This window comes from Lactuca serriola, chromosome 1 (genome assembly GCF_051521515.1).
Source record: "Lactuca serriola cultivar US96UC23 chromosome 1, Lser_US96UC23_V15, whole genome shotgun sequence".
In the NCBI taxonomy this organism is placed as follows: Eukaryota; Viridiplantae; Streptophyta; class Magnoliopsida; order Asterales; family Asteraceae; genus Lactuca; species Lactuca serriola.
In genome coordinates this window covers 73016130-73088218 of record NC_136408.1, presented here as the reverse complement: position 1 = coordinate 73088218, position 72089 = coordinate 73016130, and the positions used below count along the sequence as shown (strand labels likewise).

At 35.0% G+C, this 72089-nt stretch overlaps 5 protein-coding genes and 1 pseudogene across 5 annotated transcripts; 5 read left to right on the top strand and 1 right to left on the bottom strand.

The window, feature by feature from the left end:
* Positions 1-23246: 23246 nt before the first annotated feature.
* Positions 23247-23949, bottom strand: LOC145069405 (dirigent protein 22 pseudogene; annotated as a pseudogene).
* Positions 23950-29997: 6048 nt separating this feature from the next.
* Positions 29998-30986, top strand: LOC145092236 (large ribosomal subunit protein eL21x/eL21w-like). Its single transcript, XM_079030170.1, has 2 exons — positions 29998-30286; positions 30564-30986. The coding sequence occupies exons 1-2, from the start codon at positions 30050-30052 to the stop codon at positions 30819-30821; spliced, it is 495 nt and encodes a 164-aa protein (XP_078886296.1). The 5' UTR covers positions 29998-30049; the 3' UTR covers positions 30822-30986.
* Positions 30987-33565: 2579 nt separating this feature from the next.
* Positions 33566-34640, top strand: LOC145069395 (uncharacterized). The gene is made up of 2 exons (XM_079016324.1): positions 33566-33879; positions 33955-34640. The coding sequence occupies exons 1-2, from the start codon at positions 33745-33747 to the stop codon at positions 34510-34512; spliced, it is 693 nt and encodes a 230-aa protein (XP_078872450.1). The 5' UTR covers positions 33566-33744; the 3' UTR covers positions 34513-34640.
* Positions 34641-35254: 614 nt separating this feature from the next.
* On the top strand, positions 35255-36039 carry LOC145057140 (uncharacterized). The gene is made up of 3 exons (XM_079004920.1): positions 35255-35504; positions 35573-35642; positions 35850-36039. The coding sequence occupies exons 1-3, from the start codon at positions 35255-35257 to the stop codon at positions 36037-36039; spliced, it is 510 nt and encodes a 169-aa protein (XP_078861046.1).
* Positions 36040-38495: 2456 nt separating this feature from the next.
* LOC145069391 (casparian strip membrane protein 1) lies at positions 38496-39619 on the top strand. The gene is made up of 3 exons (XM_079016317.1): positions 38496-38854; positions 39026-39149; positions 39266-39619. The coding sequence occupies exons 1-3, from the start codon at positions 38565-38567 to the stop codon at positions 39470-39472; spliced, it is 621 nt and encodes a 206-aa protein (XP_078872443.1). The 5' UTR covers positions 38496-38564; the 3' UTR covers positions 39473-39619.
* A 473-nt stretch (positions 39620-40092) lies between these two features.
* Positions 40093-43546, top strand: LOC145092228 (mRNA-decapping enzyme-like protein). The gene is made up of 8 exons (XM_079030161.1): positions 40093-40364; positions 41037-41077; positions 41154-41203; positions 41288-41432; positions 41658-41708; positions 41782-41905; positions 41990-42466; positions 43219-43546. Exons 1-8 carry the CDS (start codon positions 40206-40208, stop codon positions 43273-43275), a joined length of 1104 nt encoding a protein of 367 aa, XP_078886287.1. The 5' UTR covers positions 40093-40205; the 3' UTR covers positions 43276-43546.
* Positions 43547-72089: the final 28543 nt, after the last annotated feature.

Here is a 72089-nt window from a genome sequence, read left to right as displayed (position 1 = left end):
TGTGTTTTTCGCCCCTTATGTACATAAAGTTAGGGACCAAACGTGTAATTTTGACCAAACCATAAGGACTAAAAACACAACAAAATAAAACCACAGGGACGATCCAAGTGCAATAAAAAACATTAGGGACCAAACATGCAATTTTTACCAAATTATAAAGACGATTTCAGTAATTTGCTCTTTAAATATGTAGAAAAAGGAAGCAGCAAAAGATCAAGTTGCATGGGATGAGCAACTTTCCAAAGCACTTCAAGAGAAAGAAAACTTTGGCATCAAGAGTTGTTTATTATTTTGAGGATGCCAAGTTACTACAAGCTAAGAAAAAAAAAAAAAAAAAAAAAAAAAAAGTTGAGATGTTGGAAAATTAATTTTATTAATTTTCAAAAACGGATTTTTTCTATTTTTAGTATAAATTTTGGACTCTAAATATAATCAAAACAAACTATTGATTATATATTCTTGTTCTTCCCTGTGATATCTTCGTTTTGATATATCACACGTCCAAAACGAATTAAAAATAAATGAGAAATTACTTGTCAAAGAATGACAATTGGAAGAGAAAATAAATGAGTTAAGTGGGTATTAAACTCATCCTACATTGGTGGGAGAATGAAAAGGAAGTTGGTTTATAATTACAAAGACTAGCTACATTTGTAAGACTTATTAGAACCAAGACTCTCTTTTGCGCGCGCCCATAGGGGGTGCAAATGCGAGCCAAATTTGACTTTGGACACGAATGCATCACCGGTCGACCAGAAAAGTTCAAGGACCTTTTTGCAATTATTTCATTTTGGTTAACAGTTATAAAAACGAATTGAGAGCTATTAAATTTATTTGTGACAACTACAATTTCGTTTTAATCAGTCATAAGTGCCACCACACATTTCGTGGCCTTTTTCTAAGTTAATCTCATCTTTTAACTTTCATCTACCCAACTTACCCAACATATTTATATGTATAAAATACATATACAGTTTAAATCAAGTAAAACATTTATAAATCGTTCATCCAGTATAGATATCAGGAACACAGATAATAGACACATATAGCATGTAATTTATAGTAAATATTTCATATCTATGTGTAAGATGAAAATATTTCATATCATTATCACTAAGTCTTAGTCTAATATTTATTGAGACTAATTATTACTCTAGATTCATCATTAATTCAAAGTCTACTTCAAGATCTATCAAGTAAGGGACAACCAGGTAGGATCATATCGGAGGTAGAGTTCATTTGGTATACAAAGTATACTGTTTGGAAATCCCACTTTAAACACCTCGCTAAATCCAACCTAGACATAATCCCAGTAAGTAGAACAATCATTATAACGACTTGCAATCACTGATAAATATTGTTTATAGGTTCATAATAACGATAATGAACTTAAACATAAGTTATACTTAAAGTACAGTAAGCATGGAGGCCTTGGGGGGTTATGAGAGAGTAGGATGGAATGGTGTGAGGAAAAGAGTGAAAATCGAGCTCTATTTATAGGTTGTCAGCGCTAAGTATGCGGGGCGTACTCAAAACCAACATAACTTATCAAAATTACAAAAGTAAGATAGGGGATGTGTGTTTCCGGTAACTCACCTTAGTCCAAAGCTTTGCAACCTTATACTCATCTTTATTTGGAAATACACTTCTATACATAACTATAAAGGAATCATCATCCATTAATTAATCCATTAATATAGTTAGTAATATCTTAACTAAAAACATAGATTTACAGCTTCAAAGCATTCCTTATGCTAAAATATGAACATGTGAAAAAACGATGCGTGATTTCGAGTTTGTATGCAAAAGTTGTGGATAAAATAGTCTTAAGTGCACGTCTGCATGTTACACAATGCATTTTCCACGCAATAACTTAATTTTGAATATTCTTTCTCACTATACCATCCTACTTTTCATATTTTCTTTTAGGTCATTTCCTTTTGTACAAATTATATGGGGTCCCAAACAAGTTTACAAGGTGGTTTTTTTCTGCTTGCCCGACTCTAGATGATATGATATCCAAGGCGCGGGAGCGAGAGATTGATCTGGAGCACTTAGGGAAGAGGAAGGCGGAGCCTAGGCAGACAGTTGGGGTTTCAGTGAAGAAACCCAAGGGTTTCAACTCTAGGTCGAAGGGACAACATGACAGGAGCCGATGTGGAAAACGTGGCAGGTCACATGATGAGGTTTGCAGAGCGGGTAGTTTGGGTTGCTACAAATGTGGCAGGTTGCATGATGGGGTCAGCAAAGAAACCTAAGGGTTCCCAGAATTTGCATTACATATACCACCTACTACATGGCCTTCACCTTGTCTAACCACAAGAGGCAGGAAAACTCAACCCCGATGTAGCAAGTAACATTGCTTTCCATTGGCTAACCACTCAGCTTTGGACTGTAATCCTTGAGTTGATCATAACAACAACTTCCTTCTTGAGTCTCGCGACTCAGACTGATGCTACTTCGAGCAAGGTCCTTGATGTCTCTGAACCAGCTAAACCTCATAAGTCTACACCAACCAGACCCAAATTGCCACGGACACTCAGTTCCAAATTATTACCAATCTCATTATATATAATCATAACTGTCAAGTCGACATCGACGATGATGAATGCAATTAACACTAGTGCTATACTACAATATCTACCCTCCACTAGCGTCTTAGAAGCCTTTTCGGCCCTTCTTGATCTTCGTACATATCATGTTCTTTAAGTAGTATGGACCCCTACTACCTTCCACACTTATCAGTATGTGCCCCAAGAAGTGTCTCAAAGTCCTAAGTCGCTACACCAAACCACTATCAATCTCTGGTACCTGTTCCACCACAAGAATACATTACTGCTCATCCTAGACTCTCTCCTTCTAGAATTCTTCTCACATATGAGCATGCACTAGACTGCTTTTATAGAAACCCTACCACTGCCAGATGTATCAGCACACCCAAAAGCTTAGAAAGCCATAATAAACTACCTAGATTCCCAACTTAGACTTCCTTATTCGCAAGTGCTCGCATCAGCACACTCTAGCACTCCCCTGAGATCACTAGTAATACTCACCCCCACCTATCAGCTGCAAAAGAAGCTTCTACCAATGTCAACTAACTATCTTACAAATACATTAAATGCAACAAGGATTAAATAGTCCTTCGATTGAAAGATCATGCACTACAACGGTTGGACTCAAACAAGAGTTACACAATAGGCCAAAACAAACATTCTAAAACTATTTAATTATCATGGCATGTAACTTAACATATTTGCTTAATAGCTAACTAACATGAATATAAATTTCACTAAGCACAAAGCAAGCAACATTCGAGCAAAAAAAACCAATATGAAAAAGGCATCATAAAGATCAAGCAATTCTTGTTGGATTGAGTGTCTAAGGTCCTAACTAAATTGGTATAATATTGATGAATAAAAGTAAAATACTTTTTGGGTTGCCCTCATAACCAAGAAATGGCTTCGATTGATCAAAGGAGAGAGAGAGAGAGAGAGAGAGAGAAATGTTTTGTTAATATATTATGTGATTAATATATTAATTAGAAATTGTTAATTTATTATATGAACAATATATTAATTAGAAATATGTAATAATTGATTAATTATTAATCATAATTAATCTGGAATTAATTCGGGATTAATTAAAATTAATTAAAGGTGCAAGGGGTGGATTTTAATTGTTTATAATTGAGTAAGGAAAGGCAATTCCAGGTTGTTCTATTAGGTGGACGTTTTTATGGAGCCTTTTAGGGTTTCAATAAGCCTTCTAATGGTTAATAAGAAAGGATTTAGATTGGGATTAAAGCTATTATTTAATCCTTTAGATCTTGCTTTGTCCCTAAGTTACCTTGGACTATAAATAGAACCCATGGGCATCTAAATTTTATGGCTCTCTCATACCCTAATGGGGAGAATGAAATTCTCCTTCTCTCTCCCCTCTCTCCTTCAATCCTAGGGTTTCTTGCATTTGGGTGTGAACCATTAGAGGTTCGCACACTAATGGAGCTAGGTTTTCTAAGGAGACTACATGAAGAATTTGATTAGCTTGAATGGGATCTACACAAAAGGTATGTAACCCTTCTTTTAATGTGAATTTTTATTTCATCTAGGGTTTATAAGTTTTGTTGTTCAATAGTATGTTACTTCAATAGTGTTACGACTTAGATTAAAGTAGGTTGCATGTACCCTTAAGACTATAAGGATTTTTCCGCATTATTACATGTAAAACCTATTAGTGGTATCAGAACATTAGGTTGTCTAACAATTAAATGTGCATTAGTTGGACTTGAAAAAACTAAAAGAACACATAATCGACATTTTGTCGCAGCGCCACGTCGTGGGCTTCTGTCTGTCACGTTAGTGGCGATCGTCTGATCTGCGTTTTTTCTTCTCCTGCCACGACATGGAGATTTATGCCACATCGTGGGGGACCTCCTATTTAGCGAATTCTTATTAATAATAATATATTTATTAGGATAATTACATTTATAGATATTGTTTTAATTGGATAAAATCTGAATTATTAAATTGGTAATTAAATCTCCTAATATCTGGAATCTTTGAATTATCCTCATGATTTGATTAAATTTAATTTTTTGCTTGATTAAATGAAAATGGATTAATTTTGAAATCATTAATATGATTTTTGAACATTATTTTGAATGTTTAAAATACACCCTTATACGTGTATATATTAAAATTTGATACTATATGTATAACATGAGTCATTCGAGTCGCTAGTACGTCTCATTCACAAAGCCATATTATAAGGGAGGTATGCGGAAGCGGTCCATAAAATGACCGTCTTTGGTTGTCCACTCTCAACCATCGCTCCCTTTTATGGTGGAGGGTCGTTAGTTGATTGATAGGACTTAACCTCATTAAAAGTATAATGATATAAAGCACTAGAACCTTTTAAAATCCCATTCTATTTACATTAGAAAAAATGTGAAATTGTATGCTAATCCATCAAAACGCACATCGATATTGATGAGTCGTTAGTGGAGCGTGTGTCGTTAACTAACACACTAATTAGGGACTATAAAGTTGTTATGATGGCACAGCTCGAAAATTATCATTAATTGATGAAGCGTGTGTGGTTTACCGACACATCAAATTTGAGATGATAAAAGACTTCGAGGTTGTCATGCGGGCTTGCATGGTTATTCACATCTTATTTGTGATCCTCGACATCCCAGCCACAAATCTAAGAGCATAATCTGAGATTAACACATCATTGATTGTTAAAAAATCTCAATAGATCTAGGAGTTTCATTATGATTGAAATTGGTAAAGTGTTTTACCTACCTACAATAGATCCGTGATATGATTATGACATCCCTCTTCATGTTACAAATCGTATTTTTGGATCCTAGCCTTAATTTAAAGTTGGGTTAATAATTAAGGAATAAATCGACTTAATTAAACTTTCTCTTTTAGGTTAGATGTAATCCTCTCCCACCTCATCACTCACTTTCTAATTATATCTTCTCTTTGTTTCGCTATCGAGAATGGCTCATTGGTTATGGGATCTTCCATGATTTTGATATTGGGAAAAATTTCCATAATGCGCATATCCATCAAATCAATAATGTGTCAACTTAAGATATGTTGTTATTCCCATACAATGAAGATTTGTCAAATAAGTTCTCTTGCAACATTATGTTTATGTCCTCGATGTTCTCTTGCAACCATTATGAAGGAATGTAATTGGTGTGTCCTCTCTTCCACGCAACCACAATTCAAAAGAGGCAAGTTGCAATTAATGCAATGACAAGGATCATAGGAAACGAAGATTTCCTTAAGTATTTTAGGATGGTAAATTTAAATGCTTGACTCTACATCATGTACTTAAATAATCAAACTCCAATACATCCATTTTTTAAAACTTGATGCATGATGTGATAATCACATTTGGATGGAAATATATAGTCTATAGTAAAAAAGGAAGTTAAACATAAATAGTGAAACCTGATCATTGTAATGGACAAATGTCATATGTCCCAATGATTGAGGAATTTTGAGCTTATGTTTAATAATGGAGTTAGGATAAATCTAGTCGCTTGCTATTACTCTTTGACGATGTGTAAAAACAAAGTTTCATCATATGCGTTGTATAAACATGAATTTCAATTTTCATTTGCATATGGAAAGGTGATAATCCTAGTTTATAAAGATGGTGGTTTTATGTCTAAAACATCTTCTTGCAATTGGCACTCATGAAATTGTATTTTGTGTATCTAATAGTAGCAGTGATGACTTGAGCACTGATTCTTCTAATAGTTTAGATATGATTGTGCTTGTGACATCATCGCCTTGGCCACATAAGTAAGCATCGCAACACCAAGCTCTAATTGGACCGAACTTTGAATCATTCTACTTTGAGTTGGATTATGAATGTGAGTCTTGTATGTTGGCAAGACAAATTGGTCACCATTCACATGAAAATGTAATGGTGATAAAGGATTGTTGGATCTTGTACACACTAATGTGCGTGGACCCATCAGATCCAATGCAAGGGATGACATATACTACTACATCATATTTATTGATAGGTTCAATAGATGTGGTTATGTTTATATGATTAAGCATAATTCTAACACTTTGAAAAGTTTCAAAGAGTATCAGAACAAAGTAGGGAATCAAGATTAGACATGAAGATAAAGGTTCTTCAATCTGAAAGCAAAGGAGAATGCCTTAGTATCTAGCTTTACAATTATCTTAGAGGTTGTGGAATGGTTTCCATAATTGACTTGTAACACCCAAAGTTTTGAAGGCCAAGAAAGGAAAGAAAACCTTAATGTTAAGGGGCGACTCGGCGAGTCAGAGCGTGATCCGGGTCGAGGAGTAAGTGACCGACTCGGCGAGTCGGCCAAGGTGACTCGGCGAGTCTGGTCTGTGCGTGGAAAACCCTAAATTCGGGACTTGGAGCCTATATAAACGTCTTAATCTTCTTCCTAGGGTTCCTTACTGCCTCTTTAGCCCTGGATACCAAACCCTAGCCGTCATATCCTCTATTTGAGCCATTTGTTGCCTTGGAAGGTGCATTAAAGCTTGGGAAAGGAAGAAGGAACTTGGAGGAGCAAGAAGGGGCTATAGATCTGGGATTATGAGTTCATTCTGAGCATTTGGAGGTAATAAACTAGTTCCTGGACCCTTTTTGCACCTAGATCTATGTGTGGTTGTTAGGGCTCTTTAGCCATAATGATATTATTTTGAGTTAGAAGTCGGATCTGGAGTTGCTACTTCAGATCCAAGTGTGTTATGGATTGGAGAAGCATAAAGTATCAGCCCTTGAGTCGATTTTGAAGCCCCTTGGCCTTAAACCCTAGTTTATGGTGCATTTTGCCTAGATCTCCACCTCTACACGTAAAGTTTGCAACTTTACGTGGGGAATATGCTTGGGAAGGGTAGATCTACAGTTTGGAGTCCATGCATGACTCAAAAGTCCTCTGCATGTATGTAGATATGAATGGACTCGGTGAGTCCTTCGAGTGGACTCGGCGAGTAGCATGAAGATGAGGAGGAACTCGACGAATGGGATGAACAGCTCGTCGAGTCGAATGATGTTGGGCATGAACTCGGCGAGTTGGAGGAACAACTCGGCGAGTTGGATGAAGATTGCCTGGTACTCGGCAAGTCTGTTCTTGGACTCGGCGAGTCAGGTCGCGTAGCCCCAAACCCTTCGAGTGGAGACTCGAACCAGTGAGTCGGGTGGAGACTCAACGAGTTGGACAGGTCAGGACTCGGAAATCGTTGGACTCGGCGAGTCATGTCGCAAATAGAAGGACCCTGAGTATGTGAACTCGGCGAGTCAGTAGGTGGACTCGGCGAGTAGGGTTGACCTGGAAGGTTGGCTTTGACCAGGACTTTGACTTAGACCAGAATTGACTTGGTTAACTGTCGGGGTCAGTTAGGCTAAGTGTTGCATTGATATTGATAGCTCAGGAAGCTAGTAGAGCAGGAGTTCAGTGAGTGGTCGGGTAGCAGCTAGTGGGATCATCAACAAGTTCAACCAGTGCAGGTGAGTTTCCCTTTGTATGAATGGGTCTACGGCCACAATGCCGGCCCATGTAGTTATGAGTAGAAGACCCGGGGGTTAGCCCTAGGCACAGTATGCTAGTATGATATTCGGGACGAGGTCCAATGATAGAGGGCGGGTGCCCAAGGAGTGGTTTATGTGATAGTTTATACTTGTTGTGTGTGTGATACTTGTATGTGCCTGGTAGGGAGGTGAGTGTGGGCGAGGTCCCGTATCTCACCAATAGCAGAGTGTGGATGGTGTTCCACATCTCAGAAGCAGCAGAGCAGGGGCGAGGCCCAAGTTAGGAGAGGAGTGAGTGTGGGCTGGGCTCGTATCTCACTACCAGTAGGAGCATGGACGGGGTTCCGTGACTCATCAGTAGCAGGTCAGGGGCGGGGCCCAGAGATAGGCGAGGCCTTAGGACAAGATCCGTTAGTATGTGTTTATCTTATGTGATATGTTTATGTGCTAATCTATGTTAGTGGGCGAGGCCCTGTGACAGGCGAGGCCTAAGTGAAACAGATCTGTATCCGAGCGGGGCTCGAAGCCAGGCGGGGCCTGGAGCGGCGGGGCCATTGTAGTGGGCGAGGCCCAGGAAAGCGGGCGTGGCCCATTATGTGCAGTATGTGGTTATGCATGGTATGTGGTAGGGTAGAGAACTCACTAAGCTTCGTGCTTACGGTTTTTAGTTTTGTTTTCAGGTACTTTCGGTAGCGGAAGGAAGAGCTCGGGGTGATCGCATGGCACACACCATAGTTTAGACAGCCTGGGAATGCTTACTCTGATAACGAATATGTATTTTGGAAACTAATACTTTGTTTATGTTTTGAGATGATGAATTTGCTTAACGTAATGTTTTATTAAAAGAAATTTTTAGTCTTGAAATTTGGGACGTTATATGACTTCTTCAAGGACATCATAATGTAATGTTGTTACTAAAAGGAGAATGGAACGTTATGTAATTCGATCTATGATGAGTCGTACTTCTCTACCATTCACGAATTTTTGGGAATATACACTTTAACTAGTATAGCATTCTTAAACCTTGTATCCAACTAAGTAGGTTTTCATGACACCTCATGAAATGTAAAGTTGGAAAGTTTAATCACATTCAGATCTGGTGTTGTGAAGACTTTCATTAGACGAGAAACCTATGAACAACTTGAGTCGAGATTTATGAAGTGTTACATTGTCGGGTATTCACTGAAGACTTTTAATATTTGTACTTATAGCTCAAAAGGAATGTTCCTTGAGAGAAAGAACATATAGATGTCAAGAAGTTAGTGGGAGTCATATTAAACTTGAAAAAAAATCAAGATATGATTGACAATGAACCTATAGTTAGCACTAGCTCTCAACTCGAGGTTAATAAACCAGTTGAGTAAAATGATGGGCGTTATGGCCGTCATTATATGAGTCTAAGTATAGCAAAATTTTGCCCATGAAAGATAAATAATTTTGAAATTGGTTGATCCTAAACCTACTCTTGCGATTAGTTCTTCAATGTGAAGACCAACACGGATATGAATGTACATGCATTCAAAGCTAGTATTGTAGAAATGGTTTTCTTTTAGAACTCAAGAAATTGATTATAAGGAAACATTCTAACCAGTAGCTGAGAAAGGTCTATTTGGTTATTTGTTACCATTGTTTCCTTATTTGATATAATATATGGTAAAGTTGATGTTTAAATGACTTTCTTCCATAGGAAACCTTCGAAGTATATATGACATATTTGAAAGGATTTAAACATAAAAAGTATCCAAATAAGGTGTGTATGCTTGAGAAATCTATTTATAGATTTAGACAAGCATCGCATAGCAGGAATCTATTTTTCCATGACAAAGTCAAAGAGTGTTGTCTTTATAGAAGTTAAGATGAGTATTGAGTACATGTCAAAGCTTGTGGGAGTGTTGTTATCATCCCGACATTACATGTAGATGAAAATACCCCTCATAGGAAACATTGTCCTAAGTTTCAAGGTGCAAAAGTTCAGGAATTGTTTCGCTATGATGAACAAGGAGAAATGACAATGATACTTGGAATTTGGATCTAAAAGTACAGATTGAAATAATTAATAGGATTCAGTCAAAGCACAATATGTTGAAAGGTTTTAATATTGAAAATTATATGCTTCATAGTAAAGAGTTGAATGAATCTCAAATGTCCTTTATACTCGTCATGAAAATGACAGGATGAGTCAAGTCCCATATGCATTAGATATTGTATCGATCATAAATGCTACAAATTACGCTTATTATAATGTCTTAGATGGTTTAAGCATCATGAGATTGTATCAGAAATTTGTTTGACTGAAATGCTAGACAAATGTCAAGAATATTCTAAAGTATTGAAAGATACCAAGGAAGGGTTGCTTGTAGACAATAGAGAACATAACTAAGAAGAGTTATAGTAACATGAATTTTAGAGATGACCTTAATTCATAGTTTAAATGAATATTCATTTTGAGATGTAGCATGAAAGGTTTCATATAGGAGATGGTGGTAAATTCGACAATGTGGGTAAGACCACATTGGTGCAAGTAAAGTATCCAAGGAGTGTAACTACACTAGAAAACTTCATTATTGACCTTGGATTTGTTTTGAGTAACAAATTGGCATTAGAAACATTATGTGAAAGTGAAGTCATGTTGACTAAGGATTCTTGAAAATCACAGAAGGTCAATGCATAGAAGGAGGAGATTCCACTACATCCAAGAAAAAGATGAGGATGGATTCCTCATTGTGAGGTGAATATCTTTATGTTGATTCATTCACAATAGTAATGACCAAAGGAAAACATGACACACATGTTAAGAGCATTGGCATGGGAAATATTGATAAGTTTAGTCATTAAGTCGATTACCTTGAAACATTTATATAATAGATAAATCTGTAATTGCTATGGTGATTAGATAATATGGAATTATTTATATTCAAATAGTGTGCAGCCATAGAATAATTAGTTTATTATTATGTTTCATTTTGCGTGTTACTTTCTGAATATTAATTTATTCATTAGCCACAATTGGTCATACTTTTGGGAGTAATTACTGATTTAAGAATGTCATGAATTGATTGTAGATTATCCATATGGATTGGACATTGCATAGGGATTGCTACAATATCCATGAGTACTTTGAAAATACAGATTTAATTTAAGTATTGGTTAAACCCGCGCTTAGAGATTACTTCATGGATTCAATCACGAGTAATTATAAGACGATAATATCTTTTATTCTTCAAAAAGATATATATATATATATATATATATATATATATATATATATATATATATAAGTTATATTTTCCAAATTTGTTTTGTATCGGTTTACTCCAACGCATCTCGTATCTAGGTGTTGTAAAGTGTAAGTCCATGCATGATTTGGTGAGTGAAATTGATGATTATATAATCGAAGTTTAATCATTTCTTTTGCCTTAACATGAAAATGATATCTTTTTGGCCCCTTGATGAATTGTTGCCGACATTTGAAGTTCTTGGCCAATCCCGGACTAAATTGATGTGTTCAATTAGTAGTCTGAATTCTGTCGTCATAAATCGGGAACATCAAGAAATAGAATCTTCGACTATGAGATTGATTCAAATCCATGTCTTGTATCCATGCGGTATCTTGTAGAACGAATGGATACTTGATCACTTATCTGAGGACCAACGTCTAATTAAAGTTTGGTAGTGTCTTTGGAAAACACTCTTTACTGGTTAATTGGAGTGATACTTGCAATTGTAGTTAGCGACTTATCCAAGTGGGAGACTGTTGGATTAAGTGTCTAAGGTCCTAACTAAAGTGCTATAATGTTGATGATTAAAAGTAAAGTCCTTTTTGGGTTTCCCTCAAAACCAGGAAATGGCTTGGATTGGTTAAAGGACACAGAGACAAAAGTTTTTGTGAATATATTATGTAATTAATATATTAATTAGAAATCATTAATTAATGATTAGTTAATTTATTATATGAATAATAAATTAATTAGAAATGTGTAATAATTGATTAATTATTAATCAAAATTAATTTTGGAATTAACATGGGATTAATTGAAATTAATTAAAGGAGCAAGGGGTGAGTTGTAATTGATCATAATTGAGCAAGGAAAGGCAATTCTAGATTGTTCTATAAGTTGGGTAGTTTTATGGAGCCTTTTAGGGTTTCTAGAAGCCTCCTAATGGTAAATAAGGAAATGATTTAGATTGGAATTAAATCTATTATAAATCCTTTAGATTTTGCTTTGTCCCTACCTAAGTTACCTTGGACTATAAACAGAACCTCTGTGCATCTAAATTTCATGGCTCCTCTCATGCCCTAAAGGGGAGAATGAAATTCTTGTTGGGTTTTAAGCACTATAACACTCCTATGGTGCACATGCAACCCTAGATGCTTTGGATCTATGTTTTCTCTAATTATACATGCATTTTCAATTTTCCAAATCATACATCATAAGTAGCATACAATAGTGGATATACAACATAAAAACTCATAGTTTGATGAATACCTCTTATGTAGTTTGAAGTTCTTGGCCTTTGAAAGCTTTAGCACCTCAAGTGTGATGCCTCTAATATGTCACAAACACCAAATGCAAGAGGAGACTTGAGAGAATAGGCTAGTTAGCTCAAAATTGATTATCACTCTCTTAGAATGAATTGGCAACCGATTTTGGCTCTAGGGGATTGCTTTTATAGTGTTACAATGGCTAGGGTTTCATCCATGCAAACCCTAATGCACCATGACCCTTCATATTACTTAGGCTCCATGGGTTAAATCTCCATAGACTATCCATGGACTATGATATTGGTTTAGCCCATTCTAATTAACCATGGATCATTGGCCCATACTATAAGAATCATTGATTTACTTAATCAGTCCCCGTATATTTAATTAGTCTCTTTTGATCACTAAATTAATTCCAAATTAATTCTTGATCAATCCTCAAATATCAATTACAATTTAGCTATTACAATCCTCATATGTCAATTACAATTTAGCTATTAAAAGTTTCAAAATATTTAACTAATCACTAAAACGATATCGACCGTTAGTCCGATGCCCCTTGCATGCTGCAAGTGCCTAACCCTACTCAGTCCCTTTGTGAGGGGATCTGTTGGGTTGTCCTCTGATGATACCCTCTTCACCACGAGGTGTCCTTCTACTTGATGTATTATGAAGTGGTACTTTCTGTCGATATGCCTGGATCTACCATGATCTCACGGTTCCTTGGTTAAGGCAACCGCCCATTCATTTTCGTAGAAAATCTCTACAGTCTCCTTTATGGATGACACAACTCCAAGGTCTCCGATGAAGTTTTTCAACCATATCGCCTCTTTCCATGCTTCGCTCGCTGCTATGTACTCTGATTCACACGTTGAATCGGCTACAGTCTCCTGCTTGGAACTTTCCATGTTACTGCTCCTCCATTTAGGGTAAACACCCACCTCGACTGAGAGCGCAAATTATCTCTGTCGGTCTGAAAATCGGCGTCACAATACCCTGTCGCTCTCAAGTCACCAGTTCCACGGAGGGTAAGAACCCAATCCTTAGTCCTCCGCAGGTACTTAAGAATGTTCTTTACTGTAGTCCAGTGAGATTTACCAGGATTCCCTTTATATCTGCTGACCATGCTCAAAGCATAGGCCACATCAGGGCGAGTACAAGTCATAGCATACATGATCGAGCCAACTGCGGAAGCATATGGTACTTGACTCATCTCTGTTGTCTCAGCCTGTGTACTCGGACTTTGAGTCTTACTCAGTTTGGTATTGCTTTGGATAGGTAAGTTACCTTTCTTGGAGTTCTCCATGCTAAACCGCTTCAACACCTTGTCCAAGTAGGTACTTTGACTAAGTCCTAATAGTCTTTTACTCCTGTTTCTCAATATCCTTATCCCTAGGATATAGGCAGCTTCTCCAAGGTCCTTCATATCGAAACACTTCCCAAGCAAGGACTTAATTTCCTGCAAGGTTGGAATGTCGTTTCCTATGAGCAGTATGTCATCAACATATAATACCAGAAAGCTTACTATACTCCCACTGGCTTTGACATATAAACAAGACTCATCCTCGCTTCTCGAAAATCCAAACTCTTTGACTTTCTCATCAAAATAAAGATTCCATCTTCGAGATGCTTGTTTCAATCCATAGATGAATTTCTAAAGCTTACACACTCTATTAGGGTACTTTTCATTGACAAAACCCTCTGGCTGACTCACATAAACATCTTCAGCCAACTTTCCATTAAGGAAAGTAGTTTTGACATCCATTTTCCATATTTCATAGTCATGAAATGCAGTTATGGCTAGCATAATCCTTATAGATTTAATCTTCGCTACTGGTGAGAAGGTCTCATCATAGTCAACTCCCTAAGTTTGAGTAAAGCCTTTCACAATTAGTCACGCCTTATATGTATGTACTTTCCCAACCATGTCGGTCTTCTTATTGAAGATCCATTTACACCCAACTGTCTTTCGACCCGATTCAATGTCAACCAAGTTCCAAACTTTATTGTTATACATGGAATGAATCTCATTGTCCGTCGCCTCTTTCCATTTAGCAGACTCAGGGCATGTCATGGCTTCCTTGTAGTTGTTAGGTTTATCCAGATTTATCAATGTACCATCACTGATAAATGTATCACCTTCAGTTGTTATATGAAAACTATATAACACAGGTGGAACACTAACTTTACCGGAACGTCTCAGAGGTACAGACTGGTCTATCGGTTCAACAGGAGTTTCCTCCTCGGGTTGATCGCCAGTGTTTGAGGTTCCTTCATCACTTAACTCTTGAAGCTCTTCAAGTTCAATTTGCCTCCCACTGTCCTCTTGGCATATGGGTTTTATCTCTCGGAAAAATCCTCTCCTCGTAACGAAGACAACATTGTCATTCGATCTATAGAAGAGATATCCAAAGGATTTTTGTGGGTAGCCGATGAAAATACATCGCTCACTATGAATTTCAAGCTTGTCGTGAGTCTCGCGTCTCACGAAATCCTCGCAACCCTAAACTTTTTTGTGATCCAACGAAGGAACCTTTCCTGTCCACATCTCGTGAGGTGTTTTGGCAACCTTCTTAGTAGGGACTAGATTAAGGCGGCAGTCTCTAAGGCATACCCCCAGAATGAGATAGGTAATGAAGCTCGACTCATCATGTAACCAACCATATCCACCAAGGTTCGATTGCGCCTCTCAGCCACACCATTAAGCTATGGTGTCCTACGTGGCATCAACTATGAAACAATTCCACATTCCTTAAGATAGTCTAGGAACTCGATACTAAGATACTCTCCTCCTCGATTGGATCGCAACATCTTTATCTTCTTGCCCAATTGATTCTCCATTTCTTGCTTAAACTCTTTGAACTTTTCAAAGGTTTCTGACTTATGCTTAATTAAGTATATATAACCATATCTGTTGTAATCATTAGTAAAAGTCACATGGAAGCGGTTAGCATCCCTTGTGGCGGTTCTGAAGGGTCGACACACATCAGTGTGTATGAGATCCAATAAACCTTCACCCATTTCACAAGTACCAGTGAAGGGTGACTTGGTCATCTTTCTAAGAAAACAAGATTCGCAAGTTTCATTCAACTTCAATTCGAATGACTCCAAAACTCTAGCCTTTTGGAGTTGGCCTATGTGCTTCTTGTTTACATGTCCAAGACGACAATACCACAAGCATGCCTTGTCCAAAACATTGGACGAATCAATATTCAACACATAATTTCCTAGGTTATTTACAACCATCATAGTTTCATATATACCATTACAAGGTAATGCTTCAAAATAAAATGTACAATTATAATAAGCATTAATACTACCAGTTTCACTATTAAAAGAAAAGGTAAAACCTTGTTTATACAAACTATGAAAGGAAATAATATTTCTCGCCATTTCCGACGAGTAACAACAATTATTCAATTCTAAATTTAACCCACTACTAAACAATAAAGAATAAACTTCAATCTTGGTGACAGGCGACATTTTCCTATTTCCCATGATTAAGTTTATCTTCACGTGCTCCACATCCCTACTTCCTTTTAGTCCCTGCACATCAGAACAAATGTGAAATCCACAACCTGTATCAAGGACCCAAGAATTAGCATGTGATGAGTTATTAGAAATAGTAGTGTAAATACCGGCGAAGGTGGGCTTTATCTTTCCATCCTTAATGTCCTGCAAGTATTTGGGGCCACTTCATTTCCAGTGCCCTTTTTCATGACAATGGAAGCACTCTGCCTCCTTTGGATTGGTAGAGGGATTAGCAGAACCAGCTTTGGTCCCACTGGAAGAGGATCCATCAAGAGACTTTCCCTTGCGGCTCTTAGAATGAGCCTTCCTCTTCTTCCCTTTCCCATGTCTAATTGACAGAATAGGGGCAACAGCGGTAGGAGTAGGTATAACCGACTTGCCTTTCAAGTTGCTTTCTGCAGTTCTTAGAAGGCCTTGAAGCTTGCTAAGAGTGACCTCCTCCTTGTTCATATGATAGGTCATTCTGAGCTGATCATAACAAGCAGGTAAAGAATGTAGGATGATGTCAATGGCCAACTCTTCATCTAAGTTCACATTTAACTTCAGCAAGCGGTCCACATATCTCTACATCTTTTACAAGTAGGCCGGGATGGACTCTCTATCCTTCATTTTGGTTGTGATCATGGAGGCAATGATCTTATACCTCTCATGTCGATCACTTTAATGGTACCTTTCCATCAAATCTTGGTGCATTTCGAAGGGCCAGAAGTCCTCATAGGACTTTTGAAGCTTAGCAGTCATGGTAGCAATCATAATGCATGACACCTTAGTCACGTCCCTCTCATGAATCCTATATTCCTTGATTTGTTCGGGAGTAGCAATTTGTTCATCAATCTCATTCAAATATTTATCCAAGACATATTCTTTGTCCTCATAGCTAAAGTTTGACCCATCGAAGATAGTTCTCCCAACCAAATTCATGAGGGAGAATGAGCTAGAAGGGTTGGAGCCTGAAGCATTATTTGGGATAGACATCTGAAAAGAAAAAAAAACAAAGTTCAGATTAGATGAGAATTGTTAATATAACACCCAAATGAAATATTAAGGCTAGGACCCAACACAATATTTTACAATTTGGAAGAGGGATGCCATAATCCAGTTGTAAAATATTTGAAGGTAGGTAAATGACGATTTACCAATTTCCACCATGAAAACGAAATTGATTATTAAGTTTTAATTGGATTGAAATTCCTAGATTCTTTGATATTCATTGAACTTTTCAATGACATGTTTAAATCTTGATTATGCCATTCAAGTTTGTGACTGGGGTGCCGAGGATCACAAACAAGGTGTGAATAACCATGCAAATGTGCATGATACTCTTAATGTTACAAATCACCTAATCAATGTGTCCGTTAACCACACACGCTCCATTGATCTATGATTAACATCAAGCTACCCTTTGCCACCCTTGTTAGTCCCAGATTAGTGTGTCGATTAACCACACATTCTCCAGTAACGACTTAGCAAGGTGCAAAGTACAATTTCATGGAATAGCACCATTTTCACATTTTTCCTAAAGTAACTAAGATTGAGAATTTAATAAAAGTTTACTTACTTTATAATTATCATTATACTTTTAACGAGAATTAATGTCCTATTCTACCCTTTCGGCTAACGACCCTCCACCAGTCAAGGAAGCCGTGGGTGAGACTGGACACCCATCAAACCACCATTTTATAAGCAGTAACCTTATACCCCACTTATAGACCGGCTTCGTGAATGAGGCCTACTAACGGTAAGACTGACTTGTCTTATATATATATATATATATATATATATATATATATATATATATATATATATATATATTATTAACTTTTAATATTATAATAGTATAAGAGTTGAATTTTAAACTTTTAAAATTCTAAGGTTTTGAATTAAATGTTTCATTAGTGAGACTTTACAAATTCCAAAACTTGAGGGCAAATTTTGTAACTTTCAAAACTTTTGGTTTCCATAGCTTATGAACACTTATAAGTTTTAATGTTTATGAATGAGGATCTTCATATAACTTGAGGACAAGTTAAAAAAACTCACTTCAAGAACAACTTAAATCAATTTTAGCTAACAACATTATCATATAATTTCACTATTGATCTAATCTAACTCATAGCAAGGCAATTCATATCAAATAATACAAATAATTAACTTATTATCTTAAAATTTGACAATTTTCCTTTAATTGGATGAGGATCATCATTAGCAAATCAGAAAATACAATTTTTATGATTACAAAACAATTTGTGGTAATGATCCTAATCCAATTCTGGCCAAAAACTCGAAATTCTACAACCAGAAGCATCTACCCGACGAGTGTATAAACTGGACTCGTTGAGTTGCCCTTTTACTGAATGGACTCGTCGATTCAGACATTGGAGTCGGCGAGTTCATCAGTCAGAAGCCAGAAAATCGATTTTTTCAGCTTTGAAAATTAACAAGCATCAAATATAATAGAAAACAATCATAGGCTCTGATACCACTGTTGGGTTTTAAGCACTATAACACTCTTATGGTGCACATGCAAACCTAGATGCTTTGGATCTATGTTTTCCTTAATTATACATGCATTTTCAATTTTCCAAAGCACACATCCTAACTAGCATACAATAGAGGATATACAACATAAAAACTCATAGTTTGATGAATACCTCTTATGTAGTTTGAAGTTCTTGGCCTTTGAAAGTTTTAGCACCTCAAGTGTGATCCCTCTAATGTTTCACAAACACCAAATGCAAGAGGAGACTTGAGAGAATAGGCTAGTTAGCTCAAAATCAATTATCACTCTCTTAGAATGAATTGGCAACCGATTTTGGCTCTAGGGGATTGCTTTTATAGTGTTACAAAGGCTAGGGTTTCATCCATGCAAACCCTAATGCACCATGACCCTTCATATTAATTAGGCTCCATGGGTTAAACCTCCATGGACTATCCATGGACTATGATATTGATTTAGCCCATCCTAATTAACCATGGATCATTGGCCCACACTATAAGAATCACTGATTTACTTAATTAGTCCTCGTATATTTAATTAGTCTCTTTTGATCACTAAATTAATTCCAAATCAATTCTTGATCAATACTAACTAAATATTATACTTATAATATATTAATAAATCACAAATAACCTTATTCTTAAAAGTCCATCCTATCAAATTGCACTGGTGAAGGCAACCCAAAAGGACCATGCTACAATCGGGTCAAGTACATCCCAGTTATCGTTATGGGTTTAGACACCTAATCCAACAATTCTCCTTCTCTCTCCAAACTCTCCTTAAATCCTAGTGTTTCTTTTGCTTTGGGTGTGAACCATTAGAGGCTCGAACACTATTGGAGCTAGGTTTTCCATGGAGACTAATGAAGAATTTGATTAGCTTGATTAGGATCTACAAAAGGTATGTAACCCTTCTTTTAACATGAAATTTGTTTTCATATAGGGTTTATAAGTTTTGTTGTTCAATAGTATGATGCATCAATAGTGTTATGAATTAGATAAAATTAGGTTGCATGTAGCCTTAAGAGTATAAGGATTTTTCCGCATTATTACATGTAAAACCCATCAATTCTAACACATAATTCCTGAGGATTCTTCGCCTACACATACATTACCAACAACTCACATAGCACACACAGAAAGCCATATCTCCTAGCAGGCACTCTATCATGCAACCATGGGTAGATCCTTAGCCTATCTTATAGCATACACACCATAAGATAACACATATAATAGCAAGTCAATCACAACATATAAAGCAAGTATGAATATTTTGGGAAATCACTTTACAAGCTCTAACTAACTGTACACATCGCATCTTCTCTTTTCTTTGATTGAAATGAATCTTTTCCAAAAATGCTTAGTAAAACTCTCAGTTCCATAGTTTGATTTTAGAATCCCACGAATGTTCATCCAAATCCCTAAAACCAGAACTTTGATACCAACTTGTAACGTCCCAAAAACCCAGGAAATTTTTTCGTTTGTACATAATATAACATCCATTTTTAATAAAGTTACATTTAGGATAAATCATTTGTCCATAAACCATTATTCAGAAACCAGAGTTATAATGAAGATAGTGCAAAATCTCAAATCATAAAGCTCCTGATGTGTGTATACAGTCAGGCCTTCGCAGTATGATAAGTACCTGCAAAATATTTAATCCAAAAATGTAATCACAAAGCTTAGTGAGTTTCCCAAAATATCTCATACATCACGACATAACAATCAACTATGGGTTATCAACAACCCTATGGACTATCAATAGTCCTAGTGGGCTAAGAGCACTCCCTATGGATTAACTGCACATCACTCGGGTTATCAGCAACCCTAGGGACTATCAACAATTCCATGGCCTTTCAGCAGTCCTTGAGTTATCAGCAACTTAGTTCACATATAACAGTAATCAATAGATAAGACCCAACTCGTCAACATGCACATACTACCACACAAGCAAGTATAGTGAGAGGACTCACCTCACAAGTAGCAGCCAAACACCACAACTCTCACCCAGCAAGGACGGACCCTACGTGACACCTAACAACAATAAAGAGTGTCCCTATCAGTCTACACTCCAAAAACCTTAGTTTGACCCAAATTCAACCCATGCCAAAAGTCAATAGTCAAAGTCATAGTCAACAACCAACAATGTCAACCATCGAGCCTCACGTCGTGACCAGCCCTTGGTCACGTCGTGAGGGCACACTCGACCCGATTCCAACCCGACTCTCTCTAATTCATCCAACTCGGTCACAGACAACCCATGGACAAACCTCACGAAGAGAACATTCCTCTGTCATGTCATGAGTATAAAAGGCACAACAGATGCGGGTTCTTTCATGGTGATGTCGTGACACCCTTAGTGTCATGTCGTGACTATAGTTTGAATCAGTATTTCAATCATTTGAGTCCTTAATCCAATAAGTTATCAACTCCAACTTTCCAGAAGGCTTTATTCATGCTAAAACACCATAAAAATCATTGTTTTTTAAACATGCATGTCCAATGCATGTCTTAAACACAAGCTAGGTCAAAATAAAAAAAAACAAGATCCTAATTTCAAGCATGGCGCCCAATAGATCATGAAAGATCATATCCATAGACCAAACTACTCTTGTAACAAAGTAGAATGATAAAGTTGCAAGCTTTATCACATCCCACAACACAATCTTCATTTAATGGACCAAAAAATAAGCTTAGAATCTAGATCTAGCAACTTATAAGCATAAAAGTGGAAACTTGAATCATACCCAAGGTCCATAAGATAGTTGGAAGCTAAGATCTTCTTAAGCAAGGCTCCAAAACTCCATCTTGAAAGAGCTTCTTTCCAAAATCCACCAAGAACTCCAAAAATGGATGAAAGAGGAGAAATGATGCTCAAAGTGGTGAAAGAGAGGCTAGGGTTTCTCCCAAGGGGTTCTAGATATAATGGAGGCTAATAAAATACCCTTAAGCGTGAATTCTTACCTTCAAATACCTTGAAAATCCTAAATTTTTTGTGGGTTTGGGTTGCATAGTTTTCTCCTTGTGACAGCCTGTTTATCACGTCGTGAGGGCTCTTAAGTCGTGACAACATTCCTATCATCTCATGATAATGGTTTTCCCCAAATTCCACACCAACTTAAAATAGATATAACTTCTTCGTTTCAACTCCATTTTTGACAATTTTTATATGCAGGGAAATGTATTGACGAGCCCCATAACCCTATATAATTACTTTTGGCTTAGTACATTTCGATCTAAAACCATAATCCACGCAAGAAACCCAATATACAACTTTTCCCACTTTACCATTTTTCTTCGAAGCGCAATTCGATGGCTTTAATCACTTAATCCAACATTATCAACATCTGACAGGGTCTAAACTCTATTCCCTTGAAGCCTAAGACTTTTATTTCATCCATTTACAGTCTGCTATCCCGATAATAGAAACATCTGAAAAATAAGTGTTACAATTTATGAATTTTATGATCCAAAATCATTTAGGCGAGTCAACCCTATGGTCAAACATACTTTATTGAATTTGACAATTTTAACCCTAAAACTCATATTGTTATAATTTTAAGATTTAACATTTCTAATTATTATTTAAGCCATTATTATGATTAAAAGTTAGCATGGCGGTTACGAGTCAGTCAGTTATCTAATCAATTTTCAGAATGACTGCAACATTTCTGAAGGATTGCACCGGTTCACATTTAGATGTTCTTGAATTAAGCATTTAAGCATTTCCTTCTTCCCAACATATTGATATAGAATCAATGGCTTCAAGTTCTAATAACACATTGCAACCCCAACACCTAAAACTTACCGGTTGAAATTATCATCAATAGAATATTTAGATGAAAGCTCTCTACGAATCACAAGACCTCTGGAAGATCATTGAGAATGGATAAGCTAAACTATCGGATACATCATCTCTACCTAACCCCACAACAATTAAGCTATCTAAATATCTAAAGGGAACCAAGAAAAAGACAGAAAAGTATTTTTCTGCAGCAGCGGACGAGATGATCTTTGAAAGGATTTCCACTTCATCTAATTCAAAACAAGCATGGGAGATGTTACAAATTAAAGACGTACAATGGTCAGGAAAGAAAAGGTAAAGATAGTTAGACTTCAAACTCTGAGATGTGAATTCGAAAATATGCGTATGAAAGAGTATGATACAATAGAATACTATTACAATCGCATAATTCTACTTGTCATTCAAATGAGAATTAATGGCAAGATACAAGAATCATAGAGAAAATTCTTCGCTGTCTTAATAATAATGTTTAAGATTAAAAATGGGGCCATTAATCTTGACTTAAACACATCTCAAATAAATATGAATTTAAATTGTTTTGTAAGACCATCGAAAATGCCAATGTGGATAGCCTAATTATGCTGATCAGTCGGTGAAATACGATGATTAGCTTAAAAGACACTTGGTTACTCGTTGTCATAATTGTTAGTTTTAAATTTAAAAAAAAAAATTGTAAATAAAATTTAAGTGAGTATAATATCATTACAGATAAATATAAAGACAATATTACAATAAAAAGATTTATAATTAATGCATTGTGATTCTTGTATTAGCCCAAATTATATTCTAGATATCGTTGCCAACCAAAGTTCTCAAATTTAAATACAGGTAATTAAGTAATTCAGCATAAACAAATAAACAAATATGTACTCATAAATAAACAAATTAAAAATCAAATGAATTTTCATGAACTAATTATTAAAACCAAGAAAAATAAACATAAATAAGCGAGAAAGAAAAGATGAATTCAATAATGAATGACATAAACATTGTACTCGACAACGGCATCTCCATTGGTAGCATTCAGAAAATAAGTCCGAGCTTCGGTATACCCACGAGCAAATCGGAAAACACCACTTCCACCGACCACCGGAAGCTCTCTCACCGGAGACATAATAGGGTTCCGACCCAATATACTCAAAGTGCTTCCATTATACCTTTCTTCATCAAAGACATAGTTCTGAACCATCATAAAGCTCATGTCATTCAAATCCGCAGACGCATACATCCCTTGTGCTCTTCCCACCCTGGTAGAGTTTGGTTCTGGCCCCACCGTCAAGAGGTTGTCCATCATGATCACAGCCCCGAATCCGGTGGTGGAAGTGTTGGTGATAGAGGCTGCAGCCACCCTAATGGCGGTTGCATTTGGACCACCGACAACATCGTGGAAGAAGAAATGGAGGTGTGTTAGTTTTTGCTTCCCAAGTCGCAGCGCTGTTCTTGGCAAGCTGGTTGAGAAAGTTTGGGATTTTCCGGCGAGGAGGAGGGAGAAAAGGACGACTATGAAGGTAGTGGCGGCGGTGGAATTTGATAAGAAAAGATTGTTGGCCATGGCGTTCTGTTAGACTGAGAAATGGAAAATCGTGGATGAAGATGTTTTTCCTTTGCATTGTGCTTGGGTATTTATACTTGAACAGGTACGAGTAAAGTCCATGGGATATTTTCTATTATTTTATTTTTACATATTTTCAAGCATGAACTTCTTTTATATAATTACAAGTGTAACAAATATTATTAGATAAATGTTTGTATTAATTATGAAAAGAAATGCATGTATCGAGCTCTTTTATGAATTACGCGTACGCTGTACACTGTAGTTTTGACTCGTCTTAGATCTCTAAAAACTTATACAAACACATCAGTTTGGTTTTTACAGGTTACTAAATGTTTGGATAAAATGAGATCTCATTAATTTGATTCATATAGAGTTTAAAGACAAACCATATCTACACTGTATTACAATTTATAAATTCTATTCGATAAAATCTAATAAATCAATTACTTGCATATATATATGTATCTAAATTTATAATAATAATAATAATAATATACAGTTGCGACCATTTGAAGTTAACTAATTGCATGCATCGTTCATATTTGGATAAGGTCAATAAATTTTGCATGGTCGTGAAACCTTCAAATCATCAAAACCATTGACCTTCTCCATAGTCAACGAGTGTAAGCTTTTGACTTTTCCTTATGCAGTTATGCTATTTAACTTTATCCATAAAATAAAATGCACCAAATCAAATCGAATCAAAGTCCAAATAAGTAATTTCTTAACTATGCATTCTTATACCTCTTCTGGTGCACGAGAATTTTACCCTATAAATCCTTATGGGGCTGGGTTTGTCTTGTAAATGAGCGAACCTCGGTTGCTTGTTGAAATATTACGAGTAGGTTTTCATTTAATTCGTTGTCGTTTCAAAAAAAAAACCTAATTTATAACCTGTGAGAATCATAATTACAAAATTAGTTATATTTTCATAGTATAAACTCATAATTATTAATTAATTAAGTTAAATAAATTATTAATTAAAAGATATTTTATTTAGTTTTATAAAATTATAATCATTGATTAAAATAAAAATATGACTAATTTTCATCATGTAATAAACAAATTTTATTTGTGAATAAAAGAAAAAAGAAATAACGATATAATACAATGAAAAGATATATTGTCATGATCCATTTAGTTTGAAATTAGAAAGAGAAAAAAATAAATTTGTATAATGAAAACCAAAAAAGATTTTGTTGATACTATTCAAGGGTTTAGAAAAAATATATTGTCAATTTGTCATGGTCCATTTAGTCTGAAAATGTAGGATAAATTCATATTACTTGTATATGAAGTTTTTTGAAAATAAAAATGTATATAGATGAAATTTTGTTAAAATACATATATACATGAAGAGATCAGCATAAATGTATAGACAATATATTGTTATTAATAATGTTTAAATAAACAGAAAACAGAAAAAACGAAAACAGAAAATGAAACAAGTGATATTCTACAGAAAAATGAAACATATGATATCATACATCAAATGAAAACAGAAAACAAAAAATAAATTTGTATACTAAAAGCAAAAAAGATATTGTTGATATTGTTGAAGGCTTTAGAAAAGATATACTCTCATAGTAAATTTATTTTGAAATTGTAGTATAAATTCATATTACTTGTATATGGAGTTTTTCGGAAATAACAATGTAGTTGGTTGGAGGTCATATTATACAGAAAAAAGAAACAATTGATATATACATAAAAGGAAAACAAAAATTGAATTTTTTTTTTTATATAGGAAATGAAAACATTTATTAATGATGAGTTTGAATTGTTATGACACATAAAAAGCAATGGATTTGTAGTACATTTTAGTATGAATTGCTGGAGGAGAACAAGAATGCAGAGAAAAAAAAAACCAAAGGTATCAGAATCATTATGGATGTTGTAATTTATATAACGCTGGTGAGATGGAATTGATTCAATTTTTATTTCAATTAAATATATTCCACACACACACACACACACACACACACACATATATATATATATATATATATATATATGCTTTGGTTGTTTTGTTTCTACTAACTATTGTGTGCCAGAATGCACAGATCTGGACCACCGATTGGAATAGAATCAAAGGTAATGATCTGAGAGTCTATGATATTAGAATAGGATAACATGTACCATATAATCACACAAATTTCAGCATAAGGGCATTTTAGTCAATTAACCTATATTAAAAAGGAAAATTTTCGGATTTTTAGGAATAATTCATTCCTTTATTTTTAAAAATCTGAATATTTTAAATTAATTCAAATTTAAAAATTCGATTTTAGTATGTCAGAATGATAGAATGCCAACCATAAACTAATAACTATATTTTTCGATTTTATTCTGTCAGAATGACAGAATGTCAACCATAAACTAGTAAATATATTTTCGATTTTATTTTGTCAGAATGACAGAATGTCAACCATAAACTAGTAAATACATTCTGAAAGAATACACAAAATCGATTATTGAACTAATAATATACCAAATAATTACATTGTATGATTGTGATTCATTGAATAATAACAACATTCTAAAAGAATAACAAGTGTAATTCTTAAAAAAATAGCAACATTCTTAAACAGTGAGTGTGATCATTCTTTGATTCATTCTTCAAGTCTTTCCCATCAGGTCTTCAAGCCATTTCCATCACAAATTCATTGCGAAATATTTTGTAGTGATACACTTGTAACAATTGCACATTAAACATATAAATAATTAACATTCTATCAGAATTGCCATTCTATGAGAATTGCATTGCATGAAAGCCAGTTGCAATAGAATCCCGGCAAAATCATTCTTATGTGATTCTACCATAATCATTTTTATGTGATTATACCGAAAAAACAATTATGGCAGAATCATTCTTATGTGATTCTGCAAGAATATAATATTCTTTACACATTATGCAAATAGAAGAATAACTTAGATGCAAAAAATTCTTAAAGAATGAAACAGTTGAAGATGAAGATAACACCCGATGATAAGGTAAGAATGTTATTCTCAAATAATTAGCTTAATTATGAATTTTTTTTCTTTGATTTATTGAGTCCATTATTTATAAATATTTATGCTAGACATGTAATTATATAAAAGAGTCAAATATGCTTTTAAGATGTTGTTTTTAGATCATGAATAATTGCAAGTGTATAAACAATGTGGTGATGAAGCACAAAGTGACAAAACATTACCATTTGCTTTTGGATCATCTCCAGCTTCCTTATTTGTGTCATCTTGACCTGAAAAATGTAAAGCAAAGATTTCATTCAGTCCTTCATCATCACACGGTTTTACCAAAGAGACCCCTTGACGATAATTTCAGAAGATGTAGGTGAAGCAAAGGCGGCGGCGACGGTGAAGCCAATCGATTCTCTCCACCACGCTAGTCATATGAAATCCAAATGATGAAGAAAATGGAGAAGCAGCCAAACGTAAAGGATTAGATGCAATTATTGATTAAACATCGGAGAAAGAAAGAAGATGGGCGGTGGGATATCGGGTTAACAACCGATGGCCACCGATCGACTTCTTATTCTTAAATCTTTAAAGGAAAAATCCATGAAAAAGTGAAGAAAATTAAGAAAGAAATATACTTGGGGTTAAAGAACAAAAACCCAATGACACTTTGGGGCCATTCTCGAAGCTGTGAAGGAGGACAGAAGGCAAACAATTGAAATTGGAAGGATTTTGTTGTTGAATGACAGGATTCGTTGATACAGAGATGAATATCTTTCTTCCGATTATCAACCACAAAACCCTAAATATCTCAGTCAATTTCAATTCCACATGAATTCTATTTTTTTATAACTCTAAAAACCGAATTTAATACAAAAAGTAATGAACACACCTTAGGATAGAGTAATGGAAATAAAAAGGGAACTCTTGTCTACTTTCTCCTTCCTCCTCTGCGTTGTCGTCCAGAGTCGCCACTTTTCGCCGTCTCTACACCACCATCCGCACCAGAGGCAGCGTCATAGACAAATGATATAAAAGACTTTCTTCGTAATGTGGAATCTTCACCAATTAGAGTCCGCTTACTTGATGAAGATAAGGGTTAGGGTTCAGTGGTCATTAGCCGATTGGTAAATTGAATATGAACAGAAAGGAAAAGTGAAAGAAGTCGTAATAAACCCGTGGGATTCTTATTTCGTATCCTGTATTGACGACCGATTGAGGAGGATGAACACCAATGGCGGCTAAAGCCATTGGTGGCCGATTTGAGTTCGAGGAAAGTGAATACTCGAATAAGAGAAACTAGGTAAAATATATTGATTTTATTTCCTTAATTGCAGGATTTTCAATTAAATGATCCCTTTATTAAAAAGTACAAAATGTCCAGAATACCCTTAAATGATTTATTTAATTGTTTATTATTTCTTGAGTTCTCATTGGTGCATTTAGGCACACAATACTTGCTAAAAACATTTGAATCTAGCTCTCTCTCTCTCTCTCTCTCTATATATATATATATATATATATATATATATATATATATATATATATATATATATATTAAAGGGGTGTGATGTCTGCAATCAGCCGAGCTCAAGTAAGTGATCCCTAGAATACCCATACATATTGTTATGTTATTTGTTTTGCATGCTAGAAGATAAACATAGGGATATGATCATGGTTGCATGCTAGAATGTCTATTAGGAGAGATGCTAGAATGTGTTGGTAGTGATTGGAAAACTGAGATGGGAGGAGGTAGAGTTATAAGTGCTAGAGTTCAACCAACAAATTGATCTTTATCCGTTTCGCTTCCTACCTCCCAACAACATTCTTCATCTTTGAAGTTGTGTTCATCCATGAATCAAATAAGTACTCGTTCATGATGAAATTGAAGGCAGATCCAAACCTGATGAATTTGATTGACTTTGGAAATCGTAAGTGGTTCCTGATGAAATAGATGGAGGAGATTGTCCAATCTTCTTCTCCATCACGACATCATCAGAAACCCCAAATGGGAGCGTTAGATTAAATGCCTACAAAACCCAATCGAAAGCATCATTATGTATCAAAATTAAGTTTCTAGTTTCGATTTGGGTTAGGGTGGCTGGTTTCCGACAAGTGTATGAAGGATTTTTGGGTTCACTGGAGATATATATGAAAGGAGGTGAACAGGGGGTTGATTGATGCTTTCTTGAGAGAGAGAGAGAGAGAGAGAGAGAGAGAGAGAGAGATGCCTAAGTCAGGGGTTTTATTTATTAAGATAGATTTAAATAAAGAAAATCAAAAATAAATTAAAAAGGGTATATAAGCTTTTTTTATGTGGGTGAATGACTATTTGTTAAAAGTTTTGAAAACGCAGGGACAAACTATGAGGTTTTTTAAACTTCGAGACTATATCCCAGATTCCAAAAAAACACATGTACCATTTATGAGGTTTTATCATTTAAATTTTATAGTTTCTACCTACATAAAGTTATAATTTTGTAATGATAAGAAATCATTGATTTATCACTCACGTTCCATATTTCCAATTGACCTATTCAGGGATCAGACGTGGATACATTCATATAATCTATGTTCCATATTCCCAATTGACCTATTCAGGATAAGACGTTGATGCATTCATATAATATCTATAAGGATCTACGGGGATGATGTCAATGATTTAATGCATCAATTGACTATAAAATGAATTAGGACTACGATCCTTGGTGCCTTTGCCATTGTTTTCATTCCCAAATGAATTTCACAAAGATATCTAGATCCAATTATGAATCTTACGAGGACTAAAGAAAAACGACATGAATCTAAAACAAAAAGAACACAAATTGATTTAGGTATCATCATTCATTGTCATACCTCACAATCATCTTTCTCATTCCATACCAACCATTTATCTCCTTGTCTTCGTATTCCTATTCCTATTCATATTATGCCCAACCTTATTATAAAAAATCTGATATAATAATGATATATAATAATAGTACGAAAAATACATAGATCAAAATTTGTGTTATGCCCAAACTTATTGCAAATCTTATTCTAAACATGCAAATGCTACAAGCCCATTGGGCCGAGTATCTTATAGCCCGAATCGATATAAAACGTCACACGCTGCAAATTAGGGTTTTATACTTCTCTTCACCTGTGTTTTCTCGAACTAGAAAGAAGCAAGATGCCGGCCGGCCATGGATTGAGGTCAAGAACAAGGGATTTGTTCGCAAGAGGATTCAGGAAGAAGGGTACTATCCATCTAACAACTTACCTTAGAACTTATCACGTCGGAGATTACATTGACATCAAGGTTAATGGCGCCATTCACAAAGGTATGCCGCATAAGTTCTACCATGGTCGCACCGGTCAGGTATGGAACGTCACCAAGCGCGCTATCGGTGTTGAAATGAACAAACAGGTCAGTCTAATTCTCCCACAAATCTCTCCGATTTACTAATTCCATGATCTGTATTCACACTAATGCTCAATGATACTCCGTTTGACGAATTCATCGTTTAACATTCCTTACATTTCAACAATTCAACTCAATTGATGCAAATGGTAATCGTATTCGAGGTAGTTCATTAGGATAGAACCCTAAATTAACTGTTTCTCAACTTTCTTAGACGTATATTCATCGTTTTAACGGATTCTTTGAAGTTCGATATTGTAATTAACATGCCCATGTGATGCAGGTTGGTAACAGGATCATCAAGAAAAGGATTCATGTTCGTGTGGAGCATGTGATGCCATCAAGATGCACAGAAGAATTCAAGCAAAGAGTTAAGAAGAACGATGTACTAAAGGCTGAAGCCAAAGCTAAAGGTGTAGTGATCAGTACAAAAAGACAACCTTTGGGACCAAAACCAGGGTTCATGGTTGAAGGCACTACTCTAGAGACAGTGACTCCCATTCCATATGATGTTGTCAATGATCTCAAGGGTGGATATTAAGTCAGAAATCTTGTTTCAGGTTCTTATGTTAAATTTTGTTTCTTTTTGTTTATGGAATTGGGTCTCTTGATCTGTTTTCTGTTAATTTTTATGAGGATATTAAGAATTGGTTCTAGGGTTCTGCTGTGTATTCAACAAGTGAAGGTTTTTTTTGTTATCCGTTCATATCCGGCTTTTTTGTGCTCTTAATTTGCATAGGTTGTTCATATTTTCTAATAGGAATGTAAACATTTTAACACGTCTATTAAATTTATAGGGAGCAATTTAGATATGATCTTATATTAAGCTACATATGATCTTATATCACGAATTGACAATTGAAGCATTCTTTGATTTAGCGTCCCATGGAAAAATTTGGAGTTTTCATCTTCTTGAACTCTCCATATAAATTATAATCTTTGTCTTGTCAATCTTTTCAATCATGTTCTAAAAGTTCTTAATCCAAGTTGTCCTGATATCAAAATGTGCTTCCAAATCCATCAAGAAACGTTATTAGTACAAGTAATACTCTTGTAGAAAAATACTACAAAGCATTTTAAATTGGGGATATTAACTATGTAGCACAATAAAGTTTCGTGTTTGTCTCGGATTGATCATTCATGGTTTTTTTTGCACAACATGTCATGAAAGTTATACCTATTAAAAAAGCCCTATTGTTAAAAACTAAGTGGAAATCAAATTAACCCCTTAGTTGACATGGTGTTGTGACAACAAATAGGCAATGTCCTTTACACATAGATATAAGTAATTTTATTTTTACATATTTCAGCTTCAATTGCAATCTTACACCTTGTTTGACATTGGAAACGTGCACCTTTTACAGACTTGTATCACAATTACAAACGTAACTGAGTATTTCACGATGTTTTGGCCTTTGATTGTTTGATTGCTCTTAATGTTTGGATTTCTGCTTTGAATTGGTGGTTTCTGCTCATTAATGGTTTGATTGCGACGTTGATTCCGTATGACATTGATCCATTATAGACGATTCCGGTACCACCTTTTCCGATTATGTTTTCGTCTCTTAAACACATTACACATGACGACGTCTTCTGCTTTGAACTCTAACCTTTGGAAAGCTGTTAGTTTCCATGGTTTTGACTTTTGGATCTTGTTCTTCCGTTTGATCAGAATTGCGACTATTAAGAATTGCTTTTAGTATGAAATTTCAAATGGCTAATCCCCTAAAATATGGCTTTGAAAACTTCGATGAAGAAAATGAGAGGAGAGACTTTGTTTTAACTCATAATCATCATACAATTCGCTTAACAAAATTCAAAGAACTAACGTATGACTAGTGTGCCTAAACTTATATCCCCCATTTAAAGAAGAATGACTAGTGTGTCTTAACTTTTCTAGCATCTCTCGCGAGTTTCATTTTAACGCGATTCAAAGAAGAATACTGGAAACGGTGATAGTAATATATGTGAGGATTGAGGAAGTTGATAGTAATCTATGTGGGTCAGTAAATAAGTAATATATGTGGATGCCTCATAAGAAACATATTTCGTTAACTTAATCCATTTTTGCCATGTAGGATGCCAAGTTAGTAGAGCTAACTTGAAAGTCTGGTAGTTTTAACGCCAAACTTTTATTTAACAGGTAAAATTCAACTTTAATGATCTACAATAATAATAATAATAATAATAATAATAATAATAAATAAAAATAAAACCCTTCAATGACATATCCGGAACAAACACAAAACTTAATTGTGCCATGGTGTCATTTTCCCTCTTAAATTGTGAAACACTTAGGGTCGTTTGATTTGCATTTACCCAGTCTGGTCTGAGCTGACTGCTGACCTGGTCAGTAGTCAGACTGTTTGATGGGCCTCTATTGTGGCTGACTCGGTAAGCAATCAATGACTAAGGGGTTGACTCGGTCCAAAAAAAAGAGGCTGACCGATACAACAAACAATTTCTTCTCCTGCGCCCTAACAAAAATCGCCGATCGTTCTTCCCTTCCTTCAATATTCAGTGCGACAACAAGCAACAAAATTTCTCCTCCAACTTTCGGCCACTTCACCTCCTGCGCCGACGACGACACAGCTCCGCCGACGACGACACGGCCTCGGTGAGGAACTCGACTGCAGGTAACGTTTCTTCGTTTTTTTTTCCTGAAATTACAAAACCCTTCATGTTTGCTGTCAAATTGATGATTTCATTCTGAAATCAAAGTTTGAAATTACTTCTTTCATTATTCTTGGATTCAATTAGAACGAAGGGTTAGCATGAAATCAATTCATAATGTGTTTTTGTTTATGAAATCTGATTTTATCTATATGAAGGAATGAATATTTGTGTATGAAATCTGTATAAACTAATCTGTGAAATCACAGCCCCTTATATAGTTGTTAAATCGAACGAATTGTGTACTGTGTTTATATGATATGTTTATGTGCATATATGTGTAAGATCAAAATGCTCAAGACAATGATCAGAATTTGCTACATAGGTATATGTGTATTACCAAACTGATATATGAGATCTTGTCTTCAAGTTATGTATTGTGTGTATATGATATCTCCTAAGTCTTGTCTTCAAGTTGTTTTATCTTTAGGTTAAACAAAAAAATATGTTTTATCTTATTGACATCAAGCAAATAGTGTTAGCTATTTGTAAATGTATGTTATGTGGATGATTAGCTTATTACATTTATGCTTGATTTATTTGTAAATGTGTGTTATGTGGATGATTAGTTTTTTTTTTTTTTTTTTTTTTTTTTTTTTACAATAGACATGACAGATAAAAGAATTAGGGTTAGTTGGAAGTCGGAATTGGTGGACAAAACTTTTTTGGAAGCATGTATACAAGAATTAACAAGCAATGGTTGGGAGGGTAGTGGACTAAAAGCAAGCTCATGGGTTGTGGTCGCGGAGAAATTGAAAACATATCATAATTTTATTGTCGACAAAAAACAAATGAAAAACCGATACGACTATTTAAAAGCAAAGTATGCAGTGTGGTTAAAACTTAAAAACAAAACAGGAAATATTTATAATCCCGTAACGAATTCTTTTAACATGACTAATGAAGAATGGGAAGCGGAAGCGAAGGTACATTTATACATATTTTTTAAAGTAGATTATTTTTTTACTACTTTAATAATATTTATTAAATTTGTCAAACAGTTGAACAAGTATGTAGATAAGCTGAGAAATGCACCCCTCCCTTGCCCTGAACTTTGTACCCAACTATTTGATGGGGCAACCTTGACCGGTGTTCACAATTGGGGGCCATCTTCGACATTACCTCATCCCAATGAAACCTTCAGTACACATGATTTTGAGGATATAGAGATGGATGAGCCAGCACCTCATGCAGATACCCCAAGCACAATAGTACCTCAACCTACTAGTGAGGAATCATCTGGGCGGACAAAAAACAAGGGGGGCAAACGAAATGGTCCTAAAGAAACCACACTTGATGATGAGTTGAAAGAAGTTGGAAAAGAGATTATCAAGGCTGCACAAGCATTCACCGAAGCAAATAATCTTGACAAGGAGATGGATGCTTGTATGGCGAAGTTGACAAGCTTGGAGTGGGGAGAATATGATCTGAAATACACCACTGCTCTTATGTTATTTGCTGAAAGTGCTGGTAATAGGAAAATTTGGTTGCGCCTTAACTTGTCAACTTGTGAGTCGTGGGTAACAAATGCGGGAAGAAAGTTTGGATTAGTTGGTTGACTTTAGTACTTACATGTTACGTTTGACTTTAGTATGTTATGGTTCATTGTTTGACTTTAGTATGTTATGGTTCATTGTTAGACATTAGTATTCTATGGTTTAGTTATGTTATGGATTGTTTTTCTTAGGTGCGGTTATGTTATATGAATTTATATGTTATGGAATGTTATGCTTTTCGTATTTACATGTTACGGTTTGTTATGTTATGGATTGTTATGTTATTGATTGTTATGTTATTGATTAAAATGTAATTTGTATTTGACATCTAACAGGACACATGGATAAAGAAGGTGACTTTTTATATTTTCTTATATTCTCATGGTATTGGTTGATGTTGGTCCGACAAAGGCAAAGAATAATTAAAAGAATAAGAGCTAGCGAACAGGTAGCAAAGGGATATGTGTATATGCAAGATTTGATACACAGATGTCCTATACAATGTTACGATATGATACGTCTTTCACAAGATGCATTTGTACTATTATGCAATCACTTTACACAAAGAAATTGGTTGCAATCTAGTAGGACGATAAGCGTTGAAGAGAAGATGGCTATGTTTTTACATGTTATAGGACATAATGAACGTTTTCGATCCGTTAAAGAAAGATTTCATCACTCCACACAAACGATTCATCAATGTTTTCATGAGTTCTTACGTGCAATGATGTGTTTTGCACGAGAAGTTATAGTACCAACCTCGTCTAATTCAACAAGAAATACCTCAGAACGACATAGACGGCTAATGCAGATATTTCCCGGAGCAATAGGTGCACTAGATGGAACACTTGTACATGCAGTTGTGCTTGTTGATCAACAAACTTGTTATAGGGGAAGAGGAAAATGTGAATGTTATCAAAATGTAATTGGAATTTGTAATTTTGATATGATATTCACCTTTGTATGGGCTGGATGGGAGGGTAGAGCACATGATTCTAAAGTTTTGAAAGAAGTTGCATTTAACCCAACTTCCAGATTTCCATTCCCTCCACCAGGTTTGTAACTTTACTATACGTTTTATTATCTATATTATTTATATGATAAATTTGTCATACATCTACAGATAAATATTACCTTTGTGATGCCGCATGCACCAACACCCATGGATTTATGGCCCCCTACCGCAATACTAGGTATTGGTTAGCCGGTTTTCGAAGAAACAGAGCTTTGACTAAGGAAGAAATGTTCAATCATGCTCATGCACAACTTAGAAATTACATTGAACGTGCTTATGGTGTATTGAAGGCGAGATTTCCAATTTTAAAACAAATGGCTCCTTATCCTTTTCCAGTGCAAAGAGACATAGTCATTGCTTGTGTTGCGGTCCATAATTTTATAAGGAAATACGATATTGAAGATGAATTATTTACAAACTTTGAACAAAACACTATTGTTACTCATAATGTGGGTGGTGGAGGAAATGAGGGTCAAAACATAGAAGACATAGAATGGGGTTCAAAAACCGTTAACTATATGACTATTTTGCGTGACCAAATTGCTAATCAGTTACTTTCAAATGGTTCACGTTAAATGGTGTACTTTTTTTTTTATTATGTATGACAATTTGTATTTGGATTTTGTATTACACTTTGTATTTGGATTTTAATTGATGTATGTTTAATTTGGATTTTATATGATAATTTGTGTTTTTATAATTTTTTTTATCCACCACAAGAGACAACACAAGGGTAATATGGTCATTTTTTCATTCAGCACAACCATTTAGATAAATAATCAAACAACATAAACTCAGTCAGATATGGACTCAGTCAGTATTTTTAACCCAGTCATCTCTAACCCAGTCAGCAACTATCAAACGACCCCTTATTCTCCCTATATGATAACAACGTTGTTCATACACGTATTACTCTTCAGCATTTTAAATAGTGAAACACTTATTCTTTCTCTATGATAACAACAATTGTTCGTACAAGTATTACTCTTCATAAAACCGAAGGATCTTAAATGGAGTTAATCCCATGTGATCTTCCCCGATCACTACTAGTTAGGGATGAACATTTGAACTGGTTCGAGAACAAGACATGTGTACCCATACTAGATTTGGTTTTTAGAGTAGGTTTGGTTATCGATTATTCGAATCATGCAAAATTGGTCCGGGTACAAAACCAGGTAGGCCCGGTCTAGGTCCACAGTGTATTTGTTTTAAAGTAGTAGATTTCGTAGGGTTTCAAAAAGTTGTATCGGTCCAACATGTACAAGAACCGAAAAACTTAGACCTGGACCTAGATTCAGACCTAGACATGGGAAGCCTTAATAGGTCTAGTCCATAGTCTACTATTTTTTGTCAAACTTGGTCCAATCAAAATGCTCACCCTAAGACCCTTTATTTTCAATAGTTCCATTCTAATCATCCGTGTTTCTTGTAGACCCAAAAAAAATTAATTCCTTGAACCGAACAAGATTCATCATCACCCGCCTTTTATATTACATATATTTAGGGTTATTAAATTCATTTATCCCCGTTTCCACACCAATACTCTATTAATTTTTGTAAATTTGTTTTGATTCATGTCGTTTCCTATCCCAAAGCTCCCGCCACTTCTAAAAATCGAATGAAACTCTTTATTAAGGGCATGATTGACGTTTTTCTTTCGACTTTTTTTTTCTTTTTCTTTTCATGCTTTTCTTTACGTGTAAAATATAATGTAGCTGAAAACAACGAAACGTGAACATCTCCAACAACAACATCATGCTTGTGTTTGTCTCCATCATTACCATATACTCTTGGACTACCATTGGTCATGGTTGTCATACCACATATGCTTTGACATTGAGGTCTCAGGTTTGTTTTTTTTTTTTTTTTTTTTTTTTTTTTTTTTTTTTTTTTTTGGGGGGGGGGGAGTTATAATGCACTCTATGAGCATTACTACACCCCAAGGTGTCGTAAATTTTTTAAACACATTAGATGTCCACACACATTAAAAAACACTATCTATTTTGATCAATACCATTCTTTTGTTGAATTCCTCTATACCCGGTTTCATCTCTTTAAAAATCACTTGATTTCTTGAACCGAATGTTTAAAACATCATTTCTCATATGTTTTTTTTGATCAAGATTCATTTAATTTTGATCATTAAAATTTATATAATTAATGTCTAAATATACATACAAGATTATGAAGGAAAGTGTATTTTATTGATTTTAATCGAATAACCCAGATTTTTAACTATTGGTTTTAAAAAGAAGTTTTTTAGAATAAAAATATATTAAAAATAAATATGCTACATTATTTATTTATCCTCTCTAATAACAAAAAGATAGCATAGAGAAAAGTGTTTAGGTGGTATACGGTATTCCCTTCCATCATACATAAATGGAGCAGGGAAGATTTAGTTGTTTAGTTGACTGATTTTGGGATAAAAATTTTGGTATTTAGTTGACTTTCTTTTGTTATATGCACATCTCGTTACAATATATTTGCGTAAAATAATAATTGTTTTAATCTAATAAAAACGAAAGACATACATGAAAACATTATGATGATATTTCTATGTACTTTACATCTATTTTGTTGATTGTTCTATTGGATCTTGTAAATAAAAAAACATAATATAGGGTTTATTTAGTTTCTTTTTATTAAAAATTTTATATGTGTGAATTACATATTTGCATGAAAAGATATATTAATCACAACTATTTGCATAATCCACATCATCTCCATTAAATTATCATTTTCGTCATCTTCTTGCCGTGATTTGACTACAGATGTTTTGATGAACATTGAATTTACTTCATATATTAACATTATTACATAATTAATAATAAGATTATTATCATTATCATTTTACGATCATATGTTCCAAAAAAAAAAAACTGTTCTTCCACAAAACAAAAGAAAAAGGTACCAACCACTCTCTATTCCTCCAAACTCCATTATATTTTCTAACACAAATCGGTTAACCTACTCTTCATTAATCTATCTCCTATATATACATTCTTCCACTCAACATTCTCTCATCACCTTCAACACCTCTCCCTTATTCACATTCTCTCTCTACATCACATTTTATCATTCTCTTTCTCTCTCCAAAATGGAAGGCGAGTCAACCGCAGTCAACATTACCGAGACACCCAAGGAAAGGAAAGGGAAGGCACCACTTTTGGCACCACCATCGTCAAGTACCATCAAACCAATTGTTCAAAAGGCTCCTAAGGGAGGGTACAAAAGAGGGTTAGCTGTATTTGATGTGGTTCTAAGGCTAGCTGGTATCGGAGCTGCTTTAGGAGCTGCGATAGCCATGGGGTCTACAGACCAAACTCTCCCTTTCTTCACTCAGTTTTTCCAATTCAAAGCTCAGTTTGATGATCTACCAGCTTTTACGTAAGTCATAATAAAAAATAAAACCGACTAAATTTTTTACACAACTTCAATTTTATTTACTTTATAATATATTCTCTACTAAAAAAATCTACGAAATTAATATCAACACTATATATTTTTTAATAATATGTCAAATTTTCTATCTTATAGTTTATTATGTACGTATGACAGATTTTTTGTGATTGCTAATGCCATCACTGCTGCCTACCTAGCCCTCTCGATCCCTATCTCAATTGTATGCATTATTCGTCCTCAATTGGTGGCTCCAAGGGTGCTTCTTATCTTCCTTGACATCGTAAGACATTTTTAATACTATGATATTATACATTTGTGTCACTTTTATATTATTCATTCTTTATTTTACTATAAGTATTACCATATAATTATTAACTAGTGGAATATTTATGATAGGTTATGGTTGCTTTGACAACATCGGCAGCCGGTGGTGCTGCATCCATAGTCTACTTGGCCCATAACGGAAATTCAGATGCAAATTGGCCAGCGATTTGTCAACAATTTAATGATTTTTGTCAGGAAATTAGTGGGGCAGTGGTGGCTTCTTTTCTAGCGGTTGTTGTCCTCATGTGCTTGATCGTTTTATCTGCATTTTCTCTTTAAAAAACACGAAATGTTCTTCATGGTTGCATAGTTTGTCATTTTCATGATTTGTGTTTCAACATTGATCGATATGAGTGTGAATTGAAATTATTGTAAAGTTGTTTATCAATGGAATTGATCTAGTTGTTTGTTAACAACAAAACTTAATGTTCAAGAATGTGGTGATATAAATGTGGTTTAATTAACATATAAACCACATATATTATATTTCTTAAAAAAACCGATTAATTGCTTGTCAAAATAATCAAAACCCTAAATTTCATCATCAATGCATAATTTGTAAATTTCAACTACTTAGAAATGTGATTTTTTAGAAATTATACACTTGTTATTTTTATATTTATAAGTGTGGACTGTGGTCCCTTTGATACATTTATAAATTCGACAAAAATGGTTTTTCTATGCTTTCACATGAATCTCAAGAAAAACACAAAAATTTCATATACGTATTAGTTTAAGATTAAAAAAACAAACAAACAAACTTTTTTATAAATAGCGTCTTATTAGTTATTACTAAATAATCCAAAATAAAAAATAAGGTTTTATAAACACGACAAATGTCGATAAAGTATAAAAATTCATGGACTATTTAGCGCCAACAAAAATCATATAACCGACTTTCTTATCAGATTACTCTCTCTCTCTCTCTCTCTCTCTCTCTCGCTCTCGCTTGGGTTTAGGGTTTCCTTGGAGGGGTTGGATTGATTTCGATCGAATTCATCAGAGAGAGAAGATGTCTCAAAATGGCAAATTGATGCCCAATCTGGATCAAAACAGTACAAAAATCCTTAACCTTACTGTACTTCAGAGAATGGATCCTTACATTGAGGAGATCTTAATCACCGCCGCTCATGTTACCTTTTACGAATTCAACGTTGACCTCAATCAATGGGTTAGGATTTCTTTTTCTGTTTTAATTTTGATTCATTTAGCTTTTTCGATAGGATTCGTACGTGAAACGGCACTAGAACAATGGTAAACGTTAGCTATATACGATTAATTAGGGTTCTGACGCGATACGACAATATCGGCATTAGGTTTTCGAATGCAGTTCATGGTATTTGTTGATTATGTATTTGTTTATTTGATTTGTTTGTTATTTGGCTAAATGTTTGAGCAGGGATGAGTTGATTTAAGTTGATGCACGACAGATTTAGAGGAAGTATTTGGGGGAAACACTAAAATGGAACTAGGGATCTTAGACTTCGAACCTGGATTACTTACATTTTATGGCATCATATCCAAAATAACATTTTTCACATATCAAATGTAATGAAAAATTATCTCATTGTATATTATATTATTCAACAGCCAATATCGAGGATCACTCCATTATACAGAGAATTAGAATTCTACCTTTGTGAACAGATAACATATAGCCAACAGACAATAGTAATGTAATTATAAAGCTGTTCTCTTTAGACTCCAGGCACCTCACACCAGATCTTTGGAGAAGAATATGTTAATATATTATAGTTATACAAACAACACAGATTATGATATTTCTGATCACTTATATAATTCATTCATCAATGGTGTTATTAACTTTTTTATACTTTTTCAGAGTCGAAAGGATGTTGAAGGGTCTCTCTTTGTGGTTAAAAGGTTGTTGTCATTGTGAACAATGCTATTTTGTTGATTATAAACAAAAATATGGATTCTTATTTAGATCTAATTGCAGGAATGCCCAACCAAGGTTTCAATTTATAGTAATGAATCGGCGAAATACAGGCAAGCTTCCTTCCACCTTTCTAATTGAGGCACTCTACTTTTTATATTTTGTTTTACATATTTTATTTTATTAACATTCCACAGAAAATCTAGTTGAGGATCTTTTAGGGGATTTTGAGTATGAACTTCAAGTTCCATATCTCCTGTATAGAAATCCTGCTCAAGAGGTCAATGGTATTTGGTTCTACAATCCACGTGAGTGTGAGGATGTTGCAAATCTTTTTACAAGGTATTTATTTCTCCTCCTTTTTCTTAATATCTTGAATATGCATATAGAGTGTTATGAGTTGGAATTGAGCTATCAAACTCTAGAGATATTTAAAGTTGTGAACTTTATGTTTGGATTGTTGAAGAGTATAAGTTTTATTGCTACTTTAGTATAATGGAATTGAAGAAGGAATACAATGGCTTAAGAATATCATAATCACACACATTTTTTTATTGATTTATTCAGGATACTCGGTGCATATTCAAAGGTCCCTCTCAAACCAAAAGTAAACAAAAGGTACCCAATACTATTTTCACTATTTCATTAAAATTTATTTACAATAACTATAATTAAAGTTTTATATATGTAGTGAATTTGAGGAACTTGAAGCTGTACCCACATCTTCAGTAATTGAAGGACCACTAGAACCACCATTTACCACTTCAAGCTCCACAGATATCCCTGAAGATTCTTCATTTGCAAACTTCTTTGGTGTATGTATTATTTCATCAACATAATGGTTTTTCTATAATTTTTCCTTTTATTTTATACGTTAATAACTAATTCCTTTCTTTCAGAATACCATGAATCTAGGACACCATCCATCCAACTCAGTCAATTCCATTCCACCATACCACACCTCCACATCAATTCCATTACATTCCCGTGTTGCATCTTCCCCTTCACTCAACCATACGCCACTCCAAATGCCATCCTTTCCTTCATCAACCTCCGGAATCGGAATCCCACTCCATGAAAGTCAAGACCAGGTCAACAACATCAACAATAACAGTACACGTGTCACTAATCTTATCAAACCCCTTTCTTTTTTTACACCCTCTCCAACTCCAACTCCAACTCCGTTGATGACACATTCCATTCCACCATCTATTCCAGGGGCTCCTGTTCAACCGCGTAGCCATGGGATTCCATTGCTCCAACCATTCCCCCCACCCACCCCACCCCCTTCCCTTACCCCTGGTTCCAGTTCTTCTCCAAATTATGGATCATTCAGCAGGGAAAAAGTCCGTGATGCCCTTCTAATGCTTGCCCAGGTATCTAAATATTCTAGACTACGTTACAAAAATCGTATGTGTTTTTCTGGCTTTTACTGTGTTTAGTCCAAAATTAAAAAATATTTTTCAGTTTTGGTCCTTATCTCAAGTTTTTATGTCAATTTTAGTCTTTATTGTATGGTTATAGGGGCCAAAAGTTTATATAAAACCTTGAAATAAGGACCAAATTTGAAAATGTTTCAGTATTGGACTACAAACGAGTATTAAAATCTATAAATTAAATTATGAAAACGGTCCATGTGCTTTTTTCTGATTTTTATTGTGTTTAGTCCAAAATTAAGCAGTTTTGGTTCTTATCTCAAGTTTTTGTATCGATTTTGGTCTTTATTAGAGGCCAAAAGCGAGATATGAAACCTTGAAATAAGGACCAAAATTGAAAAATGTTTCAATATTGGATTACACGCGGTATTAAAATCTAAAGTAAGTTACAAAATGGTCCATATGCTTTCTAATTTTTACTCCAAAATAAAAACATTTTTCAGTTTTGGTCCTTATCAATATGGTTTTGTATCACTTTTGGTCCCTGGGACTTTCTGAGTTTGGTCTTTGTTTCAAGGATCCAGGGATCAAAATCGATATGTAACCTTGAAATAAGAACCCAATTTGGAAAAGGTTTCAATTTTGGACGAAACACAGTAAAAATTATAAAACACATGGACCATTTTTTGTAATATACTTAATTTTTTTTATCAAGTTGTATTTAAATCATTGGTATAAATTATAATGTGCAGGATAATCAGTTCATTGATTTGTTCCACCAAGCATTACAGAAAGTACACCAACAATGATTATAGTCACTGAGTCAGTCGATATGCGAATTATGTTTTTTTGCACCCCAATTGTTGGATGTGAGTCTTGATTGATGATGCCATGTTGTTTTGTTTTGTTTTTTTGATAGAAATAGGAAGTTGGAAGTTGTTGGTTGGAGTCGATATATATGATATATATGAACTTTTGGGTGTTTTTATGTAGAGTTGTGTGTATTTAGTCTGGTTTATTTTTGGGTTTTGTGAATTGGATCTTGGTTGGTATATAAGTTTTCATTATGCTTTTTAAGAATCCAATTTTATTACGTCATTTTTTTCACTTATATATTTATGTTAAACATTTATTTATTTATTTATTTTTGGATAGGGACAAGTTTGTTTCACGTACTGACAAATTCGGGTCACTCTATGTCTATGTGATGTTGAGATGGTGTACATCTCGACATTTGTTTATTTTTAGGTTCCTTAATATTTAAAGAAGTTTATTCTTTATCCAGTTTAATTTATTTTAAATTACTATTGTTAAAATCCCAAGCCTTCATCCTGTTCTTGTGCTTGTTCATCAACGATGCAAAACATGAAATCCAAAGTTGGAAAATTGACCGGTTAGTCGAATCCATTGTTTTGCTGTTTTGCCTTTGATTTAAGGTGTTTTTTGGTCATTAAAGATTATTTAGACTTTTTTTTTTTTTTTTTAAATTTAAAAATCTTCATTATTTATAGTTAATTTAGATAATTGATTAGAGATTTTATCATAATCAATTTTGATTATATAGGATTATGGAATGAATCTTATCTTCCTATCTGATAAGTAATTCTTTTTTTCCTTCAGGGTAGCAGTTTATCATAAAATATATGTATTGGGATCTTTTTTCTATTCTTTGTGTATGTGTTGGTTGTAGTAAACCTTTCAATCCAATCGACTAGAGATCATCATTGACATGCCATCAACACTGTTACACATTCTAAACTATAAACTTTTTTCAAATAATCACAAATTTTGAAAGTTTATTAGCTAAACCATTAAAGAAAAAGAATATAAATTTAAAAGGTTTAGATTTATGATACATGGTAAGAATATTATATGTATAACAATCTTATAAACATGCGTCCTCATATGTTTAGCAGAAATGTTATCGTCGAACCATGAGTAAACTCACATAATCTAATGCTTTGAGAGAGGTTTAATGAGGTCTTTTCGATTCCAAATGAGGTCGGTTTTCAAAAACCCTTAGACTTATCACCCTCACCGCCTCTTTGTATTTTGAGATGGAGTTACCGAAATGGTTGATTAGATAATCGTTCATAAGTTAAAAGTATTAACTAAAGTAATAAAATAAAAATCTCGTTTTATATAACGTGAGTCTTGTGTTACTCATGAAAATGCACATATTGTTTATATTTTGATGATAGAGTGTGTGTGGTTAACCGACAAGTTATTACGAAAATAGAAGTTAATATCATCTGTCACTCGTGAAATTATAATGTTGATGGAGCGTGTGTGGTTAACCGACATGTCAATATGAGGATAATTTTATATCGAGTGTCACGTGGTTCTGGATGATTGATTCCCCTCATTGAATCGAGATGAGCACAATCCAAGATTAACATGACATTGGATGTCAATGAATCTAAAATAATCTAGGAGTTTCATAAGAGATTGAAACTGACAAAGTGCATTGTGTACCTAAATAACTTTATGGTGTATTTGCGACATCTCTTTACACATCACAGAGCCAAATATGGATCCTAACCTTTGAAATAATTAATTACGCTTAAAATTTATTTTAAGAATTAATAAATCAAATGAGAATGAAATTAATATCGAATGTGATGTCTATAAGATAATCCGATAATCTCCTTTTAAGAACCTTGACAAGGATTAGATAGTAGGATGATCAATCTAGTCAAAATTTGTAGCTTGAGGATTATTCTCATAAACGAATAGAGAAATCATTCTTATTAGAAAGCTCGTCCTGGAGATCCTCCCACCACTGCATTACAAAACTATTCAAGTAAAACAGAATTTCATCAAGTTAGGAGTTGAATATGGTGATATTTAACTAGCTAACATATACATATAATCAGATCATTCTATTTTTTATATGAACATCTTGGAAATATCCATAAAGGAGTTGTATGGCATGTTGAGGTCCTTTGGGACTAACATGGCTATTGAAACTCCAACTTCAAAAATACTCCTACATTCTATCATGAATAGAAGTATCAAGAATAAGAAAGTTAGTTGCCCATGTGTAAAAGGCGGTTAGTGGTGATGTACCTAATCTGGCCCTAAACGCCAAGGACAATAGGAAGACTTATTCTGAGACTTTTTCTGATAAAATATTCGTTTCCATAACAAGAAAATGACCAATAAAGCATAAATGCCTAATTTTTCTGATGGATAAGACTGAAACATGGAGAAGATAATTTGATCATGGATTACGAGCCCAAGCTACTATCCATAGGATCAAACGACAACTCGTTCTCGTGAATGTTTAGTCTACAACCAGACAGTGTTGCAAAACTCGGCCTACTCAGTCGATTACTCGGAATCGGCCCTCCACCGAGGCGAGTAATGTCAACTCGGCCAAAAAACTCGGATTTAGTCAAAATCGGCCAAAAATCGATAAAACTCGGTCAAAAATCGGACAAACTCGGTCAAACTCGGGCCTACTCGGTCAAACTCGGCCTACTCGGTCAAAATCGGTCAAACTCGGTCAAAGGGTCAAAATTGTCATAAAAAGAGAAAAAAATCAAGAATTTCAAGATTAATATGTATAATGCACTTAATGATTTATTATTTAACACAAACATGTGATTATTACTACATATATATATCTTAAATTTTCAGTAATTATCCACGTAGTGGGACAATTATGTGTATTTCAGTTTTTATGTATTCACATGTATCTAATTTTGGTTATATATTTCAATCAAATTATGATTTTCACTTATGATTTTGACATATATAATTTTCTAAAAAATATTTCTACATGAATTACCGAATCCGAGTACTCCCCGAGTACTCCCGAGTACTCCCGAGTACTCGCTACTCCCCAGTCGGCCGAGCAGGTACCGAATAGCGAGTTCTACAACCTTACAACCAAATATGAAAATTCATAATATCATTGGAACATTACTTTCAATCCTTGAGTATTTTACTAAGGATAAAGTACTAATATTTGCAAGAATGTTTAATGACTAAAAGGGGGGTAAGAAGACTAAAACAAGGAGAAGGAAATTTGATCATGAATATCGGGCCCTTGCTACTATTCATAGGATAAAAAAACAATCTTTCTCCCAAATGTTTTAAGTATATGGTTTATGATTAAAATTGTTTATACAAATTTCATAAGATTGTTCTGACTAATTTAAATGTGGAACAATTTATATGTTGTTCTATTTAAAAGAAAAGTCATAAAATCTATGAAACTAATATATTAACAATAATTCAAAACTGATTAGAATGTTTGAATCTGAAGTACTAATGTGGAATCATCTTCTTGGAACTAAGAATTGCATTACCAAAGATCTATTCAGAAGGATTTTAGAATTCATTTGACCACGAGTCTTATGATAAATGCAAGCCATGTCCTGTCAAGGTAGATAAATATTTAAAGGAATTGGCCTGACTAATTGTCTGTTCAGATTTGACCACAAAACGTACTAGTTCAAATACATCAAAAAGTTTGGATGAAATGTACTTGTCAAATCATAGTATCATTGATATGAATAAAAAATTGCATTACCAAAGATCCAGTTGGATAAGATTTTGGAAGTCATTCGACCTCAAGTCTTATGATTAATACAAATCTTGTTTATCAAGATATATGATATTTGCATCACTAAGTGATGTATATATCAGTTGAAATTAGTTTACACTAATGACCCCTTCAAAATAACCACAATACAAGAACAAGTTCATTAGCTTCGAAAGAGTATGAAGAAGAGTTTGGAACCTTTTAGGTGTTCAGAAATCTCATAAAAAAGTTAAGAATCAACTGGGCAAGAGGATGAGATACTTAGACTCTACAGGAATTATGAGCATCTTGATCAATAATATGTCGATCATCTAAGGAATTTTGAAAAGGTTTCATAAGTTTCCCCAAGCAGAACATTGCTATAGGGAGTGTAGTTGGATAGAGAAATAAATCATTCTTTGATTTGAGACTTGATGAGTCGTATTACGCTTTACAATTAATTCACGAATTGTACCGTGAACAAGTGTTATAAGAGTCATTGGTCTTGCACCAACTAAGAAGGTTTATTAGACACTCTCTGAAATGTGGAGTAAGGGCTCATCCCTTACTAGCACATATGAAAGTCTACAATTATGAGACTTATGTTCTTCGTAAAACGCTCAACAATCTAGGACTTAAATTATAGATTTGTTGTCTCGTTGGACATCCCAACAAGCATTTTGGATAACTACTTTACAAACCTTTTGAAAAAAATGTTTGTTGCTCGAAGGGAAGTCCTTCTTGAGATGAAATTGATATCCAAAAGAGCAAGTGAGGGCCACACTAATCTTGATAAGATTCAATTCGATTTTTAATAGGTTAGTAAAGAAAACTATCATACCACCAACTCTTCCTAATAAACTTGATAGAGGATGTCATAGACCTAGTTATATAGAATCTATATTACTGAGGAAAATAAGTCACTGATTGATGACAATCAGAGTGTGCCAGATATTGAAAGTCATGACATGCCCTAAAAGTTGCGAGAAGAAAGGATGACATGTAGAGTGAGAATCAATACATGTAAGTTTGAATCTTGGTTGATAAAACCTTTAACCTTAAAACCATAAGTGTTTGTGTATCTTCAAGAAGATAAAAAATAAGGATGGGTGCAAACACATTATCGAAGGAAGATAAAATGTGTAAGTTCATTTATGAACCGAAACAAGCATCTAGCAAAATGGAATTCTTGTTTTAATGACAAAATTCAAAGAGTTTTGAATTTAGAGAAACAAAGGTGGACCATAAGTATGTCAGTGCTAGTAGGAGTAGTTAGAATTATTATTTCAGTGAGAAAATTCAAGGATTTTTGAATTTAGAGAAATGAATAATAGCTATATAGATGTCAATGGTAATGTGAGTATCGCTTTCACTCTTGTATAGTATAATACAAAATTTATAGTAAAAGATGTTCCAACTTACCAAGTGTAATAGCGTGGATTAACTTGAGAATTGATTCGCCTCGAATAATATGCGATAAAAAATTGTAATATCTGGTTTCCAGGTATGAGTCTTATGCTTCAATCTTGTGAATATTTGGTGGCCATGGCGTGGTAAAGGAGGATCACCATGACTTGGAAATGTCTTATGAGTCGCGATCATTTTTAAGCAGCCATGAAGTGGTCATGTATTGGAGCGAAGTGGTAATAGATAGGGATCAAAACCCTAAATCTCGGGCCTTGGGCCCTTAGCCTCCATCCCCTCTAAGTGCTTAGAACCAAACCCTAATCCATCCAGCTTCATATTTGAGCTTCATTTGATGTTTTTAACTCTTTGAAGGAAGAATGAAGAAATTATGGAGTTAGTTAGCAGCAAACAAGCGCCAACTTAACCTCTTGTGAATCTGTTGGACCTTTGTAAGTGTCCATGTTCTTTTCTTGATGGTACTAGCTTCATAGATCTCAGATTTATGGTACTTTGAGTCCTTTTTTATGATCTTGGTTGGAGTTTATGGATGAAATCTAGATAAAGTTCGTAAATTTATCAACCTTGAGTGTATCTTGAGTGTTTTATCTTTCAGATGTTGAAATTGAGAGTCTTTTGGAGTCTTGCATGAGAATTAGGTCACCTTTCTCTCTTTTTTTGACCTAGTTTTGGGAAAGACATGCATTGGACATGCATATACATAAAGTAAGCATTTTTTAAGGTTTTTTGGAATGTGAGGAAACCTTCTGGAAAGTTTGAGCAAAGGACTTAACAGATTTAGAGCTTATTCGATTAAGATGTCTTGGTCCAGAAACCACAACATGGCATGGTGCTCTCCACGACGTGGTAATGGGTTTTCACGACTATTTTGTTGTGTAGCTGCCACGACATGTCCATTAGTTGGCTATGACGTGGTGACTTGCTGAAGTTGATTTGGACTATTGACTAGTTTGACTTTTGGTCAAACTTAGGAAGATATTGAGTTGCAGACTAATGTATTGTTTGTGATTGGTTTAGGAGGTTGGTGTAGCTGATTTGGTGAAGATTTTAAGAAGTGTATTTCAGTTCTTTGATCAAGTAAGTTTTCTCACTATGATATGTAGGACACTAGGTGTCATGTATGTTAGATTGTTGTGTGACTTTTTAATGAAAGACTATGGTGGGATCACAACACTTGTATGAAAGAATGTGGTTGGATCACAACACTTGCATGGGATACCATTTCATGAAAGACTATAGCGGAGATGTAGCAACAGAAGTGTCTGTAAGACAATGGTGGGATCATAGCATGCATATAGGTTGAAATATACCCCTAGGGAGGGGCCCACTGTTATGTATGTATGCGGTATTTTGGGGAACTCACTAACCTTTGTACTTACGGTTTAAGTTTTAAAGGTTTCAGGTACTTCAAGTTGCAAGTGAACAGAGCCAGCTTGATTGCATTGCATCCACTGATGATTTCCGCACTACGAGATTTTGGGATTTACTATGATATTTTATGAAAACAATACACTTATTTTTTAAATTATTAACTTGTGATGTTTATGGAAATAGTTTTATTTACTTTAAAATTTGAAAATTTTTCTTGGTATTTTTAGGATGTTACAATAGTACACTAGGATCTATCTGAATAATTCGTTGGATTGAGCTAGAAGCATGGAATCTTAAGGAAACGTGTAACACTCGTTTTCTAGGATAGATCGGTTGAGGGCTTGAGGGATTCAAAGTAGGGTTTTGGGGAAAACCATGTGCCATGTCATGGTGAATGGGGTACCACGACGTGGCATAGCTAATGCATGGTTCGCACATCTAATGGTCACCATAACGTGTCAAGGAAGAGTGCCACAACATGGCAGCTGCTGAAGCCCAAACCTATGATTTTAGGGTTTCTTCCGTATTTAAGCACCTATACATAAGGTTTATGACATCCTATTCAACCTCCAACCCATAAAAACGAAACCCTAGCTTCCCTGCTCGGTTGATTGCTTGATTTACAACTTATTCATTGGATTTTTGTGAAGCTTAGGGGAAAGGAGTAGTTTATCTTGGTGCAAGGGAACAAGGAGAAATTTTAGATCCAAAATTATCTTCAGATTTTTGAGTTGTTGAAGGTATAAAGTTTATACCTTGGCACTTATTCTTCTATATTCAAGTTTGAGGTCATATTTTGGTGGTTTTGGTCCCTTCCATGGATGCTCTTGGAGTTTGAGGAACTCCAGAGCTTGGTATGGTTCCTCTATAGTCAATATATTCTGTAGAATGGGAAAATGAGTCATGTTAGAGTCACCTTGTGTCCATGCATAAGTTATGTCCCATTAAGGACTTAGTGGACTTGCGATTGTAGATCTAGCCTTAGAATGGAGTCTAAATGGATAAAGTTTGAAACTTTATCCATTAAGTCATTGAAAAGAAGTAGATTTGATGTTTTGGGTTTAGATATGTAAAGATTAAGCACTTAATGAAGATTTTGGCATACTACCAGAAGCCACGACGTGGAGGTGCTCAAATGCTCAACTGTTTTGTCCATAGTTGGCCACGATGTGGTCAAGATCTTGCCATATTGTGGGGATTGTAGATCTGTTAACCATTGACCATTGAACTTTGACTAGTTTGACCTTAGGTTTAACCTATAGTTAAACCCATTGTTGATCAAGATGTGCTCTTTGATTTGGTGACCATCGGTTCGCGAGATTGTCTAGTGCGAGGAATTGAGAGTGTTGGAGTGTTATCCAGTTCAACATTTTAGGTGAGTTTCCTCACTATACTATATGTTACACTATATATCCATGTATGTTAGGATATAAGAGTAGTGGTATGCTGGTTAGAGTACCAGGGGTCGGTGATCATCTAGTCAAGTTCCCTAAGGGTTGTATGTAGTCACGTAGGATAGCCTGAGAACTCTTAATCTAGGATTTCTTGCATGTTACTTTTTCGGTTTTGGATCTAGAGTGGGATCACCTATTTGACTGTTTATCTCACCTTTGATTACATATAGCTATGCATTCATTAATGATATGTTGGTGGGTTCGTAGAGTACTATACGATACCCTGTATGCAGTAGAGGGATGTGAGACATGTAGTATAGTATAGATAGTTGTTTTTGCTTATGTTTTATTTGATTGTTTGTTTGATCTATATGTCAACATATTGGACGGTGGGTTAAGTCGGTCCTGCTTTGCATTGTAGGCCAAGATAGTCGGGCGGGCCAACGATGTGTTGTAGGCCAGGTGTGGGTCAGCGTTATGCTGATAGAAAGTGATCCAAGTGTATTGTAGGCCTTGCGAGGTGTTCCAGTCATATTGTAGGCTTAAGAGAGTGGTCTAGAAATGTTGTGGGCCTTGCGAGGTAGGCCAGATAGAGTAAAGGCTCATGTGTGCTTGCATTGTATGTGTATTGTGGTGTATGGTATTTTGGGGGAACTCATTAAGCTTTATCTCACAATTGTGGATTAAATATTTTTCAGTTACCATTTTTGAACGTAGGAAAGCGAAGGCATGATTGTACACACTTATCAGCAACATTGGAGATTCCACATTACTTATATTACTCTGATTTTCAAACAATTGCATTTTGGAACAAATGAGTTTTCTTAACTTGGGTTTTATGTAAATGGTGTTTTTACCCTAATTAAAAATGAAGAATTTGTTTGTGAAAATGGGATGTTACAAGTTGGTATTAGAGCGCTGGTTTGAGGGATTTGGAGGAGCACTTGTGTGAATCCAAACTCAAATTACGATCCGATATCTTTCACAAAATGTTTTCAATTTGTTTTTAATAAAACGGTTGGGTTGGAGAGATGGGCTCAGTTTCTTGTCATGTTCTAGTTTGATTGTTGGCTTGGGATCGGGAACATGGTGATGGGTTATGAGCAAAACGACAAACCTATGTTTTCATGCAACCCTAATTGCTTTGGATCTAAGTTTTTCACTAATTGAACATGCAAATTGAATACCAAAGCAATAACCCTAGAAACTAGCATACAAATCGAAATTCATGTATAAATTAGGGTTAGAAGATTACCTTACTTTTTATGTAGTAATAACAAGAACAACCTTGAAGATCCTTGACTCTTGTAGCTTAGTGTCTCAAATGTTGCACCTCTAATGGTTCACAAAAACCCAATACAATAAGATGATAGAGAGAGAGAGGAGGATGCACTCTAATGTTTTCGGCTATGCTAGGGTTAGCTTCTAGTGGCCGAAAATTCAAGGAGTAACCCTCCTTAAATACTTGTGGTTGCTAGGGCTTTCAGGTGGAAACCCTAATTTCCTACTTAGGGACTAAGCAACCCACAAACCCCTCCTTTAGAAGCCGTTGGACGAAAATCTATAGGGCCTCCCTATAGTTTTCGTCCACTCCTATCCAAGGGGTCCAAGAGCCCAATTTCACAACTATAAATGATTTTCAAAACGACCCTTGCATTATTAATCAATTCCTTTAATCATTAAATTAATTACAATTTATGATCAAATACTAATTAGTAGTATGATTTATAGTTAATATATTATTTTCATAATACATTAATAAATCAATTATTCCAATTTATTATTCCAAATAATAAATTTAACCTCTTTCTCCAAAAGTCATTCTGTCAAAGTTGCATGAGTGAAGGCAACCCAAAAGGACCATGCTACTATCAAATCAAGTACATACCAATTATAGTTATGGGCTTAGACACCTAATCCAACAGTCTCCCACTTGGATAAGTCTAATAACTATGATTGCAAGTATGACCTCAAAATTTGACTAACAATCATAGCTTTCAAAAGCTGTTGTGGAACTCTGACCTAGTCAGTTACATGTCCTTTAGATAAGTGATCAAATATCCCACCGTTCTACAAGATATCGTATGGACATGAGACATGGATTATAATCATTCTCTCTGTCCAATATTTGTTTCCCGATTTCCAATTTATGATGACTAACAACAGACTACTAATTGAACACATCAATTCAGTCCTGGCTTTGCCAAGCGCTTAAGATGTCATCACTAAATCATCGAGGGGCCCATGGATATCGTTTTTCCCCATTAGGGCAAAAGGAATGGATAAACTTCGACTCATATGCTTGCACTATTCACTCATCAAATCACGCACAATAATCCATTTTAAAAAATCAAGTTACTAATGCATTTACGTATTATCAATGCAAAACTAACTTGTAAACAACAAATCACATGTCTCCATTTCAAGAATATAAGATATTATCGTCTTAAAACTACTCGTGATAAAATCCATGGTGTAATTCTCTGAGCATGGGTTAATCCAATACTCAAATTCCCATTTCAGGAGTACTCATGATCACTGTAGCAAATCAGTGCCATGTCTAAGCTCTTAGACAATCTATAGTCAGATTCATGACAATCTTAATTCACTAATTACTTCCAAAATATGATCGACTGTGGATGTTTGAATAACCTAGTTATTCGGGAAGTAAAACATGCAAAGTGAAACACAAGAATATCCTAATTAACTATTGTCTGAAAACTTTTGAATATAAATAAAACACTTATTATTTAATCACCATATTAATATGACTTTATTCATTGTATAATGTTTCGAGTAATCAACTTAATACTTAAATTAAAACAACACTCATGCCATGGTCCAAGCATGCACACTATGTTTATCTATGGTCCTTCCTTTGTGAAACATATCAATTGAACACATTTCCAATGATGCTCATTTCACAATTCCAAATCCTTATCACAAGTGTAAGAATACCAAATTCTTTCCACTACTAGAATCCATTAGAGTCTAAACTTACATGCAATGATCCTTTTGTAATGTCAAGGCACCAAAGTCACAGAGACTTTGCCAATGATATTACAAACGCATTCCATTGGAGATTGGTTACAAAAACAATTCCATGAAGTCTCACATTCAAAGAGCATTCCTTGAACATCCTTCTTGCATTAAAGTTGCTAATCTTACACATATATCTCAATATCTAACTTCCACTATGGAAACATTTCCATATTCCCATATGACTATCAATTCTGAACAAGAGTTACCTCCATTCAGAACATGTCAATATGGTCCTTCCAAAATTATACTATACTTCCAACTGTCCACAAGCAACCAATCTTTGGTAAGCCTCTGATTGTCCTTGACAGTTGTTTAACAACTTTAGTCATATCCACTTCTAGTCCTTTTCCCTCTTAATGCCTTAAGCATTTGGAAAATCAGAACGAGTGAATATTATAGCATATGTGATCAATCCTATATCTGAAGCATATGGGATTCGATACATAATGTCTTACATAAAGACATGATACTTGATCAGTCTCTTGCTATAATATTTCTATATATTGAATTTCCAATGTTAAATCATTTCAACATGATATTCATATAGGTTCATGACTAAGTTCTATTATATCCTTCAATCTAAACTTTTAAATTTGAATGAAGTATAAGTTCTCTCTCCCCTATAACTTTCTATAGCAAAACAACTTCCAAACTTTGCAACTTGCAAATTTGTAACCTTTGTTTCCTATAACCAACATTGCCTACTTGCAACACTTAGTATAACAATTATGCTCCCACTAGCATAACAACTATACTCTTGTTAACATAAGAATTATGCTCCCACTAGCTTTGACATGTACCCAGAAATCAACTGGACTTCTAGAAATCAATACCTATTAACTTTCTTACCAAAGTTTAAATTTCTGATATTTGGTGCTTCGATAAGTCTTTATCTAGACTTCTCAAGCTCATACACCTTTCATTAGATAGCTTATGTATGTGTCTAAACCTTTTCAGAACTTATAACAATAAGTCCCGAATGTTCAAACTATTTTCCATTTCTCACAATTCGAACTATGAATAGGGATATCGTAATCATACTCGAATTTGAGAACACAATTATCACAACTGCTAACTCTAATGATATTAATCAATCCTTTAAAATCTACTAGCAAAAGCGTTTCCTCACACTCATTTTTGTGAAGTAGAGAGAAAGCTCTTGCCACTTAGATTTTATGGTATATGTGTTCCTATTCATGTGAATTTGTCATTTTCAACCACTATCATAAGACAAGGTTTATGAAAAATTCAAACTCATATGGACTGAACTTGCTTAATCTTGTCATCCGGTAGCACAAGCTCCTACCAGTGCTTCCAAGTTATGGAGAAACTCACCCATACAAATCAATGTACTTTCATTGATCAAGGTGTTTTACCTTATGCAGTCAAATGAAAACCATAAAACTCATAAGCATTGTCAACTCAACTGGAATGGTCACAAAAACAAGAATGTAGGGATGAGCGTTGGAACCGGACCGGTTCGGAACTGGAACCAGTATTACGATAGTATAAGAACCGGTAACCGGACCGCCGGTTCCAATACCGGTTCCGGTTCCGGTCCCGTTTTTTCGGTTATTTTTCCAAACAAGAACCGGTTAAAAATTAGGTGAAACTAATGAGCTTTTTGGTTAAAAATTAGGTGCAACTAATTTAGATGTAATTCATAATACTTACATGTTGCTAAGTTGGCTTCCCAAAAAAACATAATATTCAATAATTAAGTTTCAAAAAAACATAATATTCAATAATGAAGTTTCAAAAAAACATAGTAGTGTTCAAAAAACAAACTCATCCCCACATATCAAATTTAATACAATTCAACCAATCAAGTTTAAACCAAAACAATTCTTTCTAGCTATCATCTACTTCTCCATTGGTCTCTTTCCCATTGTTTTGTCATTATGTAAAGCATCCTCAATCTCTATATAAAACACAAAACAAAAATGTTGTTAGCATTTACTAAAATGTAAAGGTCGTATAAAAATATGACAAGAATTGAAAGTACAAAATACCCATAGCTACTTCATCGTCATTTAAAATGTCGTCCACATTGTCTATTATAGGTTTTCTACTCTTTATAACCCAATCTTGGGTACACAACAAAGCTTCAACTATTACGTTCGACAAGTTAGCACGATAGTCGGTTAAGACTCTACGACTTGTGCTAAAGGCAGACTCCGATGCTATAGTTGAGATTTGTATCCCTAAAATATCTGTTAAAAAATAAATTATTGTTAAAGGTAACATCATTAATTATTAAAAGAAATATGAAATATTAAAAAAAAATCAATACCTTTTGCCATCCGAGCAACTATTGGGAATCTTAACCCGTTAAGTTTCCACCAACTTAGGATATCAACACTTTTGTTGTTCGTAACCATGGGCTCTTTCAAATATATAATTAATTCATTTTCCACCGCGTCCGAGTTGTCACCTCCACTATTAAGGAAGTTGCCAAAAATTCGTTATCATCATCACGATCAACGACTTGTTGAGAACTTTGTTGTTGAGAAGACCCGCCCATGTCGTATTTTTCCAAGTAGGTCTTAACAAATTTCTCAATCTTCCTCTCGACCTCATAAAGCATTTCATATGCTTTGAATTCTATCTCCGACTTTGATAACGTTTCATCCTTGGAACCAATCATTTCTTGAAAAGTATACAACAATAATTGAGACTTCATATGAGTGAGTTATGCTATTTTAAAAACCGGGAAACATTAATAAAATATGTTGAAACAGAAAAAATGATGCATTGATATGTTGTCTTTCAAGGCTTGTATCTAATTCAATATTGAACCAAAATATGATTTTTTAAAAGTCTAAACTGAAGTATAAACAGTAATCTACATTTTAAAAATAAAATCAAGTGATTTCGACTTCATATGAGTGAATTATGCTATTTTAAAAACCGGGAAACAATAATAAAATGTGCTAAAACAAAAAAAAAAAGTAATACCTTTGATGCCAAATTCCACAAAAGCTTCCCATAACTTGTAGGCGGTTTTCAACAACTCGAATGTCTAGTTCCATCGGGTTGGAGAGTCGCCACACAAAAATTTCTTTGTTTCCAACCCAACATCTTTGATTGCTTTTTTAAACTTCTTAATCATTTGTGTTGAACCTCTAATATACTTCACCGCCTTTTGTACACATTCCACATGATAGTCATGGTATTTTAATCCAACCTTCACGATAAGGTTAGGATGTGAGCAATACACCGTTCACCATCGTAAATCGTGGGAAACATTTTAATCAAAAATTCGATTGTCGTGTCGTTACATGTGGCATTATCGACGGTCATTGACATAACATTTTTCATACCCCACCCATGTATGGATGCTAGTAACTCTCGTCCAATTTCCTCACCTTTATGTGTATCTATCTCCCTAAAATTGATGACTCGCTTGTGCATGACCCACTCGTCATCAATAAAATGGGCCGTGACAACCATGTAATTGACCTTTTTACAAGAGGATGTCCAAGTGTCGGTTGTTAAGTGTATAGCGGTGTTTGCATTACTAAAATACTTGAGCAATTTATTCCTCTCATATAAGTAAAATTTGCCTACATATCGGGAAATTTTATGTCTAGAAGGCAAGATCACCCTACCATTAAGCGCGTTAGTATATTCAATAAATGCTTCATTTTCAACATACTTGAATGGTAGTTCACCAACGGTAAAGAGGCCTAGTAATGCACGTTTGATCCTAACGTCATCATGTTTCCATGTTTGTACACTAGTCTCGCCATTTGGCTCATTCTTAAAATTCAATTTGGCTTGCTTTTTATCATGCTTTTCTTTGTTGTCCGGGTTTAACTTGCAATTCCTCCAATGTTTGTTCATATTAGATGTCCCGTTTCGGTCCGTATCGACTTTAAGTACTGTTTTACAATGAATACATTCCACACTTTTTCTTTCAACACCTTCATCCTCTACAATCTACACCGGCTCGAACGTTACCCAACAAGGAGCGGTTCCTTTACGATTATTCCTTGCTCTTTCTCGTTTTCTAGTAATTGGTTTTGGCATGCCTCCATTCCTTTTTCGTTTCTTAGGACTTGGTTTTGGCACATCTTCTTTTTCGGATTCATCACTAATATTATTAACTACCGGTGGTGTATCATCAATAAAGTCATATTCATGATCCTATATTTGCAAAATGAGTTCAAAAGAAAATTTTATTATATATCATCTACCAAAATGAGTTCAAAAATATATTATATATCATCTAACAAACCAAGCCTCATTCCCATCAAACCAATTAGGAACACAATAATGACATAATCAAGTGACATTAAAATAACTCATGTACTCTTCTTCACATTACTTATTTACTCGTATATCTATTCAGTACCATGATGCAAATGAAATGGAACTCATGGACTAAAAGTTATAAATAATCATCTCACATTAAAACTGCATAATCAATGCAGTCATATGCAATTATCATTGCTTCAAGTACAATTTATTGCATGATAACAACCTTAATTTGAAAATTCCACAATTTATAAGGACTCTATCTATTGCTTAAAAAACACTACATGAAATTAATTCTTAAAATTAAAATATTACCAAATCGTCTAGATATAACCTTGAAATTAAAATATAACCAATTACTTGAGCTTGGCTTTACCATTGTTGATATTTGTTGAACTGGTCGTGATTACCCAAGTCCCAAGCAAGAACCGAGAGTCGAGATTAGGGATGATTTGATTGCTAATTCCGTCAACTTGAATCTGTGAATGAGTGAATCTATGATCTTTGATTACCCTCGTCGATTACCTAAAAAAGAATTGATTTTAGGAATGGATTTTGTTATGATCGGCCCAAGCAAGAATTGATTTTTTTCCTCACTAAATGCCGATTTGCATTTGTATTATGTAATGAGCGGCCCTTTTTCTTAGATGATTCAGGAATGGATTTTGTTACTTAGGATTTAAGATAATTAGAAAATATTTTAAAAAAAGATTTGCAATGTTTTTTTGTCTTTTAAATTTCCGGACCCGTTCCGGTTTTTCAACCGTTTTTTTGTGGAACCGAACCAGTTTTAGAACCGAGACTGGTTTAGTTAAAACTAAAGAACCACTAACCAAACCGCTATATTAAATCATAACCGGTTACGGTTCTGTTCCGGTTCTAGTGGTTCCAACGCTCATCCCTACAAGAATGTGTCAACACGATAGGTTATCAACCTCAGGTCGTGTGCTAGTGATTTCTAAAAGGTTTATTCTCGATTTTCTCCTGAAACTTTTCAAGATAAACAAGACTCCCACTGACTTCTTGACATATAAGATTCTCTGTCAAGGAACATTCCTCGACAAACAAATATTTAAGAGTGAATGTGAGTTCTTATCAAGAAACACTTCATATAATTTGTCTTAATTGGTCTTTGTTTTAACCAAAACATCACAACTACCAATTTCAAATGTGCTAGAGCAAGAAAATATTTCTACTCCACATTTCATGAGGTGTTATAAACCTACTTAGAACATGTTACTCAAGGTACAGCTTGGAGTAACTAAAGTATGACTATAAAACTTGATTTTTGGAACGAAGTATGACCCATATTCTTGATTTAACCATTTCAACAATACCTGATTCCTCTTCTTAGTCATATAAATGAACTAAGGTATCCTTAGAGGATCAATTGTGACATGGTTCCACAATCATTAGGATGATCATAAAACATGATACTAAAGTACTCTCCTTTCCTTTCGGATTGGAGAAACTTTTATCTTTCTGCCCAATGGATTCTTCTTAATCGTTCTGCTATACCTTGAAACTTTTCAAGGTATCATAATTATACTTAATCTTATAAGCATAACCATATTTATTGAACCATTAGTAAATCGTGATGAATAGACTTACCGTCCTTTGTGGAGGATCTGGCCAGTTCACATCAATGTGTACTAGATCCTTTAGTTCTTCGCTTAACTCACATATACATGTGAACAAGGAATTACTCTCAATTTACAAAGATCAAGATTCTCATACATCACACAATCAACTATATGACTCCAAGTTTCTGTCCAATTGAAAATTGGGTGATGAGAATCTTTCCTCACTTGGTAAATTACGACAGTACCACAAGCGATATAATTAAGAATCACATCCATTTTCAACCTTGCTAATACTATAAACACCCATTTCCATAAATGTCATTGCAAGCAATCATAAAGCAAATAAGATAAAACCAAAATTTACTTTATTGATAATGTGCGGAAAACTTGTTCTTACAATGTAAATACATATGAAAACTATGTTTCTAGATATTCCTAAGCAATCTATCATAACTCCTAAGTAGTAGCTCCTAATCCTGATCATTGAACCATGTGACCGAAATCCATTTCTTCATATCAGAATCAGCCTTTACTTCCTCTTAAGCTTCCTTCATTTTCTTAGATTCTGCAAAACATCAAAAATGCAACTTATCACATCATGTATTCAGAATCTATGAATAGAAACTTAATAAGGAGTTAGATACTGGACGTACCTGAAGTAGAGTCATACAATTTGACTTTACCATCTCTAAGATCTCTCAGATAGCCTGGGAAGCTTCGCTTCCAATGCCCCTTCGATTGACAATAGAAACATGTGGACTCTTTAGCATTATCACATGGAACTATCTCAAAATTGGTCTTTCTCTTATGGTCAGACTTTTTAACCTTGGCCAATCTCTCTCCCTTAAGAGGAGAAACCATTTCCGGACTATCACCGTTGCCATCACCAACGTCCTTGGAACTTTGGGAGATAGATCCTCCAAACAAATTTTCTTGACTAGTGCGCCAAAGCATTGCTGCTTCAGCAACAATTAGCAGATATGTTAGATCGATTAGGGTTACAGCGTGATCAATCATGTAGAAGTCCTTCAGGAACCGACTATATGACTTAGGAAGCGAGTGAAGAACCAAGTCAACAGCTAGCTTCCTTGGGAATACGACACCCAACATTCCCAATCTGCCAATGTGCGACTTCATCTTGAGGATGCGTGGACACACATACTTGGTGTTTGCATGCAAATAAGGCTTGAGTGACTTTGAACTTTTCAAGTTGACGAAATTATGGGCTAGGGAGAATCACTGGAGGGGGTGGAGGAAGAGAAGTATGATTTCCAATTCCACCAATGCACGAAGAAGGGATTGATCTCTCACCTTGATTGACACGTGGAAGATCATCTTCAGACGGAAATCTTTTTCCAAAAGGATGAGGAAGACCATAGTTGTATAAACTCGACATCTATAAAGGGAGAAAATTCAAGTTAGTTGATTTTAATGCTTAATATAACACCCAAATGAAATATTAAGTCTAGGACCCAACACAATAATTCACAATTCAGAAGAGGGATACCGTAATCCAATTGTAAATTATTTGAAGGTAGGTAAATGACGATTTACCAATTCAACCATGAAAACGAAATTTTAAACGAATTACGTTTTAAATGAAATTCCTAGATCTTTTGAGATTCATTGAACTTTTCAATGGCATGTTTAATCTCAAATATGCTCTCACTTTGTGATTGGGATGCCGAGGATCACAAATGAGATGTGGATTACCATCCAAATTAGCTTGGTACTCTCAATGTCATTTATCACCTAATCAATGTGCTAGTTAATCACACACACTCCATTGACTCAATGATAATTTGTGAGACAACCATTGCCAACAATATTCGTCTGATATTAGTGTGCCAGTTAACCACACATGCTCCATTAACGACCAATAAGGTGCAATGTGCAATTTCATGGGTTAGCATCAAATTCAAATTTTTCCTAAAGTAGCTAAGATTTTGGAATTTTATAAAAGCGTTTACTTACTTTTTAATTCATTATACTTTTAATGAGAGTCTAGTGTCCTATCCTACTTGTTCGGCTAACGACCCTCCACTAATCAGGGGTGCTGTGGGTAAGAACGGATACCCAATGTCAGTCATTTTATTGGCCGCTTCCTTAAACACCCCTTATAGACCAACTTCGTGAATAAGACCTACTAACGGTACGACTGACTTTTCTTATACATATATAATATTAAACTTTTAATTCTATAATAGTATAAGGGTGTATTTTAAACTTTTAAAATACTAAAGGTTTTAATCTTCTAATAAATTAAACCTTTTGATTTAATTAAATTTAAATCACACATGGATTTATTAATTGTCTTTTAATTAATCTTTTAATTAAATTATTAATAAAATCCACAAAGGTATCTTCTAGGGCTTTCCATTTAAATTTCCAAAAATAAACTTTTAATTTCAAATTTAAATTATAAAACCAAAAGGGTGTACTTTAAAACTTTTCAAAATACTAGGTTAAATTTTAATTAGGAAAATAATCTTATCATTAACCAAATTTAACCAAATCCTTTAATTAAGATAAGGATATCATATTACCTCTCAGAAGATTCTGTTTTAGGCATTAAAAATGAACTAAGGCAATAATCCTAATCAAACAAAGATATCATAAATGAAAAATCAGGGATCTTGTGAGTCAACTCGTCAAGTCAGGCACTGAACTCGTCAAGTTGCGCCAACTCGTCGAGTTCCTGGAACAAGGAGCAAATCCGATTTTCATTTTCTTTGGACAATTCACTATTGCATCAAATTCAATTGAAAAACATCCTAGGCTCTGATACCATTGATGGGTTATGAGCAAAACACCAAACCTATGTGTTCATGCAACCCTAATTTCTTTGGATCTAAGTTTTTCACTAATTGAACATGCAAATTGAATACCAAGGCAATAAACCTAGAAACTAGCATACAAATCGAAATTAATTTATAAACTAGGGTTAGTAGATTACCTTACTTGTTATGTAGTAATAACAAGAACAAGTAACCTTGACAATCCTTAACTCTTGAAAGCTTAGTGCCCCAAATGTTGCACCTCTAATGGTTCACAAACACCCAATGCAATAAGATGAAGGAGAGCGGTGGAGGCACTCTATGATTTTCAGCTATGCTAGGGTTAGGTTCCAGTGGCCGAAAATTCAAGGAGTAACCCTCCTTAAATACTTGTGGTTGCTAGGGTTTTCAGGTGGAAACCCTAATTTCTACTTAGGGACTAAGCAACCCACATACCCCTCTTTTAGAATCCCTTGGATGAAAATCTGTAAGGCTCCCTATAGTTTTTTTCCACTCCTATCCAAGGGGTCCAAGAGCCCAATTTCACAACTATCAATGATTTGCAAAACAACCCTTGTATTATTAATCATTTCCTTTAATCAGAAAATTAATTACAAATTAATTTTTGATCAAATACTAATCAATAATATGATTTCTAATTAATATATTAATTTCATAATACATTAATAAATCAATTATTCTAATCTATTATTCCAAATAATAAATTTAACCTCTTTCTTTAAAAGTCATCCTGTCAAGTTGCATGAGTGAAGGCAACCTAAAAGGACCATGGTACTATCAACTTAAGTACATACCAATTATAGTTATGGGCTTAGACACCAAATCCAACACATGGTCCTTCGAATCAACTTGGGTTTTACAAGAAGATGCGATGTGTAAAATCAGCCGGAGCCCGAACAGGAAAGTGATTCCCAAAATATCCATACTAGTTTTGTATGTTGAATTTGAGCTTGATGATATGTGAATTGTTAGAAATGCATGCTAGTGGATAGGCTAATGATCCCTTTAGGAACTGTATGATAGTATTTTCTTGACTTCTATGATGCCTTATAGCATAGGGAATTTTTTTGTTATATGCTACTTGGTTACGTTAATTGCTAAGTGTATGTTGTATATGTTGGGTTTTGTGCACTATAACACTCCTATGTCGCACATGCAACCCTAGATACTTTGGATCTAAGTGTTCCCTATTATACATGCAACATTGTTTCCAAAGCATGAAGCCTAAACTAGCATACAAAATTTTGAGATATACAACATAAAACAAATACTAATGAATAACTTTTAATGTAGCTTAGAGTTCTTAGCCTTCAAAAGCTTTAGCACCTCAAATGTGATGCCTCTAATGTGTCATAAACACCAAGTGCAAAAGGAGGCTTATGAGAAGTGGCTATGTAGCTCAAAAACGGTTATAACTCTTCTTAGATTGCATGGGGGCCGATTTGGGTGATTGTGGGGTTGCCTTTATAGTCTGGCAAAGCCTAGGGTTACATCCATGCAAACCCTAATTCACATAAACCTTCATATTTATTAGGTTACATGGGTTAAACATTTATAGACTATCACATATGTTTAGCCCACCCAAATCAACCATGGATCATTAGCCCAACTATAAGTATTACTGATTTACATAATCAGTCCCCGTATATTTAATCAATCTCTTTTGATCACTAAATTAATTCCAAATTAATTCTTGATCAATACTAATTAAATAATATGATTTCTCAATTAATATATTATACATATAATATATTAATAAACCACAAATAACCTCTTCTCAAAGATTCAATCCTATCAAATTGCTTTGGTGAAGGCAACCCAAAAGGACCATGCTACAATCGGGTAAAGTACATACCAATTATAGTTATGAGATTAGACACCTAATCCAACAGTCTCCCACTTGGATAAGTCTAGTAACTATAATTTCCAATGCATCTTCAAAATCCGATTAGCAATTGTAGCTCTCAAAAGCCATTGTCGAACTCTGAGCTAGTTAGTGACACATCCTTTAGATAAGGTATTGTATAATTCCCTTTTTCTACAAGATATCGTGTGGAGAAATACATGGAACATAGTCATACTCATTGTCTAACAGTTTGTTTCCTAATTTCCGATTTGTTTGACATAAAACTTAATTGAACACATCAATTGATTCCTGACCGGGCCCAACACATAAGCCAAAACAAAATCATCAAGGGGCGCAAGATATCATTTTTAATCCTCCTAGGATAAAAGGAACAGATAAACTTCGACTTATATGTTGGACTAACTACTCGTTAAATCATGCACAACGATACATTTTATATCATCAAGTTACTGATGTGTTTTCATACCATCAATGCACAACCAACTCGTCGTCAACAACTGATATATCTTGGTTTGAAGATTATATGATATTATCGTCTCACAATCACTTGTGATAAATTCCATGAAGTGATTCATGTGAGCGTGGGTTTAATCCAATACTCAAATCTTATTTCAAGAGCACTCATGAATGTTGTAGCAAACTTTTGCTATCTCTAACACCTTAGACAATCTACAAGCCAATTCATGACACTCTAGCCTCATAACCGACTTACAAAGTATGATCGATTGTGGATAGTTTGAATAATCTTATTATTCTGAAAGTCAAAAGATGAAAAAGTGAAACAATAGTAAATAATTGACACAAGATAGTAACTTTAATTATAAATAAAACTCCTTTTACTCAATCATCAAATGTCAATTACAGTTTAGCTATTACAAGTTTCTAAATATTTATCTAATCATTAAAACTAACATTGTCCTTTAGCCTATTGCCTTTTGCATGCTGCAAGTGCTTAACCCTACTCAGCCCCTTCGTAAGGGGATCTGTTGGGTTGTCCTCTGATGATACCCTCTTCATAATGAGGTGTCCTTCTACTTGATTTCTTATGAAGTGGTATTTTCTGTCGATATGCTTGGATCTTCCATGATCTCTCGGTTCCTTGGTTAAGGCAAACACCCCTTCATTATTGCAGAAAAATCTCCACAGGCTCCTTATGGATTGTACAACTCCAATGTATCTGATGAAGTTTTTCAACCATATTGCCTCCTTCGATGCTTCGCTCGCTGCAATGTACTCTGATTCGCATGTTGAATCAGCTACAGTCTCTTGATTGGAACTTTTCCATGTTACTGCTCCTCCATTTACGGTAAACACCCAGCCCGAATGAGAGCGTAAATTATCTCTGTCGGTCTAAAAAATGGCGTCACAATACCATGTCACTCTTAAGTCATCACTCCCACCGAGGGTAAGGACCCAGTCCCTTGCCCTTCATAGGTACTTAAGAATGTTCTTAACTACAGTCCAGTGAGCTCTACCAGGGTTCCCTTGATATCGACTAACCACGCTCAAAGCATAAGCCACATCAAGGTGAGTATACGTCATAGCATACATGATTGAACCGACAACAGAGGCATATGGAACTTGACTCATATCCTCTATCTTTTCATCGGTTCTTGGACTCTGAGCCTTGCTCAGTTTGGTATTGCTCTGGATAGGTAAGTCACCTTTCTTGGAATTCACCATGTTGAAACTCATCTACACCTTGTCCAAGTAGGTACTTTGACTAAGTTCTATTATTCTTTTACTCCTGTTTCTCAATATCCTTATCCCGAGAATGTAAGCAGCTCCCCCAAGGTCCTTCATATCGTATCACTTCCCAGGCCAGAACCTCATCTCCTGCAAGATTAGGATGTTGTTTCCTATGAGTAGTATGTCATCCACATACAATACCATAAATCTAACTATACTCCCACTAGCTTTGACATATACACAGGACTCATCCTCGTTTCTCAAAAATCCAAACTCTTTGACTTTCTCATCAAAACAAAGATTCCATCTGCAAGATGCTTGTTTCAATCCATAGGTGGATTTCTCAAGCTTACACACTCTATTAGGGTACTTTGCATTGACAAAACCCTCTGGCTGACACATGTAAACATCTTCAGCCAACTTTCAATTAAGGAAAGCGGTTTTGACATCCTTTTTCCATATTTCATAATCATGAAATGCAGCTATGGCTAACATAACCCTTATAGATTTAATCTTCGCTACTGGTGAGAAGGTCTCATCATAGTCAACTCCATCAGTTTGAGTAAAGCCCTTTGCAACCAATAGCGCCTTATATGTGTGTACTTTCCCATCCATGTTATTATTCTTCTTGAAGATCCATTTGCACCCGATTGTCTTGCGACCTGGCACATTGTCAACTAGGTTCCAAACTTGATTGTCATAGATGGACTGAATCTCACTGTCCATAGCCTCTTTCCATTTCGAAGACTCAAGACCTGCCATGGCTTCCTTGTAGTTATTAGGTTCATCCAGATTTATTAATGTACTATCATTGATAAATGTATCACCTTCAGCTGTTATATGAAAACCATATAACACAGGTGGAACACTAACTCTACTGGATTGTCTCAGAGGTACGGATTCGTCAATCGGTTCAACATGAGTTTCCTCCTCGGGTTGAGCGCTGGTGTTTGAGGTTCCTTCATCACTTATCTTTTGAAGTTCTTCAAGGTCAATTTGCCTCCCACTGTCGTCTTGGCATATGAGTTCTCTCTCGCAAAAGATTCATCTCCTTGCAACGAAGACAACATTGTCACTCGGTCTATAGAAGAGATACCCAAAGAACTTCTACGGGTAGCCAATGAAAATACATTGCTCACTGGGAGGTTTGAGCTTGTCGTGAGTCTCTCGTCTTACTAAAGCCTAGCAACCCCAAAACTTGATGTGTGCTAACGAGGGAACCTTCCCTATCCACATCTCATGAGGTGTTTTGGAAACCTTCTTAGTTGGGACTAGATTAAGGATATGGGTGGCAGTCTCTAAGGCATACCCCCAAAATGAGATCGGTAACTAAGCTCGACTCATCATGGAACGAACCATGTCTAACAAGGTTCAATTTAACCTCTCAGCCACACCATTATGCAATGGTTTCCTAGATGGCGTCAATTGTGAAACAATTCCACATTCCTTAAGATAGTCGTGGAACTCGATACTAAGATACTCACCACCTCAATCGGATTGGAGCATCTTTATCTTCCTCCCCAATTGATTCTCCACTTCTTGCTTAAACTCTTTGAACTTTTCAAAGGTTTCTGACTTATGCTTGATTAAGTAGATATAGCCGTATCTGTTGTAATCATCAGTAAAAGTCACATAGAAGCGGTTAGCATCTATTGTGGCGGTTCTGTAGGGTGCACACACATCGGTGTGTATGAGATCCTATAGACCTTCATCCGTTTCACAAGTACCAGTGAAGGGTGACTTGATCATCTTTCCAAGCAAACAAGATTCGCAAGTGTCATCCGACTTCAAGTCGAATGACTACAAGACTCCATCCTTTTGGAGTTGGGCTATGCGCTTCTTGTTGACATGTCCAAGACGACAATTCTACAAGCATGCCTTGTCCAAACCATTGGACGAATCAATATTTAACACATTATTTCCTAGGTTATCTACTGTGACATCCCCAATTTCACGGCCAGAAAAGACCGGTTTGTTTATGCTTTGTTTTAAAATCAGAGTTATCTTTTAAAGAAAACAGTTGCAAAATTTGTCCCAAAAACAAAATATGATAACCATTTATCAATGCATTTCTTTTAAGAAATTTATTTTCATTAAATAACAAAATCTCGGGATGTCATGTTCCTATACAGACCAAAAGCATAAACAGTATAAAATAGACCTTACAACAGTTCTTTATAACTACTGATCTATAATCCAAAATCTCTCGTCAAGTCCCCCAACTTATACTCTTGTGCCATTACCTGTAATGCAAAGAAAACTGAGTGGATCAGGCTTGGGAGCTTGGTGAACATATAGGGTTTTCAACCCACAATAATATAATTATTATATTTAATCATCAAACAATCAACCCAATTACCCATCCCCGTTATCTTCTTTATTTCTTAAGGTTGTACCCTAAGAATCACCTATCCTTCATTCATTCATTCCTAAAGATTGACTTTAAGGAATAGACACAAATTCCACTGTTACTTAAGGCGCATCTTCCAACTTTATCATTTAAGCGCCTTTGCCAGGATTACGACATTCACTATTAGGCGCATATGCCAACATTATCCTTTAAGTGCATCTGCCAGGATTATCCTATAAGCGCATCTGCTAGTATTATGACATTCTCTATTTGGCGCATCTGCCAACATTATGCTTAAGTGCATCTGCTAGCATTATGACATTCTCTATTTGGCGCATCTGCCGACATTATCCTATAAGCACATCTGCCAGGATTACGACATTCACTACTTGGTGCATCTACCGATATTATTCTTAAGCGCATCAGCTAGTGTTATGACATTCTCTAATTAGTGCATCTGCCAATATCATTCTTAATCATCTTTCATACCTCATCATTTGATCACATACCAACTATCTCATCTACCCATGTTCTACCCAACATATTTGTAGATATAAAATACATATACATTTTAACTCATTTAAAAACTATATAAAACATCCATTCCACACTCATCTCAAATAAGCAAACAATGTATAAACACATAACACGTATTTCATAGCAAATACTTAATGTTTATGTGTTAGAAGAAAGTAACCACACACTCACCCAAAACATACACTTAATACATTCAAACAATACTTGTATTAAAATTGTGTTTATGAAAGGGACTATACACTCACTTGATCAGAAGATGATTGGACAGCACTACGACTTGCAGAAGTAGTATTCTTCTATAGATCTGGAAGATCTTCACACAACGGGTTTCTCGCGGGCAGAGCTTCGGCTCGGAAACTCTTTTTCTTCTCGGGATCTTCGGGCTTTGGGACTTGCTTCGGGTCTCGGGGTTGATACTGGGGCTTCGGGGGTACTTCTTTGCATGTAAATCGAGGTAATATGGGTGAGAGGTGAGAGAATGAGCAACCAAACTCGGTTAGCCCTTCAAATCTATTTATAGGGCAAAATTGGCCCTTGCCACGTCGTGGGCTTGGTCGTCACTGCATGCGTCATCGCAAGTTGCATCTGGGGGACTCCCGGAGGTGTCAGAAGACTGGCCACGTCGTGGCACCACTTGCCACGTCGTGGTATCTGACAGATTTGGGGTTTCGCGCCCCAAACTTCAGAAATTCATTACTTTCGCATATGAACTCCGTTTTCGACGTTCTTTATATCGACGCGAAGGTGAGATTATGATCTACAACTCTCGTTTAGATTCCATTGGCTAATTTTGACTTTATTTTTAATATATTATAATTATATTACTTATATATTATTTTTAGTAGGTCGGGACAGGAAAACTCCGTTATAAACTCGTAACTCCTTCGTTTGACGTCCGTTTTCGTCCGTCTTTCCTTCATTGCATTACTATCGATGAGATCTTCAATTCTCATTTAGATTGTTTTGGATAAATATCGCTCTAATGTAAATTCACTATTTACGACGCGCTGTGTCATGCCGGTTCTGTTGCAAAACTTCGACAGGTCATTACTTCTTCGTTATAACTCGGATTTCGACGTTCTTTATATATTCGGAAACCTTGTAACATAAACTACATATTAGTTAAGATTAATCCTTCTAAATAATCTTTCCCAAAAAAGTCATTTTTGACGCTTATCGTCTCTAAATTGACTAGCTCTTATCTACGAGCGTTACATCTACAACCATCATAGTTTCATATATACCATTACAAGGCAATGCTTTAAAATAAAATACACCATTAAAGAAAGCCCTAATAGAACCAATTTCATTATCAAATGAAAATATAAGACATTGTTTATATAAACCATGAAACGAAATAATATTTCTCGCCATATCCGGCGAGTAACAACGATTATTCAACTCTAAATTTAACCCACTGCTAAGCAATAAAGAATAAACTCTAATCTTGGTGACATTCGACACTTTCCTATTTCCCATGATTAACTTTATCTTCCCATGCTCCACATCCCTACTTCCTTTTAGTCCCTGCAAATCAAAACAAATGTGAAACCCAAAACCTGTATCAAGGACCCAAGAATTAGCAGATGATGAGTTATTAGAAAAAATAGTGTAAATACCTATGAAGGTGGGCTTTATCTTCCCATCCTTACTGTCCTACAATTATTTGGGAATCTTAGTTTCCAGTGCCCCTTTTCGTGACAATAGAAGCACTCTACTTCCTTTGGATTGGTAGAGGGTTTAGCAGGACCAACTTTGGTTCCACTAGAAGATGATCCATCATGGGAATTTCCCTTGTAGCTCTTGGAAGGAGCCATCCTCTTCTTTCCCTTCCCATGTCCAATCGCCACAACAGGGGCAATAACAGAAGGAGTGGTTACAACAAACTTGCCTTTCAAGTTGCTTTCTGCAGTTCTTAGAAGGCCTTGAAGCTTGCTAAGAGTGACCTCCTCCTTCTTCATATGGTAGGTCATACGAAACTGATCATAACAAGTAGGCAAAGAGTGTAGAATGATATCTATGGCCAACTCTTCATGGAAATCGACATTCAATTTCAACAAGCGGTCCACATATCTGAGCATCTTTTGCAAGTGGGCCGTGATGGACTCTCCATCCTTCATTTTGGTTGTGATCATGGAGGCAATGATCTCATACCTCTCCTACCGAGCACTTTGATGGTACCTTTCCATCAAATCTTGGTGCATCTCGAAGGGACAGAAGTCCTCATAGGACTTTTGAAGCTCAACAGTCATGGTAGCAATCATAATGCACGACACCTTTATTGCGTCCTTCTCATGAACCCTATATTCCTCGATTTGCTCGGGAGTAGCAGTTTGTTCATCAATATCCTTCAGCTCTTTGTCGAGGAAATATTCTTTGTCCTCGTAGCGAATGGCCATATGAATGTTTCTAATCCAATCGTTAAAGTTTGACCCATCGAAGATAGTTCTCCCAACCAAGTTCATGAGGGAGAATGAGCTAGAAGGGTTGGAGCATGAAGCATTGTTTGGGATAGACATCTGAAAAAGAAAAAGAACAAAGTTTGGATTAGATAAGAATCCTTAATATAACACCCAAATAAAATATTAAGGCTAGGACCCAACACAACATTCCACAATTCGGATGAGGGATGTCGTAATCCAATTGCAAAATATTTGAAGCTAGGTAAATGAAGATTTACCAATTTCCACCATAAAAAAATTGATTATTAAGCTTTAAATGAATTGAAATTACTAGATTCTTTGAGATTCATTGAACTTTTCAATTGCATATTTAA

Excerpts from the sequence above, each read along its gene's own strand:
- LOC145069395 (XM_079016324.1), top strand. The coding sequence starts at position 33,745 with ATGAAAAACCGATACGACTATTTAAAAGCAAAGTATGCAGTGTGGTTA. Across the intron at positions 33,880-33,954 it reads AATGGGAAGCGGAAGCGAAG|TTGAACAAGTATGTAGATAA; the intron begins GTACATTTATAC and ends TTTGTCAAACAG.
- LOC145092236 (XM_079030170.1), top strand. The coding sequence starts at position 30,050 with ATGCCGGCCGGCCATGGATTGAGGTCAAGAACAAGGGATTTGTTCGCA. Across the intron at positions 30,287-30,563 it reads GTGTTGAAATGAACAAACAG|GTTGGTAACAGGATCATCAA; the intron begins GTCAGTCTAATT and ends CATGTGATGCAG.
- LOC145069391 (XM_079016317.1), top strand. The coding sequence starts at position 38,565 with ATGGAAGGCGAGTCAACCGCAGTCAACATTACCGAGACACCCAAGGAA. Across the intron at positions 38,855-39,025 it reads GATGATCTACCAGCTTTTAC|ATTTTTTGTGATTGCTAATG; the intron begins GTAAGTCATAAT and ends TACGTATGACAG. Across the intron at positions 39,150-39,265 it reads TTCTTATCTTCCTTGACATC|GTTATGGTTGCTTTGACAAC; the intron begins GTAAGACATTTT and ends TATTTATGATAG.
- LOC145092228 (XM_079030161.1), top strand. The coding sequence starts at position 40,206 with ATGTCTCAAAATGGCAAATTGATGCCCAATCTGGATCAAAACAGTACA. Across the intron at positions 41,078-41,153 it reads TCTCTCTTTGTGGTTAAAAG|GAATGCCCAACCAAGGTTTC; the intron begins GTTGTTGTCATT and ends ATCTAATTGCAG. Across the intron at positions 41,709-41,781 it reads AAACCAAAAGTAAACAAAAG|TGAATTTGAGGAACTTGAAG; the intron begins GTACCCAATACT and ends TTATATATGTAG.
- LOC145057140 (XM_079004920.1), top strand. The coding sequence starts at position 35,255 with ATGCAGATATTTCCCGGAGCAATAGGTGCACTAGATGGAACACTTGTA. Across the intron at positions 35,505-35,572 it reads ATTTCCATTCCCTCCACCAG|ATAAATATTACCTTTGTGAT; the intron begins GTTTGTAACTTT and ends ATACATCTACAG. Across the intron at positions 35,643-35,849 it reads GCCCCCTACCGCAATACTAG|GAAATACGATATTGAAGATG; the intron begins GTATTGGTTAGC and ends TAATTTTATAAG.